General features: G+C 36.0%; 3 protein-coding genes across 6 annotated transcripts; 2 read left to right on the top strand and 1 right to left on the bottom strand.

Moving 5' to 3' along the window:
- The first annotated feature begins 23,845 nt into the window (after positions 1-23,845).
- Positions 23,846-27,728, top strand: LOC113770845. 2 transcript variants are annotated; one of them, XM_027315453.1, is made up of 2 exons: positions 23,846-24,384; positions 25,607-26,998. In XM_027315453.1, the coding sequence occupies exons 1-2, from the start codon at positions 23,908-23,910 to the stop codon at positions 25,811-25,813; spliced, it is 684 nt and encodes a 227-aa protein (XP_027171254.1). In that variant the 5' UTR covers positions 23,846-23,907; the 3' UTR covers positions 25,814-26,998. The 2 variants fall into 2 exon arrangements, with proteins under 2 accessions (XP_027171254.1, XP_027171255.1); XM_027315454.1 differs by lacking the exon at positions 25,607-26,998 and adding an exon at positions 27,333-27,728 and having other exon boundaries at positions 23,847-24,384.
- A 20,956-nt stretch (positions 27,729-48,684) lies between these two features.
- Positions 48,685-50,475, bottom strand: LOC113771084 (zinc finger BED domain-containing protein RICESLEEPER 4-like). Its single transcript, XM_027315707.1, has 3 exons — positions 50,279-50,475; positions 49,582-49,761; positions 48,685-49,393 (listed from the first exon to the last, which is right to left on the bottom strand). The coding sequence occupies exons 1-3, from the start codon at positions 50,473-50,475 to the stop codon at positions 48,685-48,687; spliced, it is 1,086 nt and encodes a 361-aa protein (XP_027171508.1).
- A 15,541-nt stretch (positions 50,476-66,016) lies between these two features.
- Positions 66,017-70,628, top strand: LOC113769916 (protein OBERON 4-like). Of its 3 annotated transcripts, none has more exons than XM_027314239.1 (3): positions 66,017-67,364; positions 69,923-70,066; positions 70,186-70,628. In XM_027314239.1, exons 1-3 carry the CDS (start codon positions 66,293-66,295, stop codon positions 70,392-70,394), a joined length of 1,425 nt encoding a protein of 474 aa, XP_027170040.1. In that variant the 5' UTR covers positions 66,017-66,292; the 3' UTR covers positions 70,395-70,628. The 3 variants fall into 3 exon arrangements, with proteins under 3 accessions (XP_027170040.1, XP_027170039.1, XP_027170041.1); XM_027314238.1 differs by having other exon boundaries at positions 69,848-70,066; XM_027314240.1 differs by having other exon boundaries at positions 69,848-70,066; positions 70,160-70,371.
- The last annotated feature ends 1,461 nt before the right edge of the window (positions 70,629-72,089 follow it).

Genomic DNA, 72,089 nt, shown 5'->3' with positions numbered 1-72,089 from the left:
CCCTTTTTTTATATCTCACTCCTCCCCCGTTACAAAAAAATAAATAAATAAATAAAGAGAAAACAATGGGTCTGTTTGGTTATCATAATTTGCAAAAAAAAAAACAAATATTATTCAACTTATATCATAAACGTAATTTTTAAGTATCTTTTTATGTTACATGCATCGCATTATGAAAAATGCAATAGTGCTCCTCCAAATAATTTTTTTTCAAACAATTTCATATCCAAACACACTCAATTAGATGAAATTTAAAAAAAAAAAGAAAAGAAAAAGTAATCGAAAGTTGTAGGGCATGCTATATATGAGAGCGTTGCCAATAACCACTAGAGAATTGTACCAAGTGGTTCAGCAAAGCGACGTCACTCTCGATCGTGTTCTCATTTACAAAGTTTCACACATTCCTTGGAGCTGCAGATACATTGTTGATTCTCGTAACACAAAATCTTCAGAGTGCCATACGCGTTCACAGAAGCGAAACCAGTCATCAAACATAAGGTCAAAATCAGCACTACATACCTGACAGCCATCCTGCAACTCGTTTCCTTCTTTTCTTTCTTGCGGTCTACCATTTTACGCCACTCGTCCTCTTTAGTACCAAGATCTTTGAACAAACTTATGAGTCTCTCACCGTTAAATATCAAAGCTACCAAATTAAGAATGGCGGCTATCAGAGACAGAGAGAGAACCACGTAGCGAAAATGGCATTTGACATGGGATGAGCCATTGAACACTGCTGTGAAGACAACTCCTTGGAAAACAAAGTAATAATTTGCAAGTTGAAAAATACTGGTTTCTAGAGTTTGGATTCGCTGCTTGGTCTCGGCAATGTCTTCTAAAGCTTTGATTTTAAGTAGCTCCGAGGCGGCTGCCATGTTTCCCGCCGTGTTTTGACTTTCAGGGGGCTCTGCCTTTGTGGTTTCTGGTGCCATCAAATCAACTGCTGCACTGTTCTACCTCCGGAAATCGGTCTTGCACTCTCTCTATATGTCACAGAGACATATATATATATATATATATATATATATATATATCTGTGTGTGTGTGTGAAGCGCACAATTTGATTCGTTTTACCTACAGGAGGACATAGAGACCGCGCCCTAAATATTTCTTAATTCTGAAGTAGAATATCAAAATACCCCCTAGATAGCAGCATGGGAACTGCTTATCCTCACTAATACGTTGCCAGGAACATGTAATAAGCAGTTTAGAGGAAAAAAAATAGAAATAAAACTTTGGCAGTGCAGAACAGGTTGCACACTGATCAATCAAATAACAAGAAGAAAAGAAATCAATCTTGATTAACCCTCTAGGCAAAATTTAATATGACAACGTGATGGCAGCCATTTTTATGAAAATAAACGTCATATTTCGGAGATAGCGCTGGTTTGCTTGCAGAGATAGACAAATTAATGATGTTAGAACAGCCACTTTAATCCAGTTTTGGAGTTTTGAGAGGAGAAATGAAGTTTAAGAAAATCAAGTGATGAATATTTAAAAATGTTTGTGCTGAGAAAGCTACACAGTAAACACTTGAAACTTTGTACGCATTGAATTTGCCAATACAAAGTTGGAAATAAAAAGGTTCTCATTCTTCTTCAATATTTCAAGTAAGACACTGTAATTATCAAATGATCTCTATTCGTTTATTTCCTTTGACAACGTATCTTTCTTTTTGTAAAACCCAAATTTAGGGTTCTAATAATAATGAATGCATGTAAGGTTATAGAATTGAAGGGGTAAAACAAACATTCAAAATATATGTGGGAGGGAAGAAAATTATCAGCTCACAATATCAATATTATTGACATCTTAAATAATGAATAAAGTCACTCCACAATAGAAAACATGACAAACTCTTCTAGATTCTCTCCAGAAAAAATTTTAAATATTGTCCTATTTATCATCTATGAGATTTGTAAATAAAATAGCACACAAATTCCTAAATCACACAATTACTAAAAATCTAAGTCCAATAAAACTAATAAATAAATAAATAAATACTTCTAGGCTTGGTTTAGTTTGTCAACATTGTCTTCTTTAAACCAAATTCTCAATTGACACAGGTCTAGCGCCATCTCGAGCAACAAGCTCTATGCAAATCTCTATTGCAATACAGCTGATATGCAACTTCATCTTGTTATAAGTTATTTATTTCATCTTTAAACGTGGCAATGGACACACATTGTATTTTGTAAAGAATTTTTCAGCAATTTCTTCTTGATCAAAGTACTCACTCACACAAACTCATTTATTACTAGAATAATCATATTTATCACCAATGTCAGTGTCCAAAAATACAAAATCATAGATTGCTCTCTTGCCAAAACTATCATCATCAAATAACTCAGAATAGCCACTGCTACAATCATCCCAAAATTTCATACAACCAATCAACTTTTTTGGAGTAAAAACTTTTTGAATTCCGTATCTATTAAATCAAATATATTTCCATCATCTTAAAAAGAGTCTGAACCAATAAAATTTTCAACAATTGTTTTTTCTTCATTTACCAAATCAGACTTTTCTTCTTCTTTATCAAATTACCACATTGTTTTTCTTTAACAAATTCATCACTCCCAATTTCTCCAAATAATACATGTAAATTAAAACTATCAACTAATTCAAAATTTTCAATATCACCCATATCATCAACAAATCTATCATTTTCAAATCCACAAACCAATACCAAAAACTAGACTTCGGTTTGAAAGCATAATTTTTCTCAATCATTTGCAAAACATAGTAAATATCCTTCCAAAATTTCCAAGATATTTTAGTACGATGAGCAAAAGTTTTGTACATATTTTCTGCCATTGTTTTATGAAAGAATAATTGTGCCTTCTTCTTCAAAAAATGTTTTGGCAACTCCCAACACAGAATATCACCAAAATTACATTGTTTAAGATATTTTTCTACTGCTAAAATCCAACCAAAATGTATATGTCTATTTGTGCTTATAGGAGTCAACATGGCAAAATTTTCACCATCAATCAGATCTCTATAATGTTCTTCCGTTATTTAACAATCTATATACTTGAATAAATTTTTCTCTCTATTCTGTCAAGTTTTTTCGGCCTTCCTGATTGATTGACCAATCAAATCCTTCAATCTAACAACCCGTAGTAATCAACAAATTCGACAAGATTCCTCTTCGATCTCTGTTTTCACACATGCAACAATCTAACAATTTTCGGACCAATCTTATGATCGAATTCTTCACCAACTACACATTTCAGAGCCAACTTTGTGGTCTAATTCGATTAACTAAACATTTTTCGACAACTTTATGTCCTAATTCTCTGACAATAGAAATGCCCAAGACTAACCTCATAATCTGGCTCTAATACTAATCGTAGAACCCAAAATTTTAGGATTCTAATAATAATCAATATGTACAAGGTTACAAAATTGAAGGGATGAAACAAACACTCAAAATATATGTGGGAGAGAAGAAAATAATCAACTTACAATATTATTGAAATTTCAAATAATGAAGAAAGTTACACCATAATAGAAAACGTGACAAACTCTTCTAGATTCTCTCCAGAAAACATCCTAAATAATGTCCTATTTATGATCTACCAATTTTTTTTAGAAAGAAACCACTTGCATAAGTAATTACCAAATAAAACATAAATTCCTAAATTGCACGATGATTAAAAACCTAACTCCAATAAAAACTAAATAATAAATAAATAAACACTTTTAGATTTGGTTTAGTTTGCCAACACTTTTCTTCATTAGATCCCAAAGAAGTTGATGATAAAAATGTCAGGAAGAATTAAGGACATAGGAAAAATTAAAGAAATTAAGACTCTGCAAATTCAATACGTGGAAATCCATAGAAAAAATTTCTGGAAGATGCAGAAGCATTAGAAAATCAAAGAATTTTTTTTTTATTCTGTGTTACAATCTTATAATTTCCATAGAGAGTTGCAGTTTTAGTCTCCAATGTTTGGTCTATCTGCTAAATTGGTTGTTTATGTTCCAACCAAGCAAATTTGGTCCCTAAAGTGATGATATTAGGCACATTTAGGATATTTGACGAAAATTCAACAATGACTAACAGTCAAAATCAAATTACCATGCCAATGAAATATAGTCTAATTGTTTGGTAAGACACTTCACTTATGATCGATAGGTTGTAAGTTTGAGTCATTGAATGGGTAATTGGATAGCCATTATTCATCCTCTTTAAAAGGAAAAAAAAGCAAAAAAAACCAAGTTACCATTAGTTGATAGATTTGACTTCTCACTCTTGGTTAGGAGTGCAAATGAACTAAGTTGAATCGAGTTTTGACCTAATTGAACCGAATCTCAACTGAGATTTATGAAACTCGAGCTTGAGCTCGACTCAAATTCGAGTCGAGCTCAAGCTTAAAAAAATATAAAAAATAATTATTTTATTCTTAAAAATAAATAAAATAATAATTTTTAACAAATAATAAAATATTAAGGATATATATGTAATTTTATTATTAAAATAAATAATATATATATAATCGAGCCTTAACTGAGGATAATGAAACTCGAGCTTGAGCTCGACTCAAATTCGAGTCGAGCTCAAGCTTAAAAAAATATAAAAATAATCATTTTATTTTTAAAAAATAAATAAAATAATATTTTTTAACAAATAATAAAATATTAAAGATATATATATATAATTTTACTATTAAAATAAATATATATAATCGAGTTCGAGTCAATTCGTAAGTTAATGAATTTAGTATTTTTGAGCTCGACTCGAGCTCGGGTAGAGTTTCGACTCGAGCCGCGTGATCTCAATTTGTTTGCCCTACTTTTGGTCCACAATTTTGGAACTTTTAGAAGCTAGATGGATACAAGCTCCAATTAGCCGTTTGCTTAATTGCATCTAAAGAAATGTCACAAGGTAAACGCTAGCAGTTTTTGTAATTAGATTCACGTTAGACGTAATACTTTATGTATTGTGTCTGGCGGAATTAAAGAAAGACCGCCAAGTATTTTCGTCTTTTTTTATGTTTTTGTTTGTTAAGGACAAAGTATTTTAGTCAACGATGAAACATCATGTATAATTCATGACAAGTCCAGGAGGAATGGAATCTTGAGAAACAGTTCAATGATTGAACATATTTAAACCATCACAAAATTGAGATACTTACCAGATAGGAAGCAGGTAAAGGGTCAAGGTTCTTCTCATGCATTGCATTCTTTTGTCATTTTGTCTTGAGAATAACATGGGAACACATGAAGGCTTGAAGAGACAGGCACCAGCAGTTGATACCCGTCTTTTAGAATCGCTGTCTATCGCATGGTATAATTCATTGAATATGACATTGTTTGAGATTTTTTTTTAACTGTTAAAATCCAACCAAAATATGCATGTCTATTTGTGCTTATAGGAGTCAATATGGTAAATTTTTTACCATCAATCAGATCTATATAATATTTTGCCATTATTTAACAATTTATATACTTGAATAACTTTTTCTCTCTCTTTTGTCAAGTTTTCCCGGCCTTCTTGGTTGATTGACCAATCAAATCTTTCAATCTGACAACCCGTAACAATTAACAAATTTGATAGGATTCCTCTCCGATCTCTGTCTTCACACTGGTAACTATCTAACAATTTTCAAACTAATCGTATGATTAAATGCTTCACCAACACACATTTCAAGACTAATTTTGTGGTCTAACTCGTTTAACTAAATACTTTTTGGCAACTTTAAAAGGAAGATGCAAAAGCATTAGTAAACCAAAGAAAATTTTTGTGATTTTGTGGTACAATCTTATAATTTCCAGAGAAAGTTGCAGTTTTAGTCTCCAATGTTTGGTCTATCTACTAAATTGGTCGTTAATGTTCCAATCGAACAAATTTGGTCCCTAAAGTTTTGATACTAGGCACATTTAGGATATTTGACAAAAATTCAACAATGACTAATGGTCAAAATCAAATTACCATTACAATGAAATATAGTCTAGTTGGTTGGTAAGATACTTCACCTATAACCGATAGGTTGCAAGTTTGAGTCATCAAATGAGTAAGTGGATAACAATTATTCATCTTCTTTAAAAGGAAAAAAAGCAAAAAAATCAAATTACCATTAGTTGACAGCTTTGAATACATACTTTTGGTACATAATTTTGGAACTTTCAGAAGACAGATGGATACAAGCTCCAATTAGCTGTTTGCCTAATTGCATCTAGCGAAATGTCCAAAGTAAACGCCAGCAGTTTTTGTAATTAGCTTCACGTTAGACATAATACTTTATGTATTGTGTCTAGCGGAATTAAAGAAAGACCGCCAAGTATTTTCGTCTTATTTTATGTTTTTTGTTTGTTACGGACAAAATATTTTAGTCAACAATGAAACAACATGTATAATTCATGACAAGTCCAGGAGGAATGGAATCTTGAGAAACAGTTCGATGATTGATTGAACACAGGCACGGATTTAAGGGGGGGCTGGTGGGGGCTTAAGCCCCCCCCCCAAGCCGCCGGAAAACCCCCTATATATAGGGGATTCCGGCGGCCAGCCCAGCCCAGCCCTTGTTTTATTTGTTTATCGCTGAGGCCTGCATAGACTTCCCCTTGTTATGCCAATTGACACATTTCTATGGATTCAAGGGTGGATGTGGTTTCTCAACGACTGAAAATCAGTTTGTTCTTTGTTTTTAGTACTTGTTGCTTTTAGAACTAAACTACCTACGTCTTCTTCATTCAGGGATGCAAAGAAAAGCCAAAAAGGAAAACTAAAAGTCTCCTCTTAAAGGGGGAGAAGTTTCCAGTTATGTCCAATTATGCAATGCCAAGATCTCCGATCTCCATTTATTTGTGTGGAAGCGAATTTGTGTAGTAGAGACTAGAGACAATGCGGATCAAAGTTATGCACGGAAACTGAAACAAGTACCTTAGATGTCAGTATAGAACTATTATATGTCAGCTCAGTTCATAAACCTGATACAATCAGATTTTACCAAACCAAATAACCAATAATGTTGGACAAAGATACTCCAGGACAAACCACCAAATCTGATGTTAAAAATACTACTGATTTCACAAAATGTAATTAAATTAGATCTTCCACTCAGATAAGAAATCAACGAGATGGTACACTAAATTTATCTCCATATTTCCCCCTGAACATAGATAATGTATACTCTATTTATATAATTCTAGGAGCATATATAGCGATATTTGTTTCCTACGTGTGCCACTGGTGTTAAGTGTCTTGTTGTATTCAGCAGCAACAATTAACAAGCCGTTTGATCACAATTAACAAGTTGCTAAAAAATTTAGCAGTGATTCAATCATAGATGAATTTAGTTCTATGAAAGAGCGTAGAACTCAATTTACTTCTAAGAAAAGATGTTGAAATTTCAAAGTATGTTAACATAACTTTTATCTTTTTTCAATTGAAAATAGTTACATTTAAATTACATGGTTATATATATATATATATATATATATATATTGCATAGATGACATATTGGAGAGCATCTTCTCATAATGTGCAAATTGGATGGTTTGTGATGTTATAAGATATTTAATCAAAGGTTATCCTTTTTGTTAATTTTGTTATGACTGTACCGCATATTTATGAATAGACATACCTTTATAATTAAATTTAATATTTGATATTTTTAGATGTCATATATTTCAATAGAAGAAAATTATTTTGAACATAATATATTAAGATAATTTTATTAGAAAAAATTTTGGCCCCCCCAAAAAAAAAATCCTGGCTCCGTCACTGATTGAACATATTTAAACCATCACAAAATTGAGACACTTACCAGGTAGGAAGCAGGTAAAAGAGTTAATGTTCTTCTCATGCATTGCTTTCTTTTGTCATTTTTTATTGAGAATAATATGGGAATACATGAAGGCTTGAAGAGACAGGCACTACCATTTGATACCCGTCTTTTTGAATCGTTATCGCTCGTATGGTATAATTCACTGAATTGGATGTTGTCTGTTCGCTTGGGCATTATAATTGTAAATATGTTGGTCAAATGAGCCGTGAGGAACAATCAAGTACCATTCTAGTTGATTCTTTTTTCTTTTAAAACCTACATGCCTAGCAAAAACGAACACGTACAAGTTTTTGACTCTTAATGCATAAGATGACTTGACTTCACATTGCTCAGCGATTAAAGCTATGTAATAAGTGTACGTACAATAGTATGATTGGGCTGCCTCTAAACGAATATTGTGCAAATCAATAATGAATCCTCCCACAGAACAATACCCACCTAATTCTTGTAGCCAGTTTAAATTGGGCTGCCTTTAATCTAATCTGGATTGTTGGGACGTCAAATCATTGGTTGTTTGAAGATCAGGACGGTGTCCAAGGTGCAGGGAGTAGAAATAGATTAGAAATGAGAAGAAAAATGAGAAATAGATCAGGACGGTTGTTTGCCAGCGTTCCGCGGATGCTTCTGTCAATCACCCCGGAGAATTCAATGAAGAAAAATGTCCAGAATTTACCATTTGTCTGTTACAGTCTCACGATTAGGACAATTAAAGTTTGCTTGTACTAAATTCACCTTCTGAAACGTCCAATCTGTTACGTCCAATTAAAGTAGCTAAGAAGTTGTCAAGTGAAAGCGGCGAAGTTTCGGCGAAACCTACAAGTTTGAAATCTTAATAAAACTTCATTGTTTAGAACCAACTGATCTGATAATAGATTTCGTGTTTGTAGACGCGACTTGGAACTTATCTCCTTAGACAGGGTCACATGAAAACACATTTGTGGTCCAACGATGGGATTAGGTAGGAAAATGACGCGAAAGAAGAACAAACATTAATATAAAGCCATAAAAGAGAACCGGGTGATTTAAATATACAATGAAGCAAAGAAAACCGCTCATATGCCCTTCAACCTGTCGTGTTCATATCATGTTGAATCCGAATTACAATTTTCTGTACCTACTTATTTGTTTATATTAGCCGCCTTGCGTCAATGACTTGGAGTCAGATCTGTAGCGACCAAACCTGCCAGCTTGAGTGATCTGACCTTCAGCTGTTTAACCTTGCAATTAAGTTCTTACCATTACCAAAGACGTTGAAAGGATAGAAATTGGCAGAGTCAAGAGCAATAGACCAGGAAAAGACTTCGGAGAATTAAGTTCTGTCAGCCCAAAACTGGAGACCATTATCCAAAAGATGTGGCCTTCGATCTTTTGGACAATAGTTTCCAACATTCAATTTTCCAACCCGTTATTCTGGGAGGTGGTGGCTTATTCTTTTTTTTTTTTTTTGGTCCGTTTGGATCATCTACGGGTACTCAATCATGACCACCGTCCGTGATTATCGCCAGGATTCCGCAAGAATATGGTTTGACCTTAGATCATGTGCAGAACCTAGCTTAGCTGGAAATCAAGAAATGTTTTGGGAGGAAAAGAGCTCGTTTGCTCCCTTTCTTTAATGAAAAAATAAATGGTATACGCAGAACAGATATGTGGGTATAGCTTTTATGGGCTGGTTTGCTTCCAAAGCAGGACTCGATATAGAATCCTGGAAGAAGTAAGAACAGACAGAAAAAGGAAGAAAGATTTCACAAATAAAACAATGGCAGCCAAAAAAAAAAAAGATATGCAAAGGCAGAGCAAACTAAAGATGGAAGTGATTAAAATACGCAGTTACAATACAGTTAATCTGCAAATTTCAAGACGGTTGCTCAACCAAAAAGAGACAGAGTTGGAAGACATGCTTCCAAATTTCAGTGTGCGTATCTTGTTGCCTGAAACAACTGAGAAGAAGTATAAAGCAACGTAATAATGAAAACAACGTAATTACAATTCCTAGAAGCGACTTTTACAGAATTAAGCTTTGTTAGCCAAAAGCTGTAGACGATAAAGCAAATTTAGGGTTGTTTGATGATAGCTGGTATAAAGCAAATTTAGGGCTGTTTGATGAAATTGTCTTCAGTGTGTGTGTGTGTTGGGGGAGGGGGGGTAGTGAAATAAAAGAAAAAGTGTCGACGGCCACTGTAATTCGATGAAAAAAAGAGAGAATTCAAACCACGACCAACAAACATTTCAGTAGAAACACCACCACCAACTAAGCAAAATAGAAAAACAAAAAAAAAATCATCAGATTCTGAGATCCAACAACCATCTCCATGACTGTTCTAGTCTGTTCTGGCGAGTTCCATTTGTTATTACTATTCTTTTTGGGGATGGTGGCTATGGCAATATCTTTTGTTGGGTAGTAGATAAAACCAGCGCATTGAAGGCGCGCTCAAATTTAAGGTCAACTTTGTAATAGTTTAGATTCACAGGGAGCGGCAAGACCATTGTTAGATCAACCATCCCAAAACGGTGTAACATTTTCTCAATATTTTATAATTGCAAGTGAATTGCTTGCACGTCTTACAATAGCGATATAATATATTCTATTAACATTCATGTGAATCTTATACATGATAATTGCATTTCTATTGTAAAGTTTTATAAGTAATTTACATAGAATTACACCTCATTCAAAAAATATTACACTGTTCAATTGACAATTGTCCGCGCCCCCAGTTCCATTTCATAAAAAGGACCACGGTGTCATATCAAACAAAATAAATATTCATTAGGATATATACCATGTAACTATGCCGGATGAATTAATTATATACGAAGAGTAGAAAATCCGCCCACCTGTCGGCAATTGTCCATTTCGTTGGCTTTTTTATTGGCGCCTGCCGTCTGAAAGTTGGTTTCGCCGCCCTTAACCCCATGCTGCAATTTCACTTCATTTAGCCATTTTGAGTTGCTTGAAGCCAAGACTCTTACCAGACAGCTCTATAGTTAGTTTTGGATCCTGTCCCTCAAAAAAAAAAAAATAAAGAAAAAATAAAGAAAAGCAAGTCCCAACAATTGAAACTCTTTGGAACGATGGCACAAGAAGAGGATCATCACAGCAAGACGCAAATTGTGGTCAGCACCGAAGTTCCGGGAAGCGACTTTGCAGAATCAAGCTTTGTTAGCCAAAATCTTCAGACGATAAAACAAAAGATGACGCAGCAGATGGCTGTAGTCACCGTGGCCTTTACTTTCCTGGGCACAATTTTTTTACATTCAATTGTCCAACCCAATAATCTTCTGCGTAGGAAATGGTGGATACCGTTCAGTGTGTTCTCGTCAGTTTCGATCATCTACTGGTACACAATCGAAATCATCATCCGTGATTACAACCTGGTTTGCAAAGAATACAATGCGGCCTTAAATCGTTTGCAGCAAAAGTCCTCTAGCTCAGGTGGAAATGCCCAAATGCTTTGGAAGGAAAACAGCGGGTTTGCTTCCTATCTCACTTTGTATAGGCAGAACAGATATATGTACATAGTTCTTCTGTCTATGCTGGCTTTCACTTCCTTGATATTGTATGCTTGTTATTCGATTCTCCATGACCAGAGTCCCTAGATCATTGCCTCGTCAAGAATTTGGGAAGGGTAGATGATATTTGCCCTCCAAATTGGAACTTTGACAATCCAACCTTCTATTAGATGATTGACCCACAAAAAAAAAAAAAAAATATTTCCCATCACATCTCCGGTTGCCAAACCCACTACAAGAGTTTTCTCTTGGATTCTTCCCTAATCCCCATGTAAACCAACGCATCCTTCTTTTCTACCTCCGTCCTCTCTACCATTCACTAGTTTTGTAGAAAAATCCACCCCTATTTTCACAACCACGGCTACCTCATCTTCCTTCCACCTAATTCCAAAGCGTTGCAGACTCCCAACATCATAGGGTGGCAGTATGTCCCAAGTCCCAGTGTGCTTGAAGCAGGACTAATCTTATTTATACCCATCAATTAATTGATGGGAATTCTTGGGAAATACTTGGGTACCCAAACACTCTTCTTTGTGTTTTTTGCAGCAACTGCAGTTAGTGAAGTTTTTAAAGGATGCACTATATTTGGAAGCAGAATAAGAAAACGAATAGTATATAAGTGTTTCGCGTAACTTGGGTTCAAAATTCAGTCTAGCTTCTTGTTAGTTTGTTGCCATTGTATGGATAACATCAGTAGTGTAGTTCTAAATTAGTGTCTTCCAACAATCTTTTTGGCTATTTACCTTCGTATTTTTTGTCAATGAGAAGATGAGAGCATTGGTATTATTTTTCATGTGATTATCGAGTCAACATTGAGGTTTACTATTCAATCTAAAAGTCTGAAGTATGAGAGCCTTCCTAGAATTCTTGATCTGTTTCAATATGGTAGAGTCTCATTGATGACAAGTTCAGCATACAAGTAAATATAAATTATCTGGTAAACCTTCATGCTAGAAGTAAATGAATAAACTTTGATGTTGTTACTGAAGATATGGGGAATAAAGTAAGGTCATGTGGTTAGAAATTCTTTTGTTCTCAAATTCTGCTCTTCTTTCTCTTCTATATTGCAAGGGAAACATTAAGATAGTAATTCTAGATTTAGTTTCAAATTGGACCATCTAGTTACCTAGGCAAATGATTCTGCAAAATTGTTGGCCGCTAAGTGAAATAAAATAAGGAAACTGTGTTATTTTTTATTTGTTCAAGCTAAAGCATTTCTTTATAATAATAAATACAGTCTTTTTAAGTCTTTATAGGACTTATTTTTTCCTTAACTAAAATTTAGCAACATTGGATATCAAAGATTAAAAATATATATACATAAAAAATAAATAAATAAAATTTTAGGAAAAAAGAATTCAAGAAAATATAAATTCACAATAAGACTAAAAAAATTTAATAAATAAAAAATTAAAGTTATATGAAAAATAAAAAAGAACTAAAGAAAAAAGAATACAAAAAATAGATTTGGGTACTAATAGGGATGACAATTGGAGCGTGTGCTTGTGGGGGGCTAATGGGACGGGTGGTGGGGCGGGGCGAGGGGAAAATTTTTCCCCCTTTTAGAAAAGAGGCGAGGGGCAAGGGAGTATACCACAGCCCATCCCCCACCCCACCACCCATTAAAAAAATTAATAAATGTATATACATATATATGTATGTATACAATTATATATAATATTTAATTTAATTAGTTACAAATTTATAATAATGATATTATTAGTTATATGTATTATATAATGGATATTAGTATGTATAATATAATTGATATTATCAATTACACTAATAATTATACATGTCTACTAATAGAAATTATTAATTAGTTTATTAAATTTACTAATATATTTATACTAAATTCTTAATATAATAATACTTTTTCTAAAAAAATACAATAATGATTTAGTAATTGTATTTGTATTAAAAGTGAAAACTTGACTACTTTAGTTGTTTTTGTTTCATTATGTTGGATTGTAATCAAAAAACTTTTGTTTGATTGTTTTTATGAGTTTCAATTGTGAAATTACAATAGATAATAACTTGATGATGTGTTGATATTTTAGTACTTGATTATTTACTAAAATTTAACTATAATAAAGTTATATAACAAATTTCTATTAGCCCCCACGGAGGCACCCGCGAGGGAAGCGAGGTGGGGTAGGGAGAGTTAGTGGGCAATCCCCTGCCCTCCGTCTCAACCCCGCCCTGCTGCCATTCCTAGGTATTGGGTGAGATCAATCTAAACTCATCCCAAAGAGACTGTCCAAATTAGTTCCAAATCGCATATAGGTAAGATTGGTACTAAATCCATATTATTTGGTCCTATCAAACTTAAGCAAATCCTGCCCATCTCGCCGATTTTGCCACCTCTAAGTGCTACTTGCCAGGAGATGATACCATAGTGTTTAAAATGCTATTGGAGTATGCTTCTCGAGCATCCTTGGCGGACAAAATCTATGAATCAGGTGCCAAATATGAAGTTAAGCTTCTATACCACGTCTATTCCTGAGGGATTGAACCGCATCCAAGAAGCTTATTATGTGCATCACTACCTGAAGCTAGATATCGTTTTGCTACCACGGGAAGTAATTGTTGGGATTCAAATGCCGAATATACAACTATTAAGATTTCAAGTACACAATAATTTAATGACAATCAAACCATAAACATGAAAGATAAGTGACACACAAGATTTAACGTGATTCGACTTTATCACTAAGATTACGTCCAATGAGAGAAACTTATTCTTTATTATGAGAGAAAAACTTTGTACAATAATGCAACTTAAACCCAAACCCAACTCTTGTATACCATCTTTTATCTTTCAAGAACCCTTTCTCAACTCATATATAAGGTTACATATTGCTTTTATGTGCCTGTTATAGACACTAAAATTTTAATAATTTATTTTACTTCATTTTATTTTTTTTATTTTTTGTCCATTTTATTATTATTATTATTATTTTACTTTGTTTAAATTTTATTTGTTGTACTACCATTTATTTTCTTAAGAAAATCACTATTCAACTCCTTTTAAGAAAATTAGGTAGAAAAGAAAAAAAAAAGCAAGAAAAGAAAAGAAAAGAAAATTGCAGATTTTGCTAAAACAAAATATCAATCAATCAAAAATCAAAAAATCATTTCAAATTCATTTTTAGAAAATTAGAAAGAAAAGAAAAAATAAAAAAGAAATTTTTTTTATTAAAATCAGATTTTGTAAAAAAGAATAAAAATCTTCACGCGCGTCTTTTCCCTTAAACTGGTACAAAAACCAGCGACAAACCAGTACAGATTGCAGCTCCATTCGATCCCCATTTCAATTCTTTTTTTTATATATATTTTTTGCTTTCCCTCTAAGCCCTTAGTACATGGCCACCTGGCCTTAATCCAAAACATCAAGAATCTTCTGGAGTTAAGCCAATCTAATGGCTCAAGAATTGGCCAGAAAATGCAACAAATCTACACCTTTGATGCTAGGGTTGTGGGGAGCTAAAAGGATAAAAATGCAGCCTTAGAGGACAACAAGAACAAGAGGAGAGGCGGCGGAAAAGAAAAACACAGAAAAAAAAAAACGAAGAGAAAAACGAAGGAAATTTTTTGCAAAAATTTTTTTCGGAGGAAACAGTCAATCCGACCAGCCATTTTCGTGTTCAATTTTCTTCTTAAATACAGCCCTGTTCGAGGAGATTTTGATTTCGGCGCAATACACAAACTCAATAGAGGAAGTTTCATTCATAAACTTTTTCGAAAAAATGCCAAAAAAATCCTTTGAATTAAGCCCTCAAATTGCTAGGTCATCATCACTGTTCTCCATTGGCGCACCTTCGAAGATCCAGCAGATCCATCTGAGTCTTTTTCTTTGGTCATCTCATGCTTTGTTTTGTTTTTTTTAAAGTGTCGAAGGTAATCTTCTCATCCTTTTCCATTCAAATATCGTTAGATTTAGATCAGAAACAATGAGATTTTGCTACTGTATCTTTTTAGTTATTTGTCCTCTTTCTATTGTCTTCTTTTCTTCTTCCCCATGTTCTTACAGGACATTGGTTTAAAATCCCCTCTGCATGAGTGGATGTTGATTTCATGCGCTTGAATGTTTAGATTTTGTATCTGGACTTGAATCTTGACAAAGCCGTAGACATATTACATCCATGGTTCGCAATATCGGTCGATACCAATACGTATCGGTCGAATCGTAACTAGAACGGAGAGGACCGGTATGATACCAATCTCCGAATCGCAGATATGATATGACAACTCGCTCTGACTAGATCGATATTGGCCGATTCGAATCTGTGATGCATGATATCGGTCGATATATCCGAGTCAACTAGGAGTCTACTCGAATATTTTTTTAAATTGTGCTTTTTTTGGTATTTTCTAATTTTAGTAATTTTTTCAAAAATTTTGGAAACTTTCATGTGCTATAATGTGCGTATCACCCAATATTCAACCGATATGCCGCGACGGATGTGAAACAATTAAGACCGTGACCCGCGATGACGAACCATGATTACATCCATGTACTGAGCTAAGAAAATGCAACAATCCTTCGAATCTGATGCATGGAAATCTTTCTGTATTTGGATGATCAAGAGCATTGTAATATGTTTTGTCTAAGTTTTGCCCCTCGCATGCAAGAAGTTATAATAGTTTCACCTTGATGCACCATTCAGAAGTTATGTTTGATTGTGTTGAATCAGTTGCAAGCAAAAGGAGAAAAAGAAGAAAAGTTGCAGAAGCTTTCTTCAAATCAGATTGCATGCAGGTCTTGAAAAATTGCATTTTTGACCCTAACTTTTGCTTAATTCCATTATAGCCCAAAATCTGGAAGATATGAATCAATTTTGCCCCTTTTAAGTTTTAATCCTCTTTTTTATATTTCAAGTAGGTTTTGGGCAGATTATTTCTGTGATTTGAGAGTATAATTAAACCTTAATTTGTTTTAGTGGATTCATTATCTTGTTGGGTTTTGGTAAAATAAGTGGGTTAAGGTTTGGTTTGGTTGGGTTTTGGTAGAAAAGTCTGGCTTATTTTGGTTGGGTTTTAGAAGTGGGCTTTAGTTTATTTTTTGGGTTTTGGCATGGGTTTGAGAGGTTAAAACCCATGCTTTTTTAGTTGGGTTTGTTTGGTTAAAATTATGGGCTAGCCTATGAATATTTCCTTGGACATTGGGCCGGGCTTGGGAGGCTTTGGCCCAAAGAAGAAATAAAAATGGCCCAATGGCCTTTTGATAGGAAAATCTGCTAACGAAATTTACAGAATAGTCTCTATACTTTCCTATAATTATCTTATGGCTCTAAAATCTTTAATTTTCTTTCAATTAGGTCCTAATCTAATTGCAATTTGTTCCCTAAACTTTATTTTTCTTTAATTTTGGCCTCTCAATTTTTAATAATTATATTTGGACCCAAAATTTTTATAATTTTTACTATTAGGTCCCTAGTAGCTTTAATTTCTAAAATAGAAGTTGTTTATCTTCTTTAATTGTTAATTATACTTCATTTAAATGCTTTAATTGATAGATTTCATGATTGTTTTCATTTTTCTGCAATGATAAATGATTTTGCACTATATTTACATGTTATTCCTTTTATTTGTTAATTAAATTGGTGCAAGAATGTTTTGTTGATTTTGGAGTATAAATAGAACAAATCCAACCCCATTTAATTACTACTTCAAGGGACGTATCTTCTTTTTATTATTTTAAACCCTTTTATGTGCTCCTATGTGTTTTTATGTCTAATTACATGTTTATGAATGTTTTTCTTTATTTAATTGTTTTATTTATTTTTAGTTTCATATATTTAATTTTTGATGATTATTTGGGAGGCATTTAAATGTCAAATTGTAATAGATAGGTATTCAAAACATGTATTTAGTTAGGCTATATAATAGATAGCTTTTAATTTTGTCAAAAATGTAATTAATTAGATAAATGTAATAGTTAGGTTATTATTTTTAAATTTCCCCCCTTAGATTGTAGTTAGAGCCCCAAATGTAATAGTTAGGTTTTTTGCGCGCGTTTATTTGCTTGCATGTTTGTGTGCTTACGTGTTTACTTGCTTTCTTTAAGATTTTTACATCTAGATATTATGCTTACGTGCCATGTACTTTATGTGTTTACGTGTTTATTTACTTTAATTATGTTTTATATGATTTATTTAGTTATAATAAATGCATGACATCACCACACTAGTCCAATGTTAATTGTGGCCCTTCTTCCCGATTTCTCACTAGTCTAACGCTAGTGAGAACTTATAGACATGGGCTAATCCAATGCTAGACCCTTTAACCCATTTTTGTGCTAGAATCATATGTTTGCATATTTTTTATTTTTGGATCCTTTTTCTCTTCTTGCTTGATTTTCTCCTATAAATTATATCGCTTATCCCTATGTGCACGAAACATGACATTTAAACTTGCATTCCATTTAAGAAATTAGAAATAGATTAGGTCATTTGCTTGATTAGATTAAAAGAGTCCCCTTTTAATATGGGAAATGAACGAGTATAGTTACTTAGCTTTAGCACGCTCGTATCTCCTCTATAAAAAGGAAAATTGAGTCACGAATCTTAGTTTCCTGTATCCATCGTATTGCATTCCTTTCTTTTAGGTCACGTATACTCATATATTATAATTTTTCTGTTTTTTTTTAGTCTCATCTTTTGTATATTCGTGACCTCTTCTAAGAATCATTTTTGGGCATCACAATTAATGTGATTTGCGTCAAATAAACTTTAAAGATACATTTTGACCATCTTGATACTCATTAGATCTAGATCTGTATGCCACCTTGTGATCTACCAACCCCCACCTATTTATAAGTTACATTACTTGGCCAACATTTAAATAATAACTGGAAATAATTACTAATTCCTAATCACATATAGAGTAGGAATAATTTCTAATTTCTAAACTTATACAAATAAAATATTTGTTAGCTACTACTTCAAGTAATTAAAGCCAATTAGGATACTAGTTACTTCCATACAAAACAAGAAACTTGCCTAAAAGAAATTTAACTAATTTTCTAACAAATCTCCACCTTGGTAGATATTTTTTTAGTAATCATTTGCTTTTAACTATCAAATAATATAGTATTGAACTACACATCTGAGTCAATACAGGCCTGACATTTAATTGATTCAATCAGAAAATAAACATGTGTAGTTACCCCAAATCTAACCTCCCGTTGACTCGCGAAAAGGTGTCTCAATTCACTATCTCCCTTCGCAGGATTTTTTCTCAACACCACTTGCAATTCAGGATCACCTTCAGTTAGCTCTATTTTCAACTATTGAGCCAACCAAATGGTTAGATCACTATACCTCTTCTCATCCTTAGGATTGTTTGGTCATGCGTGGTTTCCAAGACTCCACCTGCAACGTAAAACTCGTAACTATTAGAGTCTTTTGGCATTTGGGAATTATATTCCTTTATTTCTTTAGAACATATATAACACCATCTAAAGAACATAATATGAATCTAACAATCATTCGGGATGAAGTATCAACTATTAGAGTTGTGAAAAGTCTCCGTTGATTCATGTCTAAAATCAACATTGGCCTCTACCTTTTCCTTGACCATTGAATCATCTGTCTAGATTCACACCGTCAAGTATCTCCATACTTTCCGACTTCTCATCTTTCACTTCAATCATACTTGCCAAACTCTTGAAACAAGGATATCATCTACTAAATTATTCAATTGGTAACAACTACTAATCTACTTGATTTCAATAGTCAATCAGGATCTAATCACAAACCTCGCTCTGATACTAGTTTGTTGGGATTCAAACACATAATACACAACTATTGAAATATCAAGTATACAATAATTTAATGACAATCAAATCACAAGCATGAAAGATAAACGACACATAAGATTTAACGTGATTCAGCGTCATCATTGAGCCTATGTTCACACAGAAAAATTCAATCTTTATTATGAGAGGAAAACCCTATAAAAAATACAGTTTAAACTCAAGTCCAACCCTTGTATACCATTTCTTGTCTCTCAAGAACCCTCTCTCAACACATGTATAAGGCTACACGTCATTCTTCTGTGCTACTTTGTATTATACCAACCCCTACCTATTTATAAATTATATTACTTGGCCAACATCCAAATAATAACAGGAAATAACTACTAATTTCTAATTTTATACAGGATAGGAAATAATTTCTAATTCCTAAACTTATACAAATAGAAAATTCCTTGGCTACTATTTCAAGTAACTAAAACCAATTAAAAAACTAATTACTTTCACATAAAATAAGAAACCTACCTAAAAAAGATTAAACCAATTTCCTAACAGTAATAGTGCAAAATTGACAGCAGAGGTTTGTGATTTTGGGATTGTTAAGAGAGAGGATCAGCAAAGTGAAGAGTTGAAGTTGGCATTGTTCAAAGTTGCAGTCGAGTTTGTCACCGTTCCACATCATTTGCCGCCGTATAAAGATTACAGTTGCGACAAGCCGCTTGTTCACCACGTAAATTCTGCACCATCAGCATTTAGTTTATCACAATCTGGCATGACTCAAAGATAAAACCTAATATTAATTTTAGTTCCTCTTTTTCTATTAGAATGAAAAGGGAAAGATAATGAAGGGATTGATGACCATTTCCTAAACCTTTGTTGTAGGGTCGGTGCCTGACATTACGTTTTCAACCTCAACAAGCCAATACTGCTAATATAGTTTCGCATATTAGAGGACGAAAGAATGCCATATACATCTGCTTTACTCATGCACCTACAGGCCAATTTCCATGGCCCCTGAGGGAGACAATTAGATTTTTGCATCTCAACAATTAGGCACGATTTGATTGAATATAGATATATCATATTCTGAACCAGGCATGAATTAATTCCTTTGCTTTTAGAAGAGATGTGAAGATACGGGCGATTATATTTGATTATCGCACCTAAGGCGCAACCTATAATTAAACACCACAGAAGTGTAAATCCTCTTAATGAGAGGAAGGCTACAAATCGGAGAAACCATGACACTAATAGAGAGAAAAATCCAAGTCTCATTCGTTGTAGATAGAAGAATGAAACAGCTAACTTAGAGGCCCGGAGAGGATTTGTTGCAAAATTGACTAATGGGCGGTTGCAAGATTACTCGTGAAAGAGCAAATATTAAACACTATCAAGTGAAAGTGAGAAGAACAAATGCATACCACTGGCATACAATAAATCAGAAGAACTTCAACCAAAGCACATCTAACTGAAAAGGAGAAACTTTGGTGAACTACCCAAGCCAGCTATCAAGCAACACAAAAACAAAGGGTTCCTAGGTTTTGAAGCTTTGGAAGATATATAAGGAAAGAAATGAATAAGAAAAAAAGGTTGAAAGGATGAGAAAAGAGATTGGAGATTTGGAAAGCAAGAGGAAGGTATCGGTTGGGGTTGTATCCACCCTAAATTAATTTGGAAGGGAACAACTCAGCAACTCGAATGTGCAAATGATATGACTCGACAAGAAGACAACCAAACGATGAAAACCACCACAAATCTCCTCCACTGTTATTCTACAGGTTGAATTAGGCCTCATCCATTACGCGAGTTTGCCCAGATTTTGCATGTGAAATATTTAGGAAAGGGTGGTTAGAATCGGTTAGATTGATTGAGGGAATGAGGAAGAAAAATTCTTACATAAAAGTGAAATATTTAGGAAGGGGTGGTTAGAATCGGTTTTGTAGCTAGAAAGAATTCTATATACACATGTTCTGTGCTAATCAGTTGGACACAGTTCAACAAAATCAGCAGGTACTTGTTCTGCTCTTTCAGCAAAAGGAAGACGCCCTGGCATGACCTCCCCTGATTCTGCAATTTAGATGCAGCGCACTATTCACGCCATCATTGGTTCCTTTCTGCTGTTACTGAAGAATGAATATTTTGGAAATTTACTGGCTTTTAACTTCAAAAAAAAAAGGGTAAACAGGCCTAGCTAAATCACTTACATGTTGTACACAAATAGGAGAACACAAAGCTAAAACAAAGAATATAGTCTGTATTTCTATTTCAAGCATTCATGCAGCAAGTATAACAAAAACAATGCTTAAAATCAACTAAATCTCACTTGGCCTTCATACATTTTCAACATTCCTCCATTCATTTTTTTTTAATGCCCTTACCTCTCTTCCTTATTCTCTTCCCAACCCCAAACTGATAGGCCAGGGGCTCGGACCCCTGACCGGTCAGTGCGGAAGAGCCTTAGTGGCCCTCCCCCTGGCCACCAGCCCAAGATACAATAAACTGATAGATATCATGGGCTTGTGCCAGTATACCAGTATGCTGTTGATTTGAACATTTGTAATGAATCCTGCCCCTCGCAACCAGCCCAGGATACAATAAACTGATAGATAACATGGACTTGTACCAGAATAGCAGTATGCTGGAATCAAAGTTGATTTGAACATCAGTAATGAATATTATGTGGTAGTCATGATAGTTAATGGGCTTGGATTCCACCAACTTGTCTCCCAGATATACCTGCTCAATGGAATGACGTACAGAATGGAATAAATCTCAACAAAGAGACTGCATTTACAATCTTCAAAAGGAAAAAGCATGAGGAGGTTTGGGGTGAAAGGCCTGATAATATAGAGGACTATCAGTCTATCAAAGACGGACACTTGTTGGTTTTATCAAAAATGAATCATAAGGTACTATTCAAAGCCCAGAAATATAAGTGACATCATATAGTGATGGCTACAAATAAGATGAATGCCCATGGTTTCATTAAGGTGTAATATTATCAGTTGAGCACATGATGGAACATATGAAAAACATAAACATGATGGAACATATGAAAAACATAAACAGAAGATAAAGCACATGAACAGAGCACTAAATTCTCTTAGCTCTTTGACACAATGAGCATACAATTGGCCTATATAAGGGAGATTGGTGATTTCTCCCAACAAACGAGTGTTATCCTAGCACTGCTAGAATAGAAATTTTCAGGCCCGTCCTACTGCTACACCAGCTAAAAGGGTGAACCTACAGCAAATAACAAGCATACTTTGCTTCATCTAGAATCCCAGAAAACCAATATTGAAACCTCAAAGTAAACACTACGAACAAATATATAATTAACATTATAAGCAACTGAACTGCAAAATGCAGTTCAAGATGTCTAGTATAGTATTAAGTGTAATTATCAAAAATTACATGGCCCCATATTAATACATGGTTAATTGGTGTAGGAAAAGCCTAAGGAACATTCATGGTACATTTGGTAAGCGTTTTAACTCCAAAAACGCTTACCAAATGTACACTTATCAAAAATTACATATGTTCCAAATAATTGCAGCTATTGTTGTAATGACTTTATCGAGGCAAGAGCATCCACATGCACCATTGCGTGTTTGGGTTGTGGGTTATGCATCTGGCTGTGTAGCCATCCTCCCTCTCCTTTATATATATACATGTATATTTATATATACATGTGTATATATATATACATGTGTACATATATCATAAAGTTCTTCATCAATATGTGTGGTATAAATATACTGTATATTTGTGTGATAACCGTTTGTTTGTGTGGATTAATATAAACGGTTATTTGTGTGGTATAAATATACTCTTGCAATGTTCGGTTATATAAATATACAGTAAAGGCTCGAGAAATGGGGTACTCTTGCAATGCTTTTACTGTGGTCGAGATTAGTTCATATTAATTTGTTTCAAGAGTTAATTATCGAATGTATATTTATGATAATGTTTAAATATACATGTGTAATCTTCCCAACAATAGCTGTAATATTAGACTCTATAATGGGGAAAAAATAAATAAATATTTATATGTATATAATTATATATAAAATATATAATTTAATTAGTTACAAACTTATGATAATGATATATTAGTTATATGTATTATATAATGTATAATAGTATATGTAATATAATTGATATTATCAATTATACTAATAATTATATATGTGTACTAATACAAATTATTGATCGGTTATACTAAATTTACTAATATATTTATACTAAATCCCTAATTACACTTAATACAATAACATTTTTTTTTCTCAAAAAAAAGCACAAGTACAATAATGAATTAGTGATTGTATTTGTGCTAAAAGTGATAACTTGACTACTTTAGTTGTATTTATTTCATCATGTTGGATTGTATTCAAATAACTTTTGTTTGATTGTTTTTATAAGTTTCGATTGTGAAATTATAATGAATAATAATTTGATGATGTGTTGATATTTTAGTACTTAATTATTTGATAAATTTTAACTATAATAAAATTATATAACAAAATTTTATTAGTCTTGCGAGGACGCCCGCAGGGGAAGCGAGGCGGGGGAAATTTGTAGGCAGCGGGGCGCGGTTGGAGAGGCGGTATGCTAGAACTGTTTTAACAGGCCGGGAACAAATTAGATATAAAATTAAAATTTGAGGATTAAATTAGCCAAAATAAAAGCTGAGGGATGAAATTGGCTCCAGCCAAAAAGTCAAAGGACTCAATTGGTCGTTTTCCATTAAAGAGAATAAAGAAGATTGTCTTGAAGAGATACTCAAAGACAAACCTAATACAGGTACAAAAGCTAATCAAACACTACGCCTCAACAATGGTCCACCTCTGCCTCACTAAATCCATCAACAGTGGGATCGCATTCTGGTTTTCGAATATTATTCTTGTTATCAACAATACTCGTGAGCATATCATCCTTAAGAAGGGGAGAAGGGAGTATTGCAAGGAAAAAGAGAGCTGGGTGGACTATCCCATTGAGAAAGGGGAAAGAATTGGGCCAGGTGAGCATGCCTGCTGCTGTGCGTCGAAATTTGTGAAGGAATGGAGGCGTACACTGAAGTTGATGCGAAAGTATTCGGAAATGAGGGTTTCCCTTGAGGGTGAAGATGACAGGAAAGCGAAGGTGCTAGCACTTCCTGAAGTTATGAACAACATAGCCTTCGTCTTCAACATGGGAGACAACAATCAGTTGGTAATGGAAAGTGTATCAAGGGAAGAAGCGAAAAGCAGAAAAATCGAGCCTTCTCTTTGGAAGAAGCTTGAGGAGATGAAAGTGCAGTTTATATCAGTCGTGGTAATTTAACTTTTCCTCCTCTCTAGCTTCCTGTCTGGTGCTTGTGTGTTCGTGGATTCTGCCTGTACTGAATTGCTCTATTTGTCCTTTTCCTTTTCACATTTACCTTAAGCATTGGGTGATTTTCTTTCTGGCATACTATTTATCAGTACAATCAGGGATTTGGTTTCATGTCTGTGAGGTGAAACATCTATCTGTTTTATTCGCCATAAGCTATCAGTACAATAGGCAGATTTCTTAATTGCCTTTGCCATAAGTGCCATCAAGTGTCACATCCTTAGACTAACATATCTATCAATCCAAATGTGGCTTTAGTATGTTGTACCATTTTGTGCGCTTTAGTTGCTTTTGGCTCAACTGTTAGGGCCGTAGATTGTGGACTAAAGGACTTTTTTGCATTCTCACTTGGTTTAGATGTTGAGAGGCAGCTCAAACCCAGAATTAATTCAGACAAAATGTCAAATTAAACTGAGAAATCAGATTGTGAGCCCAATGATATTTATTGATTCAATTCTACAATTGAGAACAGAGGGAATGGAAAAACAGGTAGGGGGCCATAGAAAGGAAGAAATCTCTTTGGAAGAGTTCCCCAAAATTACACAAAGATTATCCAAAAAGCTGAAAGAATCATTGATGTAGCTCGAGTCCAACGAATGCACCCCACCCAAAACCGCCGCGTCCTGCTTAAAATTCTGATTTAACAATCTTAATTACCTTTCAAATTTCTGTTAGTTCTTTCTCACATGAGGACGCCCCTTCTTCATGCCTCCTCCAATTTTATTCTCAACTGCTTGAAGTCTATCTATATTGAGAACTGTACTTAGCCAAGCACTCCACTCCTAGCACCATATCACTTCCCCCCAATTTCAAGGTTCTGACCTCATGCTGAACCTCATAATCACACATTTTCCAAATCACAGGGCTGCATACTCCAGTAGAGACTGACTTCCTTTTTTGCAATTGGGGCAGGCAGTGGGTTGGTACTCCCTTCCTTCCATTTGGTTTCCCTGACTGTACCACCATCCATAAAGCTATAAGTACTCCCATTTTTTTTTAAGATACACAATTGCTTCCCTTTTTAACTTTAATTGTCTTGTGCTTAGAACCCCCAGCTAGAGCATGAACTCAAAGTTCCTATTAGAGTATCTTTGTCATCCCCTTCACTCAGTTATAGAATCCATCACTCACTTCCCTCTTCTCCCTTTTGCTTCTGCACTCACAGGATCCTCCCCTCTTTCTGAGTATATGGGGTTCAGCTTGGCATTCTTACGCACATGCCCAAACTGAAGGGTTCATCGCATGTGAAACAGAGTCCCTTCTCTCTTTTCTCCTGGAAATCTGTAGGTGTAGTTCTTCTGAAGTTATTGGGAATTTTGGTCGTGTTTTTGCTCTTGTTCTGTTTGGGTTTATAACATCCTGTGAATTGTGACTGCAGTTTGGAACCGGATTCAGGCTTTTTTCAGCACAGTATTCTTAGAATTGGTTGATGGCCATTTATTAGAGAAGTGTGAGAGTCTCATGGGAGGAACCTGAGTTCAGTGATCTATTCAGTTTGTTAATGGCATTCGTAGTTTTCTCTTGCAGCAAATAATCTTCCATGGTATATTGGTATAACCGGTTTAACCATACTTTTGATCTCTTCTTTTAAACAACTCATAAACAGAGGAACATAGTAGGGTTCTCGCATGGGGATAGGGAAGGCATGACTAAAGCTTCCAGAATTTCAAACCTATCTTGGTAATCCCCATTATTTTTGGGCCTCCTCCCCCAGTCACATGCAAATCTGTGTAGAGAATTCTGCTCATTTTATCTCCTGCTGCAGGACCAAACATCTGCGCTCTTTTCTTCAAGTATATCCTAGCAATAACAGTCTTCTGCTCTGGTGGAATTCAATGGATCTCAAAGTATTTGTTAGCCTTTCTTGCCCATTCTCATTGTCCCTTTCCATCGAAATGGGGAAAACTTGATCTTAGGCAACCTTCCCCCTATCTGCCCATCGTTTCTGAAAGATTTGTTCCCAGATGGTTAATTTCTGTTGCTTTCAGAGTCTCTTCATTGTATAAAACATGATTAAATGGCTCCATCTGCAAGAAACTTGAATCCTATTTGATTCAGCATAAGAAACAGATTCAAGGTCTTAACTGCCTTTGCCATAGCTGCCACCAAGTGATCTTACATTGCATCTAATTCCTCTTCAAGTTTTTCCATTAAATTCTTGTCTATTTGCCACACGTCTAAGACTCTCAAGCTCATCTTGCTTACTAGGAATTCCCTTTACTTTACCACCCAAATCTCATCAATTTTTGCCAATCGCTGTGAAATTTTCTTCTGGGACATTACTCAAGCAATGTGCTTCATTTTTGGGTTGACATATCTATCAATGCAAACATGGATTTAGTATATTGTACCATGGTGTGCTGGCAGTTGCTGTTAGCTCATGCTGTCAAGCGCTCTGTTGTGGACCACACAACTATTGGAACTTTTTTGGCACTGCTTAGATATCTTACAAACAAGCTTGGATTTAAAGCCTTGTATGACATCTTGCTAATTTTCTCCTGTATACTGCCAGAATTAAATGAAATCCGAAAGATTTTTGTTAGATTTCTATGGCATAATGGCCTCATTTAGTTTCATATTTATCATCTATTGTACTATGCATTAATCTTTTTGGAGGCATTACGCAATTGATTTCTGGATTTTAATGCACCTGCAGGTCTATTTTTCAGGATATTTCTTGGTTAATATAGGGTGTTAATGGAATTGTGGTTAAGTTTCCCCTTTGCTTGTGATGCTGCTCATCTTACCGTCAATACCATGACATCCTTTGATACACAGAATCCGAAATTTATAACATGTCTAGTTAATCGTCTGCTATTGAATTTTGCCTTTTGGATAAGTATCTAACAGGTTAACATGCTCATTAAATATTTTCTTTTCATTTTTACTAGAACAAGCGGAAAACTGCTTCTAGCAGTTTGTGCAAGGAAGGGGCACGCGAAGAACTCGGCACAGCCCATGTTTGATTGCAGTAGTCAGCCCCATGTTTGATTGCAATTCTACCTTGTAAGTAGCAGCCCGTAAAGTTCTGACTGATAAAAATCGAACCAAAAGTGCACATGAACCCTGACTTTTTGTGATTAAATTTTTTTATGGTATCCAGACAACAATGTTGTGCCTAGCTACTTGGTGTAGGATTTTGAGTTGATCAAGATTTTTTCTTTGATATGTTAATTGTATGGGCGTTTAGAGATTCAACTCATCGTCTGTTACATTCATCCTAGTGCCTTAAGCAATTTATCAGAAGTTGCAGCTGCAAATTGATTAAGATACGCTTTTGAAAACAAGGAATGCCCCCAGGAGGCAGGAGGGCACTAAACTTGTGGTTTCATTTTTCCGACTCGACATAATTTTGTTTCTGTTGGCCAATTTGACTGCCAAGAAAGCACTATCCCTATCTCTTTTGTCTGTTCCTCTCGGAAACGGACAGAATCCTTGCAAGCAAAGTCAAAAAGACATTGTTAAAGCTTAATAACATTTTCAACAGGAATGGCACCTATATGTGTTATAAAGGGACGCATCAGATACCTGATGATAGTTTTCGTTTTGCACAAAATATATATTGTGTTGCTGCAAATTGACATTTTTAAAGCTTAATAACATTTTCAACAAGAATGGCACCTGGATGTGTTTTGAAGGGGCGTACCAAATACCTGATGATAGTTTTCGTTTTGCACGAGATATATATTGTAGCATCCCATATTGGAAGAGGAAGAGGAAAGGAAATGGTTTAAGAACTTGGACTCATGGGCTTCTTTGTAATTTGTATTAATTCTTTTGGATCAGTGGATTTTGGTTCAAAAATTACTTGGGCCAGCTCGTAGAGTTTGGTCGTGACGGTATTAGAGTGAATCTCGTGTAGTCTCTATGTGAGATATATATGGATTTGACTACATAAGGAAGTGCAAGGAGCTAAGTGCTGTGAGGGAGACTCTAAAGCCCATACGAGTCACCTTTAGAGTTCGAACATGACCAAATGGACAGTTTGGATTCTGAGTCTTTGCAAGGATGCAAAGTCCTAAATGTGGGGTGAATGTTGCATCCCACATCAAAAGAGGAAGAGGAATGGAAATGATTTAAGAACTTGGGCTCATTAGCTACTTTGTAATTTGGGTTAACCATTTTGAGCCAATGAATTTTGATCCAAAAATTACTTGGGTCAGCCCTTGGACCAGGATCAACACATATGTTGTGATGCTGAAAAAGTTTTTTTTTTTTTGGGTGGGGGCCTGGGAGGGGGTGGGGGGGATCTTGAGGCCTTGGACTTAAGGCACTACATAGAATATAGAGTTGGAATTGTATCCTTTGAGTGATGATATGTGGTTTGATATCTGAAGTGGCCATGCCTAGTTAGTACCTCAATGGAAATCTGTGGCATCATTTATAAGTAATTCAGATTAAATTGAAGCCCCTGCAGTAGAAACTGAATGTTTCAAATTTCCTGTCAAGTCTGCAACATTTGTATCGCGGAGGATGGTAAATCTTTTTAGCTTTGCAAAATGTGTTTTCTTTTTCGGTAATAATCAGATGACATAGATAATGAATAATAAGACGAGTTTAAGAGTCAATTACAGTAATTTTAGGGAAGCTAGTCCCTTTACAATCAGTAGCAGAGCTAGAAAAAATTTTTAATGGGGACAAAAGTAATACTAAAATTTTTTACCTACTCTTTTTCTAGTTTTTTAAGCAAAAAAATATTCACCAACAAGTTGAAATGAAAAGTCTTTTTTAACTTATTTCAAATGAAACTCTGTAACCCACATATCTCTTTAGAATATTAATTCATGAACCAACTTAGAAGACCATGTAATTTTTTCACTTCTTTCATCGTGTGGTCACGGAAGCTCCTCAGCGACCGTTGTCCATCTTCCCCACCAGGGATCGAGTCCCATGATTAACGTGCTCGAGGGGAAGGGGCCTCTCCTTTCGGGTTGGGGGGATTAGTCGGGTTCGGTTTATCCGGTGACCTGGATACCCCTCCGCCCGGCAAAAAAAAAAAAAAAAAACTTTGGAGGCACATTTGAAATTATATCAAAATTTTATGAATACTATAGGAATTTAAGGGCCCAGTGCCTCCACCTTAAATCCGCCGCTGTCTACAATCATCACTAAAAAAGATCCTGATTGGGGAGAACAGTAGTTAAAAAGTGAAAACACGGACAAAAGGTATCCATCCATCTTTGCGAGCTCGTCCGCACATCAGTTTGCCTCTCTGTATATATGTTTGATGGTGCATTCACTGAACTGTGAGATTAGCATCCTGCAATGAAAAATGAGAGGAGCAAGAAAGTATCAAAAGAGCAGTTGTTTAACATTGTAATGGCAGTGGATGAATCAGATTCAACATGGAGGTTAGTAATATGATGATCAGTCCAATCTGGAGTCCATCAGGAATACTCCTTAACTCAGCCACTACATTGGTTCAGAAGCCCAAGTTTCGACCACAACCACAATCCATCATCCAGTGCAATCATGAATTAAGCTTTCTGCTTCCGCTTTCTGTGGATTACCTATGGATGAACTATCACAATCACTTTAAAGAAATTAGGAGGAGGGATGGATCTATCTTATGTAGGTAATCTATCTTTTGAGACTAGATTTACATAGGCGAGGACTAAGGCTGCAGAAATCAGCTGTTAATTGAGTGCAAGAAAAGACTAATTTGTTGTTCCATTTCCCTTGGTTCAAAGACAGCTGCATTTCTATTTTTCGATGAGAGCGAATAAGCGAAAAGGAAGAAGGTACCCCAAGGTATGTTAAGAATTGTGATGGATGCAAGAATTTCGAACACTTATGAAACCAACTCCTAAAAGGAAGTTGTGAAAAGTCAGATTGGTAAAAAGGATTAGAAAAAGAAGAACAAAAAGCTGTGGCACAAGGACAGTATCTGAGAATGTGTTCCACAGATTCCCCCATGTTTGATTACAGTAGTGAGCCCCATGTTTGATTGCATTTCAGAGTGTCAAATCCACCCAAGGTCAAAATCCTGATTCAAGGTGTCTGTGGGAAGGCAGCAAAGCTCATAAGCTTCCTTTGAACAGAGCAGTCCACTGCTACTATTTCCCCAGCACAAGTGTCATGCAGCTTAATATCATGACTATGAGGGATCGCAAGGATGCTACAAGACAACTGGTTAGGCAGGTCATAAGAGATTTTTCCCCACTTCCACCCTCTCCCACTACTGATCAAGTCATTCATCAGAAGCTCCTCTTCCCCAAGGTTGAATGGTCCTCGACGATAATCTCTCATGGCTCCTGAAGGTAGCCATTTATCAGTCCAAAATCTGCAGAATGGCCATCATGAATGGCTTATCTCAGACCTTTGTTAAAAAGGTCCAATCCTTTCTTGAGGCCAGACAAATTAGAAGATCCTGCTTTAGGGTGTGGGGTGAGACATCTATTTTCTTAGGTTTTTGAAGCATCAATAGCTTTGTTTTTAAGGCACTAACCCAAGGTTTGTTACGATTAGAAGCTACCTTGCAACAAAATTTAACCATCACAACTTGAGATCAGACTGTTTTAATCCTAAACCATCCCCCCCCTGAGATTTGGTTTTAGTAACAGCGTTCCAACCTACCAAATATGACTTTCTATTTTCAAGAGTTGATCCCCACAAGATATTCCTCTGTTCCCTGTCTATGAACTCACAAAGAGACTTGGGCAGAGGGGTACATTATGCATAAAAAGAGGCAATGGAAGAAATGGATTGTTGAATGATGCTTATTCATCCTGTCATAGAGAGTAAATTGGCTTTCCAGCCATTAAGTTTCCATCGAACTTCGTTAGACGGTTAGTTTTGCGTTTAATTTGTGAATATTTTCTCATTTATTTTGCCAAAAAATAGTGTTAATTGCTAGATTATACTTAAAATAGGTATTCTGCCCTGATGCTATGCGTCAGGTAGGTAACAAAGAATTATTTAACCGACAGGGAGAGCAAGCAGAAAAAAGTTAGGCCGTGGCGGTGGGTTGCATTGGTGTTAGCCAGGCGTTGCTTACATGAAATTGTTGACTGGCAAAATGTTCCCATCCAAGAAGGCCACACGGACATCCATCCGTGTTGTTAGGCATCGGGTAATTGGGTCAGAGTTAGGAAATTGGGTTAGCAAATTGGGTTAGTAATTGGGGTGAGTAGTACACTGAACAGTGTCGTTCCAATTAATAAGGGTTCAGGGAATTATGGCGGTGCAATTGTTAGTTAGGTAGTTAGTAGCGTATCAGCAGAGAAGTAATAAAAGGGGCCCACACATGTACAGTCGTTAGGCAATAACAGAATTCAGTTGCTCTCTTTCATTTCCTTTCTTCTTCTACTCACTTTTCTCTCCCTCTCGCACTCTGTCTTCATTCTTCTTTTTCCTTGATACTAGATTGATCTGAATGAAATTGCAGCTCAGATCCTAACAATTGGTAATCAGAGCCTTAGATCCTTGGAAGTACAACCAATTTCGATGGCAGAAGGCACGAGATTCAGGACTTTGGAAGATCAAGTGAAGCGACAAGAACTCAAACTCCAGGAGTCGATGGAAGCGCTGCTGTCCCACCAGTCGGAGCAGCAACAGCTCAAGGACAAATTGAAGGAATAATTAGAAGAAAACAACAAAAAAATGGAGAATCTGCTGATCGGAATGGAGCAGAACTTTAGCAAATCCTTGGATCAGAAGTTCAACGCACTCCTATCCAAGATGAACTGTACGCAGGACAAAGGCGCTGATAGGGAGGAAAGAATAATGGCGGATCTGCCGCCACTCCTTCCTACACCCCCAAATTATCAGAGGTTGCGACCTGAAGTAGATCAACAGAATGCTTGCAAATGAGATTGGGGTAAGTTCCAGCTTCCAAATCCACCAAAAATAGACTTACAGTTGTTCACTGGGAACAGTCCTAGGGAGTGGCTGCGTAAATGTGACAAATACTTTATAAACTACCAAATCTTAGATCACCAGAAGGTAGAAATAATAGAAATGTACTTAGATGGGAGGGCTGATAAGTGGTTCCAAGGTGTTAAGCTCGAAAGGCCTGGATTGAGTTGGGCAGAATTCGGAGATCTATTGTGTAAACGATTCACAGATAGCACATGTAAGGATGTGGTGGAGGAATTCAACAAATTAAGACAAGAAGGCAGTATAGAGGAATATCAGGAAAAATTTGAGGAGTTGAAGCCGTTGATGTTGATTAAGAACAGGAACTTGGATGAGAACTACTTCATCTCTAGCTTCATTAGTGGCTTAAAGGAAGAGATCAAGCCGATGATTAGAATGCTAAAACCAGCTACACTGATTGAGGCTTTTGAGTTGTCACAGTGGCAGGAGTACTCACTCAAAGCACAGAATAAACACTCCAAGGAGAACTTCAGACCACCTGGGGAGAATAGGTTTGGAATGTCAAAAGGAAATACTTCAGCCTTAGGCAGCAATACCTATAAAATTCCTGCCAATAATAATGTTAAGACTTCTAGGTTCAGTAACAGGCTACAAGAGGATAACAAGGAGTTGAAGAAAATTTCAACACAGGAGCTGCAGTATAGGAGGAGCAAGGGACTATGCTTTAAGTGCGGAGAAAAATACAGTATGGGCCACCAGTGTGCACTAGGGCATGTTAACTGCATGATACTAGAAGAGGAGGACGAGGCTGCTTTTGAGGATGCAATAGGGGAACATGATGAACAAACTGGTAATCCAGGGCAAACTATGGAGATGTCTTTGCATGCATTATCTGATTCCTTGCGCAGAAAAACCATTACATTGACAGGCATACTCGATGGTGAGAAGGTTTTCATACTGGTAGACACTGGTAGCTTTGATAGCTACATTAACAGTGAGAAGGTCATTGGGATGAATATTGACTACAAATGGGTTGATCAACCATTTTCTGTCATCATGGGAAATGGAACCACTGTGACTAGCAATGCTATTTGTCCAAATGTACACTGGATAATCAACCAACATAACTTTAAATTTGATTTAAAGGTGATGGAGCTAGACGGATGGGACATAATATTGGGGATAGATTGGATGACACATTTTAGCCCTATCACCTTTGATTTTCAACAACTAAGGATATCACTGCACCATGAAGGAAGTGAGATTCACTTGCATGGACAAGCTGAGGACTGCGAGATGGACTTGATTAGAGGGAAGGATTTAAGGACATTCATAGAGTACAAAAGGCAAATGTGCATGGCCTTGAAGTATAAAGGTGAATCAGAGGAAAAAAAGGAGGTTATTCTAGAGAAAGTCAGAGAGCTGCTCCAGGAATTTGAAGATGTGTTCCAAACTCCAAGCTCCCTACCTCCCAGCAGGAGTGTTGATCACGCCATTAATCTGAAACCAGAAGCACAACCCTTCAAGTTGAAGCCGTATAGATATCCCCATTGCCATAAGGAGGAAATAGAGACACAGGTGGCAGAAATGCTCCAGAAAGGGATAGTCAAATACAGTAACAGTCCATTTGCATCCCCTGTATTGTTGGTCAAAAAGAAAGAGGAGACTTGGCATTTTTGTGTGGATTATAGAAGGTTGAATGAATTAACCATTAAAGACAGATTCCCCATACCCAATGTGGATGAACTGTTGGATGAATTAACTGGCTCAGTTTACAAAACAAAGCTGGACCTCACGGCTGGATACCACCAGATTAGAGTCAAGCCCCAAGATACATTCAAGACAGCTTTCCAAACTCACTGTGGACATTTTGAGTTCCTAGTCATGCCATTTGGACTCACTAATGCCCCAGCAACATTCCAGTCCCTCATGAATCAGGTGTTCCAACCATATCTGAGGAGGTTTGTACTTGTATTTTTTGATGATATTCTGGTATACAGCCCTACCATGGATACACATGTTCAACATCTCAGGACTGTATTTGAGGTCCTGAGGAAACATCAGCTCTATGTCAAGAAATCTAAGTGTGCCTTCGCTCAGAAGGAGGTTGACTACTTGGGACACACCATCACAGACAAGGGGGTCAGCATGGACTCTTCAAAGGTCAGTAGCATCCTCCAGTGGCCTGTACCTCAGACAGTCAAAGAGTTGAGGGGGTTCCTTGGACTTACAGGCTACTACAGGCGATTTATCAAGCACTATGGCCTGGTGTGTGATAAGTGACTAATTTACGTAATAATTGTATGATATTTTATATTATTTTTAGTCACTTTGGGTATATTATTGGAAGAAAATGATTTATTTTGGCTATAATTGGTATAAAATGCTTTTGTTCAATTAAATGAGGTTTTTATCACTTTTTACTTGGATTTTGTGTATTTTGACAGTTTTGACACATTTTCGTATTTCGGCTATAACTTGAGCTACAATGATCGGATTGAGATGATTCTTGAACCCATTTGAAGATAAGAGATATATCTACAACTTTGGTGAAGACATCTAAATCCAGTTTAAAGGTTTTCTAGGTCAAAATGCCGAATTACAATAGCAAATTTCTACTGGTCGAAACTGGAACAGGGCAATGAGCAGGTAAGGGTATTCCGGTCATTTCTCAGCCTACACAGATCCAAATGAGGTGATTCTTGATGCATTGGAAAGCTAACTCAAAGGGTTACAAGTTTCATGTTTTGGTAAAGAGCTAAATCAGCTTTTATCATCAAGAAAAGTTCAGTGGAAGTTGATGCAAAATCGGAGCAGAGCTGGAAATTGAACCAGAAGTGACCAAATGGTCACTGTAGCAATCCGGCCGGAATTTGGCCGGATTTGTGGCCGGATTCCTGGCCGGATTGTGGTCAGAAAAGGCTGCTTTGTACGCGTAAAACTCAATTTCACCTCCACCAACTCACATGCGTTGCTAGACATGTGAGAAACATCTCCAGCTGTAAAAGGAAGGTGGAGGCCTCATTTCTTGACCATCTTTCATCATAAAATAGCGAAGATTGCAAGATTGAAGGAAGAGATTGGAGTCCATAGCAGAAAAATAGAGAGTGAGCTACGGGAGAAAGCTTGAAGCTGCAGAAATGTAGCTCTTTCATCTTCCTAGTGTTAGTTTAGCTTAGTATAGAGTAGTGTAGCTTTTCCATTCTTGTTTATTATCTAGATTAGGATGAAGATGGAGGATGAAGAAGGCAAGGAAGAAAGCTCATGTGACAAGGGTTGTATTCCTTCCAAACTCTTTATCTTTTGTATTTGATTCCAAGTTTAGTTAATATACAAGTTCTGGATTTTGTGTTCATTATGTGTTTCTAAAGTTTATACCTTGGGTTTGGTTGAACTTTCTATGATTGTTAGTGTTAATTGTTTGGTTATTTGATTGCTACGATTTGAGCAAGTTATTTAGCACTTTGACTCTTTAAATCATGATTAATCTGGTACCATTAATTGTGATTATCTAAGGTGTTGTTTCTGCAATGAAAATTGAGATTTAACACTAGTTCAAGAAGTGCTAAACATAGGGAGTACACTCACGAAAGTAGAGGTGCACTTATGTGGTTTTTAGTGATTCATTTCATGTAATTTCATTGAAGAAATGAACTTGTAGCTAATTTCATAACCATGAAAATAGGTATGGATTAGTTATGAGTATAGTTGATTCACTACGAAAGTAGGTTTCATATGTTTAAGGAAATTACACCATAACTAGCCTAGATGTAGTACTTAATGATCCAAATATAGCACTTGCATGAGTAGTTAGGGATACCACAACCTAAGGAGCTTTCATTTGCTATTTTCTTGCATAATTTCAGTAGGTTAAATTTGTTATAATTCATTGATAGTCTAAATAATAGAGAAGCTTTAGTAATACCGATAATTGTTCACTCTTCCCTGTGGGATCGACCCGATATATACCCTAAACTACTAGTTGATCTGTATACTTGCAGTGAACGGGTGTAATTCGGTATTTTTTAGCTTGTACGTATGTAAAATACCCGTCAGTGTGTAAACCACTTACAGAACTATTGAAGAAAGATAGCTTCAAATGGAACAGCCAAGCACAAGATTCCTTTGAACACTTGAAGAAATTGATGTGCTCAGCTCCAGTACTCCAACTGCCAGATTTTAACAAGTCATTTGTGGTGGAGACTGATGCCAGTGGAAGAGGTATCAGAGCTGTCCTTATGCAAGAAGGACACCCCATTGCTTTTTTGAGTAAGGCTCTTTCAGTTAAAAACTTGGGACTTTCTGTTTATGAAAAGGAGCTTTTGGCTTTGGTAATGGCTGTGACCAAATGGCGGCATTATTTGGTGGGAAATCATTTCATTATAAGAACAGATCACCAATCCCTGAAGTACCTCTTAGATCAGAGGTTGAACACTGCTTTACAACACAAGTGGATGACTAAGCTACTGGGGTTGGACTATAAGATTGAGTACAAGAAAGGGGTCGACAATCAAGTGGCAGATGCTTTATCCAGAAGGCATGCAGCTGTACATCAGGAACAGCTTGGATCCTGTGTGGCTATCACATCTGTTCAGCCTAGTTGGATGGAGGAATTGCAGAAGAGCTATGAAGGGGACACTCAAAGCCAAGACATTATGAGCCAATTACTCTTGGATCCTAATTCACATGCTAACTACAGCCTGCTGGATGGGATTCTTAAGTACCAGGGGAAGATATATGTAGGAGGTGCCAACAGCATCCGAAGTAAATTGATCTGGACTTTACATGACTCAGCCATAGAGGGTCACTCAGGTCAAAGGAACTGCTGGCAAAAGCTCAAGTCCCTATTCTTTTGGCCTGGCATGAAGCAGGGGGTGATAGCATATGTGCAGAGTTGTGAAATTTGCCAGAAGAACAAAGCCGAGCATGTGCCTTATCCTGGACTGTTACAACCCATCCCTGTTCCTAAGCAAGCTTGGCTTCACATTTCCATGGACTTTATTGAAAAGTTACCCAAGTCACAGGGGTACGACACTATCCTGGTGGTGATTGACAGATTCACCAAGTTTGGACATTTTATCCAGCTTACTCACCCTTTCACAGCTAAGTCCATTGCTCAGATATTTCTGGATCACATCTACAGGATGCATGGCTTGCCAAACTCTATCATCACTGATAGGGATAAAGTGTTCACCAGTTTATTCTGGAAGGAAATTTTTAAGTTGGTAGGGGTGGAACTGCACTACACCTCATCTTATCATCTGCAAACGGATGGTCAGAGTGAGAGGTTGAATCAATGTGTGAAGAGCTACCTGAGGTGTATGACAGGTGAACTTCCATCCCAGTGGAGCAAATGGATCTCACTAGCGGAATGGTGGTACAATTCCACCTACCACTCTAGCTTGAACATGACCCCTTTTGAAGCCCTCTTTGGGTACAAACCTACACCATTACCACTTGAACCTTATTTGGATTCAGTGATGCCTGCAGTAGCTGACATGGTACAAGAAAGAAGCAGAATTTCAAGCTCCATCAAGGATCACCTCGCGAAGGCTCAACAGAGGATGAAGCACTTCGCGGACCAACACAGAACTGAGAGACACTTTGATAAGGGGGATTGGGTGTTTTTGAAGCTGCAACCGTATAGGCAACAATCTGTGGCCGTAAGGAAATGCCTCAAGTTGGCTGCAAAGTACTATGGACCATTTCAGATAGAGGAGAAGGTGGGAGCAGTTGCCTATAGGCTCAGACTACCTCCAGATGCAAGAATTCATCCGGTGTTCCATGTTTCATTGTTGAAAAAGAAGCTTGGGCCACTTAAGAGTAGCTCTCCTCAGTTGCCAGAACTGGATGAACGTGATCAGTGTCCACTAAAACCAGAGGTCATTTTGAAGAGGAGGGTTATCATGCGCGGCGAGAGGCCTGTCATACAGTTTCTGATCAAATGGGACCATTTGAGTTATGATGAAGCTTCATGGGAGGACAAGACATTCATTGAGAGTCAGTTTCCTGCGTTCCAGACTTGAGGACAAGTCTGCCTTAATGGGGGAGGAATTGTTAGGCATCGGGTAATTGGGTCAGAGTTAGGAAATTGGGTTAGCAAATTGGGTTAGTAATTGGGGTGAGTAGTACACTGAACGGTGTCGTTCCAATTAATAAGGGTTCAGGGAATTATGGCGGTGCAATTGTTAGTTAGGCAGTTAGTAGCGTATCAGCAGAGAAGTAATAAAAGGGGCCCACACATGTACAGTCGTTAGGCAATAACAGAATTCAGTTGCTCTCTTTCATTTCCCTTTCTTCTTCTACTCACTTTTCTCTCCCTTTCGCACTCTGTCTTCATTCTTCTTTTTCCTTGATACTAGATTGATCTGAATGAAATTGCAGCTCAGATCCTAACAGTTGTCCACAAAAGAGAACAATAAGTCAACAAAAATTAGGGTCAAAAAACAACAAAATTACAAAGCAACCAAGCAAATATAACATACATGTTGAATGAAGGGGAAAATAAATGGCATGATTGGAAAATATGGCAAACACCTAAGGGTAAACTAATACTCATAAATAGCTAAGGTGGCCCAACTCTTCGGATCACAAGGGGCAACAATGACTCAAACAAAAGAGGAATGAAGAACAAATAAATTACAAAGAAACTACAATACTATAGCATGCATCTTCCGGTGTCCCGAGTTACCGAAAAATGTTGCAATGTCCTGAGTAAGGGAGAAACAGCAAATAGCATTATCGAAAAATGAAGCACCTTTAAGGCTAATGCTAATCACATGAAGAGGCCCACGCGGACAATCGGGACATCGCGTGAAATTCCAGCAAAACCACTACCACCCATCAGCAAAAGACCAACACGCCCCTCAAACTCACAAAAACAATGGCATAACCGGCTCATTCTGCATTGTTCATAAGCGATTCACGCTTTATATATGTAAGATTTGATTTTTGGTATTGTTTCTAGGAATTTATGGTGAAAAAAGAGAATAAAAGTGCATTAAAAACTGAATTCCCAGGAGACTTTACTTTACAAGGCATGATCACTTCTTATTTTGTTGTGAAGTCTTGAGTCCGCCGAACACAAGACAAATTTGTTATTTGATTAGGAAGTCAGCTACGCCTCTTGATTGTCTATATTAGTCACAAAATTGGAGATCCTAATTGGATATGATGTAATGTAATTTATTTAGGAAACCAATTGATATATTTTGTTGGTTAGTTGATTTTAAGTACGCGTCCAGAAAGGAAAAGCAATCTTTTCCTCATTAGCATGGGCAAAACGTACAATAAATGGAGGAACGAACCATTCTTTAGGCTTCCGTTCGTCCAACAACTCTTTTCTTGATTCCTTTTCTTCTTTTTCTCTTTTAACAATAAACCCTACTTTTTCTTTTCGTTGTGAATTCAACATTAGGAATGCTAGTTTCTTGTTTTAGTCGAAGAATAATCAAATATTTAGTTCATCGAATACTGTGAGATCTAATATGTTTTATTTTTTTCATATATTTATAAATATTTATATATTCTCTGTTCGTTATTGAGATGATTGTTTTGCTCGAATTAAATAAGGGGCCCTTATTTAGTTTGACAAAATAATCTATCACTATCTAAAATACTAAATCCGTAATTGTTTGATGGTTTTAGTATTTGTGGCAAGTGATATAATTTGATTGTATTAGAAATTTTCAAATTTATATTACAAGAATAAATAATCTAGCCTAAATGAATCGAATTTATGTGTTAGTTGATTATAATTTGTAGCTTTTCTAATTATTAATGCTGTCAATAGGTTAAATTCTAAGAATTTATTTAGAGTTGTTTATTTGTTATGATTAGCGAAATAGTAAGGAGGGCAGGTTGTCAGATTTTGTTGACAACCATAATCAGTTTATTTATAAATAAATGGTTTTATCCTTGTATCAATAATCAGCTAATTGAATCATCGTGAAGATTAATCCTTTGACTAGTAATTTGTCTTTTATTAATTTAGCTTTATTTCATTTTTGAATTATTATTTTCATTTAAGTAAATTACTTAGCTTAATTTCCTATAATTATTTATTGTTTCTTTATAAAGAAATAAATCACCCAATCCCTAAGGATATGACCCTGTTCATCACTATACTTGAGTTTATATATTTAGAGTGGGAAATTTTATTTTTGTTAGTTTGACACCCAACAAATTTTGGCACCATTGCTGAGGACTAGTGCCTTTGTTGATTTATTTTCTTTGAATTTTTATTTTTATTTTCTTATTATTTTGTTGCTAGTTTATACCTTGATCTTCTCGTATAATTATATAATGTGGTTATATTATCAATGTGGTTATGAAACTAGACATGTCTAAGGCATATGACAGAGTGGCATGGGGTCATATTATCAATGTTCTGAGAAGGTTCGGTTTTGGTGAGAGATTCATTGATATGGTTTGGCGACTGATTTCTAATGTCTGGTTTTCCGTCATTATAAATGGATCCTTATATGGTTTTTTCAAATCTTCGAGAGGACTCCGTCAGGGTGACCCATTATCACCAGCATTATTTATTATAGGGGCAGAGGTGTTATCTAGAGCACTGAATAATCTTGTCATGCAACCAAGATTTGTGGGTTTCAAAGTTCCATATGGATGCCCGTCTATTACTCACTTGGCATTTGCGGATGATGTTCTTATTTTTGCAAATGGATCCTCATTTTCCCTGAAGGCTATCATGAAAGTGTTAGATGATTATCAAAGATGTTCGGGCCAATTAATAAATGTACAAAAAAGCTGTTATCTAGTTCATCCATCTGTATCAATGGCAAGACGACGGCTGCTTGATCGCATTTCTAGGTTTGCCCGCAAGTCATTTCCAGTACGCTATTTAGGGTTTCCGCTCTACATTGGAAGATGCAAATCATCTTATTTTGGAGAAGTTTGTCACGCAATACTAGCAAGGATTCTGTCTTGGAAATCAAGGTTACTTTCCTTTGGAGGAAAAATTATTCTAATCAAGCATGTATTATCATCAATACCAGTTCACCTAATGTCAGCTGCAGTTATTCCCAGTTCGGTGTTTAAAACTATAGAAAAGGCATGCTCGGCATTCCTGTGGGGATCCTCACCCGAGGAGTCGAAGCTTCATTGGATAAGTTGGCCTCAATTGTGCTATCCAGCTGAGGAAGGGGGAATTGGATTTCGGAGATTATGTGACGTCTACATAGCCTTTTCCTCCAAGTTATGGTGGAAATTCCGAACAGAATCATCACTGTGGTCAACCTTCATGAAAGCAAAGTATTGTAAATGTCTGCATCCTTGTCAGGTAGAACTCAGGCCAACGGATTCGGCAATTTGGCGAAGGATGATCAATGTGAGCAGACAAGTGGAACTCTCAATATTATGGGTGGCCAAATATGGGGCGTGTCATTTTTGGTACGATAACTGGTTGGGGAGTGGTGCATTGTTTCTAAAGGTTCCGGTTATCCCAAATTTGACGTTCCGAAACTTCGTAAGCAACGGCCATTGGGATTTGAACCTTCTTTACCATACATTGCCAAAGGAAATTGCTTATTCCATTTCAGAACAAATGGCCCCAGAAGAAGGAAGTATAGCTGAAGTCATTTGGATGCCCACAACAACTGGAAATTTCTCTCTACACTCAGCTTTTGGGGATATTAGGCAGGCCCGACCCACGTCTATGGTATTTGCTTCCATTTGGCACCCTCGGATACCTGTGAAAGTTTCATTTTTCATGATGAGACTTCTTCTGAGGAGAATACCGACACCGGATAAGCTTCGTAAATTTGGTTTCCATTTGCCATCAAAGTGCTTTTGCTGCACTGAGGCTTCTGAGGAGTCTATTGAGCATTTATTCTCCAATGGACACATTGCGTCATTACTTTGGAATTATTTTGGAGGGTTATGTGGAATAAAATTCTCAGGATCTTTTCTACGAGCACGCATAGTAGATTGGTGGTTGTTTTCACAGGATTCTGAGTTACGAAGGCTTATTTGTCGTATTCTTCCTAGTGTAATTTGCTGGCAGATTTGGAAGGCAAGGAACAAAGCAATGTTTGAGGGTGTCCAGATGCAATCATCAGCCATTCGCCAAGCCATCTTCTCAGAAGTCCAATCCATGGTAGGAATACATTTTAAACAACTGATAAGACTACAATCTTTTTGTCAATTGTATGATTGGTCAAATGCACCTGGAGGTACAGTTGTATATCAAGGTATCCGCTGGGAAACCAAAGAGACAGGGAGGTATACTCTTAACACGGATGGATGTGCTAAGGGTAATCCAGGAATAGGTGGAGGTGGGGGCATACTCCGGGATTCCACTGGATTGCCAATGATTGGTTTTTCGGCATATCTGGGAGAAACTACATGTCTCCGTGCAGAGGCTTGTGCTCTTCTTATTGGTCTTCAGATCTGTATACATAAGGGTTTTGGAAACATATGTGTACAATCAGATTCATTGGTTTTAATTGGGATCATTCAACGTCGTACTCAATGTCCGTGGAAAATTCGAAGATACGTCAACCAGATTTGGCAGTTATTAGATGATCCATCTAGATTCACGCACTGCTATCGGGAGGCTAACACAGTTGCTGATGCTTTATCTAATGTGGGTATATCTCATCCAGATAAACAAATTGAGATTTATGACACCTTCAGTACATTCCCAAGGTTGCCTCGTGGGGCAATCCGTTTGGACAGAATAGGGATACCTTCAATTAGAAAAATGAGGATTATGTAAGAGGAATATTTTGTTATATTTTCCATGAATAAATAAATAAAAAAAATTAAAAAAAAAAAAATTATGGCTAGATAGAAAAGTTAATCGATTCTAAAAAAAAAAAAAAAAAAAAAAAAAAAAAAAGTGAATTAAAATACAATCCTGAGATAGAGAAGACAACATGTAGATTGAAAAAGGAAACTAACAACATTCAAAGCCACCATCTTTATCCTCAAGTTTAAAACTAGCATCTAATTTGGTTGAATCTTCCAATGAATCCAAAGAGGAGATTGAAATCATGCAAACGAGAGAACCTTGAGAGAACTAGCTGCTCCAGATTTAAATTAGCAACTTCTTTGCATAACATATCCTGCTTTAGATGTACCATTTGAGTTAAAATCTAATTTAATTCACTTACTTCCTTCTTTTCATGAGATTGCAGGTAAAGATCCTCACAAGCATTTCAAGGAATTTTATGTGGTATACTTAACCATAAAGCCTCAAGGAATCACAAGGGAGTAAATTAAATTAAAAGTAAATGTTTTTTCATTTTCCTTAACTGATAAAGCTAAGGACTAGCTCTATTATTTGCCCATTGGATCAATTACGATGGGGGACTGATATGAAACAACAATTTCTTGACAGGTGTCGAGTCTGAATAATAATAAAATACCTATTCAAGAAAATTTAAATTTACATATAGTAGTGAGTAGGATCATCTCCACATGGATTGGAGAAAATTTTATTTCTTTTAGAGTAAGAGTTATTGGGAGATTTTGAATAAGTAAAATAAATAATCAATTCACTTAAATAAACACAATTAAATAATGAAAGTAAATTAAAATTAATCAATAATAAGAAGAGCTCTAGCCAAGGAGAAGCTTCAAAAATAGTTCACACAACCGCTCATTGATGCAATAATAATTTTAGTTATTCATTGACACACAGGTTATAATTGCCAACGATCTCTGACAATCAACTTTTTTTTACTGTATCAATAGTTAAGGTATGACCATTAAGTACCTCCTTAATCAGAATATAACTTTAGGTATGACCATATGATTCAATTTTCTATTTACCTTAGAAACTAAAAAGCCATATTCTAACCAATAAACACATTACGAGAGTTTATTTAAATTACATCGTACGTCTCCTAACATAAATCCAATCATGCCAGTTATCACTAATTTAAAATAATTAAACAATTATGGATTTAACTGTCTTAACAGGTAACAGATTATTAGGTTGAATTAAATATCAAATCCTTTATATTCAAACAATAAAACAACCATGAAAAATCAGGAAACATGCAAGTGTCAATGAATAAAAGAAACTAATAAATTCAATTTGATCTCGCAATTATTGTTGAATCAAATTTTCAGTTGTCCCTTAACTAGAAAGAGAAATTAATTGCTCTCAATTGAGAACAATCCATGCAAAAGATGATAAAGGTTGCACATAGTCGTTCGTCAATAAGAGAGGAAAAGAAAAAAAAAGAAAGAAATTCATTGCTGACATCTCTAGAAAAAGACGGCTAATTGCTTAGAATATTGTCGAAAAAAAATCGGAAGAATGGTGGTCTGACAATGGGGTAGTGCAAAACTATTGCTGCCGGGCTTAGTCAGCCCTGCAGCAAAATCCAAAATTTTTTTTTAAAAAAGAATAGACACAGCCCGGCAGCAAATGAAACCACTTGTGTCAGTCCTGCCGGGCTGTGGACTGCAAAAGTTTTGAAAAAAAAAAAAGGCTGGACTTTTTTTTAATGTTTTATAGAACTATCATGCAAGATTAAGATTGATGCTTGTTTCTCATTTTCTTCATAACAATGAATATGGACCCTTATAATGAGTTCGAACCAATGCAACGCATAGCCGCTCAGGAACAAATAGTGACTCGGTTTATACAAAAAGTTTATTGCTCAAGGTAAGCATGTGGTAAATTTAATTAGATAGCTGCAGGTATAGGTGTCAAACAAATTCATTTAATTAAATTTATCCATACTCCCTCATGAATAGATAGGTATGGTTATCTTAAACTTTTGCATATGGATATAAATGAGTTACCCAATAATACCAATTTATATAAATGGATACTATTGGATAACCCATCAAACCCAATTAACCCATTTAGAATTGTCTTCCCCCAAATCTCCTTCCTGCCCTCACCCATTTTTTTAAAAATTTTTCATTTTGTCATGATATTAGCTACTTTTATTTCATTATTATTATTATTATTTGTTAGTTTTATCTTATCATTTTATTTTCTCTTAGTTTATTAATTTGCTCTTTTTTTCAGTATTATCAATTTATGACAAGTTTTATCCTCTTTTCCTACCTTTCCAAAATGAAATTTTAAATTTACACACGAATAAAATGCTAGGAGTTCAAAATTTTTGGATTAAATTTTTATGTTAACTTTTGTAGTAGTTAGTTCAAATTTTTATATTCTTATTGTTCAATTATTAAATAGTATACAATTTTGTGACATAAAGTACGGATGGGTAAAAAATTGGTAATTAGGCTTACTGAATATTACAAGTAAATATTTAAAACTAATAATGGGTGCAAAAGATTACATAAATTGATAACTTAGTTTGCAAAAATAAATTTAAATAACTTTACAGAAAGTTAAAATAAATGGGTTATAATTCTAAAATATCGAGTTCGAAACCTTCTACTTATTATACTGAATAAAAAAAGATTATAACGAAACAAGTGCTATAAAAAATAAATTTAGAAAGGCAAAAAAAGAACCAAAACAAAAAAAAGTGAATTTATCCATATGATATAACTGCTGGCGTGGTGACTGAGTGAAAGTTGGGGAGGAAAGTGGTGTCGTGGACAATAAAATATGGAAGCTAAGGGTCCGAAAGTCCACACCACCTGTGAGTCATATACAGATAGAGAGTCTGAGAAATGAGAAGAAGAAACACTTGGAAAGTAAGTGCATGCGGTGCCGCACCTTTTTTTTTCCAAACTTTTCCAGTCAGCTCGGTCGGACTGACACTTTTTGTCAGCCCGGCAGCCACTGTTCTTTTTTTAAAAAAAAAATTGAATTTTGCTGTCGGGCTGACTAAGCCTAGCAGTTTGCACTACCCCATTGTCAGACAACCATTCTTCCGATTTTTTTTCGACAATATTCTAAGTAATTAGCCAAAAACCAAGAAGCAATTCCCCCTTTTTTTCGTTTCTATCTCCTTTCCAGCTACTAATACTTTCCTAATTTTTCTAACAAAAGGATATTCCCTAAATTAACAAAAGATAGCCTAAACCGTTTCCAATATAAATTGGAAACATGGAAGACCAATCATCTCGTGTAAGGAAACATGTTTCTAAAGACTTTGACTTGAATTGGGAAACTATCACGCGCGCGAAAAATCCAATCTCTTTGGACTTGAGGGCTAGCTTTAGAGGCGGCCACTCAGAACTGGTTAAAAATTTTCATTAAACCACTTTCACTCTTTCTCATGCCATATTCCTAAAATTAGCACCAATTGCCAAATATAAGTAAAATCCATCTAATAATGCAATATTTGGCCAAAATCAAGGAAAAATATTTATAAATTTAATAGCAATTACACACCCTATCATATGTTGAAAATTTTTTTCCCTACTTCCCGAGCGGCAAGCATTAGAAAGGATATCTATGGAATTAAACAATTCAATGGAGAAACCTTGCACGAGTATTGGAAAAGATTCAAACAATTACGTGCAAACTGCTCTTATCACCAAATTTTGTACCAGCCTCTTATCCAATACTTCTATGAGGACAATCATCAACGGATAGGAAGATAATTGATACTGCTAGTGGAGGAGCATTAGTGAATAAAACACCCACAAAAGCCAAGAGACTGATTTCAAATATGGCTGCTAATGTTCAGCAATTTGGTGACAGACAGAACTATATTTTCCATAAAGTCAGTGAGGTAAATATTTCTTCAATTGAACAAAGATTAGATTCTCTAACTACTTTTGTAGAACAATTAGTTATGGGACAAGTGCAGCAAATTAAAATATGTGAAATTTGCAATGTTTTGGGTCATTCAACTAACATATGCCCCATACTATGAGCTGATCTGAATGAACATGCGAATGTAGTTGGAGGATTTCTAGGTCCACCTCAAAGGCGTTTTGATCATATTATTCAAACACCTACAACTCAGGATGGAAAGATCGTTCAAATTTTTGTTATGTTGCAAGGCCACCAGAATTTCACCAACAGCAAAATCAGCCTAGGCTCCCCAATTTCACAGCAACAACAAACTTCTAAACTAGGTATGTCCCTTGAAGAAAATTGTGAAATCTTTAGCTACTAATACACAACAATTTCAACAGGAGACAAAAACAAGTATTCAAAACCTGGAAAGTCAAATGAGACAGCTGGCGTTTGCAGTGAATCGATTGGAGTCTCAAGTTTCGAGGAAATTGCCTTCGCAGACCATTATCAACTCCAAGCAAAATGTGAGTGCATTTACGTTGAGAAGTGGCAAAGAATTGCAAGAGCCTCAAAAAGGAGTACCTAAGTATGAGATCGAAGAGCAAGTTGAGAAAGAAACAATGAGATCCCCAACTCCAGGCCTTCCCAGGAAAGAGTCCAAAGATGAACCCCCAATAGTGGTAATGCCTCATTCTCCATTTTCTAGTCAATATGCAAAATCTAAAGGAGGAGCAAGAGCAAGAGATTTTAGAAACTTTTTGCAAGGTTGAGGTAAATATTCTCTTTCTTGATGCCATTAAGCAAATTTCTCGATATGCGAAATTTCTTAGAAAATTGTGCACCACTAAGAAAAAGTTAAAGGGTCATGAAAAGATTTATGTTGGAGTAAATGTTTTAATAGTTAGGGGTGAGCATCGAATTCGAAGTCGGTAATTAAGTAGCTTCAAATCGGTAATTTTCGGTAAATGAATCTGGAAAAATTTGACGTAATTCATAATCGAAATAGAAAATTTTGAATTTGAATTCAATCCGATTTCAATTCAGAATTCGGTTATTTATCCGAATTTCAGAAAAGCCAGCAAATTTAACCGAATTCAATACAATAATTGAGCCACAAACAATGAAACAAACATGAACTTGAAATCAGTATTGATATTCCACAATCTCAAACACACATAGTAGTTGGATCACTGATCCACAAACTACAAACTAGTGAAACTAAAAATTCACACTCCATAATCCATAATGCAGAAATAAAAGTCAATATTAACTTGTCCACAAATCATAAACTACAATCCACAATCGAAAATGAAAAGTCATTGTCTAGAAACTACAACAAGAGTTGGTTCAACTCTCAACACTCAAACTTCAGCATTTGTGACCTCTCAAAGGTCAATTATAGTTGGTTCAGCTCCCACCTTTAGCAACTTTGCAAGAACAAACAAAATTCATTAAGTATCATAAAGGCAATTATTAGAAATAAAGAAATACTTCCAATTCTGCAATAAGAATTTTGATAGCTTACCAGATTCAAAGGCTTCAAGCTCTTCCAGATTTTCTTCTACATTCAATTCTGTCTTGGAGGACCTAAGCCAATCTTGAGCACATATTAAACCTTGTAAAATTCTAGGAGTCAAAGAACTCCTAAATGTATCAAGAACATGACCTCCGGTACTAAAATCAGATTCAGAGGCAACAGTAGAAATTGGGACTGCTAACACATCACGAGCAACTTTAGAAAGGATTGGGAATCTAAGGCTGTTAGCCTTCCATCACAACAAGATATCAAATCTCTCATCATCTTCCTCAGACTCCTCATTCAAATATATATCTAATTTAGATTTTGCATCTCTACCCCCAAGTTCCATTTTTCTCTTCTTAAATTCGAACTTGTACCTATCAGTGATTGTTTTAGAGGCATCTCCATGAAATGTAGTTTTACCCCTTTGAGAATCACTTGAAAGTGAAGAAGAGGCAGAATGTGAGGCAAGTGTGCTAAGCATCTTGTATTCATTAAACAGCTCAAACATTGCATCTTTTGCAAGGCCAGCTAGTGTTGCACCATCGAACTCACCATACATTTGGCCAACCACAAATTCAAGGTATTCAAGTTTAGTTCGAGGATCAAGAATAGAGGAAATAAAAATCAACATATTCATCTTTTCAATCTTTCCCCAATACTTGTCATATTTCTCCTTCATTGATCTTGCCATTGAACTCAAAACATCATTATCACTTGCTGCCATTTCAATTAAAATGCCATGAATGTGACTAATATCAGTGAAAAAAGTATTCCAAGTCATATATTTGGAACCGAAAACCTTCACAGTCAGCTGATAAAAGTTTTCCAAAACAATTACCAAGAATCTAGCTTTTGTCCAATCAGATTTTGTTGGCAGATTTTCTAACTCTTGAAGCATATAAGGATCCTGCTCCTCAAACCTCTGAGATGTATCTAGCATTAGATATGTAGAATTCCACCTAGTAGAGACATCCAAACTGAGCAATCTTTTACATTCAATTTTTTCAATTTCAACACACTCCTTGAATTTTTCAATCTAAAAGGTGACTGTCTAACATATCTAATTGCTGCTCTGACACAATCAACTGAATCCCCAAGTTTTTTTATGCCATCATTAACAATTAGATTCATTATATGAGCTACACACCTCATATGAGTCCATTTCCCCCCTAACACAGCTTTACCCCAATTTTGAAGTTTTCCTCGTAAATATTGGATAGCTAAATCATTGGAACTTGCATTGTCAACTGTAACAGTTAGAATATCATCAACTCCCCATTCTAGTAGACACTTTTCTATGGCCTTACCAATTTCATTTCCCTTGTGACTAGCAATAGAACAGAAATTTAGGATCTTTTTGTTCAGTTTCCAATCATTATCTTTGAAATGGGCAGTGAAGCACATATAGTTTATCCTTTGAATGGATGTCCAGGAATCTGTGGTTAGACAAATTCTACCAATGTTATTTTTTAAGAGATGTTTCAACTTAATTTTTTCATCTAAATACAACTGATAACAATCTCTAGAATTAGTCCATCTCAAATGAATTCTAAATGATGGACAAGCAGTCCGCATTATATATTGAAAACATTTTCCCTCTACATGTTTAAATGGCAACTTATCAACAATTACCATATAAGCTATGTTTTTTCTAGTGGCTTCAGTATCAAATTTCCAACTTATAAGTGCCCCTTTAACCTCTCCCTCTAAGGTTTCAGTTTCACCCAAACATAAAGTAGCTTGACCAGTTGGCTTATTTTTAGGATTTAGAGGACATTTGGCTACATGAGTATTAAGGGGAGTCATACCATTACTTTTGGGATCCACAGCTATGTCCTTCTTACAGTATTTGCAGATTGCATGATGAACTCCTTGCATGAAAATGATCCCAAGCTTTGGACCTCTTCTTGTACTCTCCTCTTTTCTTGACAAAACTAGATTCCTCACAGCTTTGTGTAGTTCGACTAGGAGGAAGAGTTCCAGACGACCCTTCTTGTTCTAGCTCCTCACGACTTAGATTACTCTCAACATTAGTAGACATAGTTTCAGTTTTTTTTTTTTGTAAATCTGAGCAAGTAAATTATACAATTTAGTTCAACAATCAATTATCAATAAATATGAATTCAATTACAAAATGAAATAAGAGTTTAGAACTAATTAACTTAGTCGATTAGAATCCGTTGACAATTGATGGTGCAGTTGCAATTACTAATTTACTATGCTGGTGCAGTAGCAAAAATTAGTTCAACTGCACCTTTAATTTTGCTTACAAAATTCCATATGAAATTAGTTCAGAAACTATCCAAATAAACAAGTTTTAACATTAGTTCGACCGCAGCTTCATTATTCATCCAAAATTACACATGCTTCAAAAATCACCCCTTTAACCTTTTCCTCTAAGGTTTCGGTTTCATCCAAAATTTCACATGCTTCAAATCAATTAAATTTCAAAATTAGGGCAACTTATTAATGAAATTAGGACAACTAAAGTAAAGTATTAAATTTACCTTTAGGCTTCAGCACTGGCGATCCATAGTCCTGGTGGTGCTAGTTTACTGGAGGCTCTATGAGTGAAACTAAGGTATGGAGTGAGCCAGTGAGGTGTGGACTATGGACTGTGCAATGAGAACTAGAGATGGAGAAAAAGAGAGAGGCGTGGTCTATGGAGAAAGAGAGAGAGGCGTGGTCTTCTTCATAGCTTTATCTATGGAATTAGGTGCGGCGGCGGTGCAAAGGAATGAGAAAGCAGAAGAAACAGAATGAAGAGTTGGGGACTTGGGTATGAAAGAGTTGTAACATTTGTTTCATATTACATTTGAATTGGAATTTGAATTTGAAAACCGTAAAATTGTACCATTTTACTGAAATAAATTCGAATTCGGTAAAGCCGAATTCAGTAACCTCAAATCCGATTTCAACTCAGATTCAATAGTTACTAATTCGGTACCCCCGGTTTACCGATCAAATTACCGAATTACCAACTTTAAATCACCGAATTCAAATCGATTTTGGTTGGTAATTCGGTAATTACCGTATTTGCCCACCCTTATCAGCATTGCTACAACAAAAATTGCTTCTTAAATGTAAGGATCTAGGTATTTTTACTGTTCCTTACAAAATAGGAAATGCTAGGGTCGAAAAAGCATTGTTAGATTTAGGAGTTGCGATAAATATCATGCCTCATTCTATTTATAATTCTCTTAATCTTGTGCCCTTAAAAGAAATGAGTGTTATTATGCAACTGGCTGACAGGTCTAATGCATATACTGATGGAGTATTGGAGGTTATTTTAGTTCAAGTTGATAATTGGTTTTCCTGCAAATTTCTATGTGTTAGATATGGATGATGATTTTTTTTTGTTTCACCCCTAATTTTGTTAGGTAGACCATTTCTAATGACATCTAAAAGAAAAATTGATATTTATTCAGGAACCTTGACTATGAAATTTGATGGCAAAATTATAATATTCAATATCTATGATACCATGAAATGTCCTAGTGAGGCACATTAAATTTTTGTTATAGCTGTAATTGACCACTTCATGCAGCAAAAGTTTGAATTAAATGGTAGGGATGCATTGTAATCAATCGCAGTTTGGATTCAAAAGAATTGTCAAGAGTTGCAAAGAAGTTTGAGTTACATCCTAATTGAGCACATGACAATGTCTAGTCAAAGATGTTAAAGAAAGGCGCTACTTGAGAGGCAACCCAAGAGTTTCAATTTATTGTAGGCCGTGGGCGTGCTCTATAAGGTTTGTGTTTTGAATAGGTGCAAATTTTTTGGGCAGAAGACTTTTCGTTATAAGACATGCCCATGCTCTATACTGAGTGCAAATTGGTGTTTTTAAAGCCTGATGGATACAATACAATTCTTTATAAAGTGTGACCACACTTTACAACAAAAGTTATTCAAAAAAAAATTGGTTTGGATCCGAATCTAATTCTAGATAATAGACCTGGACATAATATCTCTTTGTTGATTTTAGATTCTTTTTCTTATTGTTAGTTTTATTTAAACTTTTCCTTTTTAATTTCTTTTACTACAAAACCCTAATTAATCTCATTTCTTTTCTTTCCTAAGAGTAGCCGACCACCTTCACAAATTAAAACCAAACGAGAATCACCATACTTAATCGTCACCTATAGTTGTCCACCACCGTCATCGAAGCTTCTTTTCATCGCTGCTACTTGTGTTTGTCGGTTATCATTGGAGCACCAGTCAATGGAGCACCAGTCAATTCTTTCTTTTTTGTCGGCCATTAGCGATTCTTCGATTGTCATCTCTGGTCCATCGATGTGTATGTTTGGTGGTTGCTACTACTGCAACCCTTTTCATCAGCAACTTGAACTCTTTCCAATTGACCTTTCTTACAATTTCATTGGCAACAACAGTAGCGGTTCGTGCCTCTTATTCCCTAAATGCTTAGTTATATACTCAGCCTCCAATATTACGACTCTATTCTCATCATCGGTGACATCTTCTTGTCGTTGTAGTCATCATTCCATCATCTCCACAACCCAACACCTCAATGCGTGCTTTGTCTGCATTGGTTTTTAAGCAACATATTCTCTCCCATATGCTTAGCTCAATAATCAGGGAAGTCTTCTTATTTCTTTTTATTTTTCAGTTTCATACACTGAGGACAACGTCTGATTTAGATATGGGGAATAGATATTTCAAGTGTGAAAATTTTTCATGAAAATTTATAAATTTTTAATATGGTTTTGGAGCTTCTTTTGTTTTATGAAAATACAGTCAAGATACAAATATGAATAGTGTAATTTTACTAGTACGAGTATGTTATTTTCTTGCAATTGACTTGAATGAAGGATGTACAAGATTTGACATATTTAACTAATTTGTGAGCTTTTGAGCCTAATGAGCATGTCAATTATATTTGTTGTATTTTCTTTTGTTGAGTAATATCGCATACGGTTTGATATTTTAAAACTACTTTGGTATGCATGTTGAGACTACACTTGAAATTGATGCATTAAAATGATAAGGGCAAATACATTTAACCTTTTTTGACTTTCTAAAGACCTCACTACAACAAAAATGACCTTTAACGGCATTTAAAGGTGTCAGTATAGATAATCTAACCTGACACTTTACCTTTCCTCACACCTTGGATAAGTGTCGTCCCTTCCAATGTGGGGATAGGCTCGTAGCATTCAAACGTGTCAGGAAAACTATGCTGTTATAGCATCCCATCTGCCAACAAAAATCCATTTTCTTGATAATCAAAAGTGTCAGGATAGCTATAGTACAACATTAGAATATCGAATTCTATGCTGACATTTTTAACTGTCAGGAGTTTTTTTTTTTCTTTTTTTTTTATATAGAAGCAACCTGCAGGTAGTGCTCCCTGCTATACATTCCGTCAATCAGAAACCCAAAGGACTTGTAAAATTATCCCAAAGAACAGAATGCATATAGTAATCTAAAAGCAAATATCAATACTCAAATATAATTTGTTGAACTAAAAGTCAGTAACAAGTACTAACATAGCAAATCCCTAACAAGTACAAACTTAGTTTCTAAATTTCAAAATCATAACCAAGATTACAACATTGAATAAACACAACTTTATTAAGAATGTTGTAGCTGATTTGTACCTTTGCTTCTTCACTTTTCCAATAACCCCAAAGTTTTATCCATTGCTCTTCCCGAACTCTTACATCCTTTTGAAACCGACCACATACAAAACAGAGGACTCAAGACCAATATATCTTCGGCTATGTTTGCAGCTTTAGCATCAGATTAGTAATTGTAAATTAATGGCTTTGGTTAATCATATTTGCTAGCTTCAGCTTCTACAGGATCCTTGCTGCCCTGACTTGCTTCTGATGTTGCCCAGCTTTCTACAATCTCCCCAGGCCAGTTGCTTGCAATTACCCCATATCCTAACTTGTTCTTAATTGGACAGATTGTTGCAGCAGAGTTCATCTTTTGAATGCAAACGTCAATATGTTCCATTTCCACTACGCTCAAACTCCTCGTGTTGTATTCTCACTGTTCCTGAGTGGCTTTTATGTGCAACCTTGTCCATATCTAATCTGGATTCACTAAACTGTGCTTTGTTCTATCCTTCCAGATTAGTCATCGTAAATTGCAAGTAAGCTGAATGTGCTCCTTCCCAACAATTAAAAAAAATCCTTTCAAGCTTTTGCAAATTACAAAAGGCAAATATACCTTCATCCATTTAAAAAAAAAAAAAAAAGCTCCAAATCCTCACAGTGAACTGTTTCTCACTTGCATCTAGCACTCCAGCATATTTTGGGGATGCCTTGCTCTAACGTATCACCTGCATATGAGGTCTCTCAAACATGTAGTAATAGAGCTTGACCCTACTAGTAAATGGGAAAATGACTTTTAAAGTCATGCAGAGCCAATAATTCGAGTCAGTAGTTTGTTTACACACTGTGTGCACATGTGACTTTTGTATAGAAAGTAATAAAAAATTTTCTAGTATTTACCATACCTATGATAGTAGGACCTACCCAATATAGATTGCACCCATGCCTTCTTCACAATTACAGTTCCCAGAAGATGGCAAAGTTCCTGTGTTGAGTAGGACTTCTCTGGATGCATAGAAATTCACAGGTTTAAGCATCATCAATGGCAACCTAAAAAGCCATGGCTAGTCAGCAATTTGCCGGCACTGTGTTCATTTTCAATGGACTATAACATGTGTGATATGTAAAGGAAACCTGTGTAGTCAACAAAAATCTCACAAGATAACCAGGATATTAAGTAGTAAGCCAACCAAGTACAGTGTCCATTTGCTATGTTGCCACATTTTATCGAACAGGTTATGGGCAGTAAGTGCATAACAAAATAGTCACATGAATCAAGTAGACAATCGAGAGGAACAAAGCTGAACAACAAGTGCACTCAAATCATAAACTATTACTATATCCATTTCAATCTCAAACAGACGGGACTAATCTCAAATGTAATCAATTTAGGGCAAACTTTAAAACTTAACCCTCATAATTCAACACAATAGAGTACACAGCTTCAAGAATAGCTAATAATGTCCAGAAAAAAGCTTAAACATTACCTTATATGCAAAATAGTGATTGGCTGCCATGTACACGAACATATAAGTAAGGGGGTTGTACTCGAGTGCAGGTACAGAAGCATTTTTCTTCTCATCTGCTGCAATTTGCAATTGGCAATTGGATTGTGTTTTGTTTGGCTCGAAATAAATGGTAGCAGTAATGGGAAAGCTTGAAGAATGGAAAGCTTCTTTACGGTGACATTTAACAAAAACATTATCTAATTGCTCAAAAAATAAAAAAAAATTACCATGCAATTACATACCTTCAATGGGAAGGCAAGGAAAGTTTGTTTGCAGGGAGATTCAGCAGAAAAAACTCCAAGTGTTTTGGCTAGAGATAATTTGCCCAGGATAATTTGTTGAGGAGAGAGTGTTTCTTGTGAGAGAGATGAGATGAAGCAAAATTTGACTAAGTCTTTTGGCCGGCAATTTGAAAGTTTTGAATATTTCATGGCAAATGAATCTTCCGCCAAAACAAGCCGATGTCGTTTAGTGTCTTTCTTTCTTTTTTTTTTTAATTTGGGTGTATCTCACATTTTCTCAAGTATCATGATAGGTAGTCTAAAGGCACATTATTATTCTTATATCAGATAAAATAAAAATAAAAATAAAGTATATATTATTGAGTTGATAACAAGTGTCATGATAGAAGTGCTATAATGATACAAACCATCAAGTGTCCTTATAGGCATGTCAGGAAAGGTCATTTTTGTTGTAGTGCCTACCTTGATTATGTTTTCTCCTAATTAACCATGTTTGAGTCTTGACCTATTCTTTATTTAATTACCATAATCGTTACCTTAAGTCTTTTTGTTTATACTTTCTTATTTGGACCTTGTGTCAAAGGAATACTTTAATATTCTTGCATGATGATTTCAAGAACTATTTCAAGGTTTGATCAAAGTTGGCAAGTGTATTTATATTTCAACGTTTGCTATATCTTGTGGAAAAAATGAAAAAATACAAAAAAGTGAAAAAAGAAAAAAAAATGTTGTGAAGTGCTTTTGCATATATGCATTGTATTGTGGTAGTTGGGCAAAGTCCTTTGTTATGTTTGCACTTGCTAAACTTGAGGAGTTTATGGGTATGTCGTGGAACTGTATATGTGAATGAAGAAGGTGTTAGAATTCATGCAAAGAATTGTTGGTATTTCCTTTGATTTGTTTAGCCGAAATTTCCCTTTTTATCTAATCTTTACCTAAGCCCCATCACAACCCTTGTCAAGGCCCTTTAATTTTTGCATTGAGTTCATATAAACTGGTGGAGATATGATATATTGGCAAGTTTATGATAATATCATCCATGGTGTTGATTTGAGTGTTGACTATCACTTAACCATTTTGAGTGATGAGTGCATACAAGAATATCTATGTAAGGGTTGTTGAGTCTTATGCATCCTAATTTTGATGAAATTGTTGAGAAGACATGATATTTGTGTTATTATGTTATGCTATGAAATATTTGCCATCTTGATTGCAATGGTTGAACTAATAAATGTTCGAGGACAAGCATTGTTTTGGTATTGAGGAATTTATTAAATGGTTAATTTTGAGTTCAATTTGTGAATATTTTTCCAATTATTTTGCCAGACAATGGTCTTAAGTAGTAGATTCTACTTATATTTGATTTTTGGTGGTGTTTCTAGGAATTTGCAGTGAGAAGAGAGTAAAAAGTGTATTAAAAGTTGAATTTTCAGAAGGCTTTACTTTGCAAGGCACGACCACGTCTTATTCTATTATGAAACGTGGGGTCTGCAGGACACAAGATGAATTTGTTGTTTGATTGGGAAGTCAACTACGCCTCTTAGTTGTCCATATTAGTCACCGAATTGGAGATCCTAATTGGATATGATGTGATGTGATTTATTTTGGAAACCAATTTTTATGTTTTGTTGGTTAGTTGATTTTAAGTAGGAGTCTAGAGAGGAAAAATAATATTTTCCTTTTTTTTGTCAAATTATCATCATCTACACCTACTTCTACTTCTACTGTAACCCTATTCTAGGGATGATCCAATAGGGTCACGGAAAACCGATGAAAATTGAACTATTATCGGACCATACTATGCATTATGCATTCATATGGATCTAAAAGAAGCTACATTAAGTGACAACTTTGATGGTAGGTAAGGATTGAACCTTTGACCTCCTACCCCACAAGACATATGGTGGCCAACCCTTGACCTCCCACCCTTGACATATGTTCCTTATTAGTATGGGAAAAGCATACGGACAAGGGAGGAACAAACCATTCGTTGGACTTCCGTTTGTCCAACAACTCTTTTCTTTATTCCTTTTCTTCTTTTTCTCTCTTAACAATAAACCCTACTTTTTCTTTTCGCTATGAATCCACCATAAGGAGTGGCTAGTTTCTTGTTCTAGTCGAAAGATAATCAAAACTTTAGTTCATTGAATCTTGTGAGATCTAATCTGCTTTATTTTTTCATCTATTTATAAATATTTATATATTCTCTATTTGTTATTAAGATGATTGTTTTGCTTGAATTAGATAAAGGGCCCTTATTTAGTTCGACAAAATAATCTATCGCCATCTAAAATATCAAATCTGTAATAGTTTGATGGTTTAGTATTTGTGGCAAGTGATATAATTTGATTTGATTATAGTAGAAACTTTCATGTTTATATCACACGAATATATAATCTAGGCTAAATGAACCGAATTTATGTGTTTGTTAGTTAGAATTAGTAGCTTCTCTAATTATTAATGTAATCAATAGATTAAATCTTAAGAGCTTGTTTAGGGTTACTTAATTGGCAAGAGAAATAGTCACACAACTTCTTGTGATTATTGAAACAGTAAGGAGAAACAAGTTTTCAAAACTTGTTGACAACCATAACTAGTTTATTTATAAATAAATGATTTTATTCTTGTATTAATGATCAACTAATTGAACCAAAGTGGAGATTAATATTTTGACTAGTGATTTGTCTTTTTAAATTTAGCTTTATTTCATTTTTGAATTATTGGTTTTATTTAGGTAAATTACTTGGGTTAATTTCCTACAATCCCCCATTTTTATTTATTATTTCTTTACAAAGAAATAAACCACCCAATCTATGAGAATACCACCTTGCTCATCACTATAATTGAATTTATATTTTTAGAGTAGAAATTTTTATTTTTGCTGGTTTGATACCCAACAAACTTTCTCAAGGATGAAGTTCAAAGAGGCATTGCAGCCTACCTTAAGCCAAGGGAGTCCCCAAATACTCACTAAGATCATCAGTGCAAGCAATACCAAGATAACTAGAAATTTGGTTCTTGACAGCAACAATTGTATTTGAGAAAAAATAATATTTGATTTTTCAAGGCTGATGGACAACCCAGAACAAAGACTAAAATTGTCAAGAATGGATTTGACACTCTGAATAGATTTCTCATTCATAGAGGTGAACAGGACAATGTAATCAGCAAAGAAACAATGTGAGAGTTTAGGCACATTTTTTCCAAAGGAGAAGGGACACCAGTTTTTTGAGTGAATTCCTCTTTTGATATTCTGGGAGAGATATTCAATGCAAAGAAAAAAAAGGAAAGGTGAAAGAAGGTCACCTTGCCTTAATCATCTTGAGGGAGTAATCTACTCAGTTCGAGCTCTGTTATGGAGAATTGAGAGTCTTGAAGAGGAAATACACAAAAGAATCAAATTTATGAGATTAGAATGGACATCAAAATGGAAGAGTGCATCCCTTAGAAAATGCCATTCTAGTTTGTCATAAGCTATCCAGAGGCACACGCTCCCTTGAGACCAACTTTCTTTCTTAGCTAGAAAAGAGATTCCGTAAGATAACATCATTATTGCCCTCATCTGCCTAGGATAAAGCTAGATTGAAAAGGAGAAATAAATTTATCCATCAAAGGACTTAACCTAACTACAATGAATTTAGAAAGTATTTTATAGGAGGAATTGTATGGTCCCATGGGTCTGAGTATGGGGTTTATCAACTTTAGGAATCGAGCAAAACAAAGTGTCATTGAAAGAAACGAGGAAGCGCAGCATCCTTCATGCCTTCAATTGGAAGGTCCAGAGAATGATTGGCCTTTGTCTGCAACTATTCTTGTGAAGAAAAAGAAACAAGGAAGGCCGCCTAAAGATAATACAAAGTCTCATGGTGATGATAACTTCGCATTAACGATCTCTGGTAGCCCATTTTTAAATGTATTCGCCATTTAAAGCTTTACTCTGGAATATAAGGGGTGCTTTGTGTCTTGAATCTATTCGTTATGTTGTCGATTTATGTCAGAAACATGCTCTAACTTTTCTTATTTTAATTGAGCCTATGCCTGGTTCACAACAACTTTCTGCAATTTGATTCAAGCTATCTTTTGATTGTGTGGAATCATTTTTAGATGCAAAATATAGTTCTTCTGGAAATCTTGTTTCAATTGTACTTTCCAGTCTTTTGTTGCTTAGCTACTTCAAGTTATTGTTACATTTTCTTCTTCCGATTCTCTTTCATTTTCGCCTATTTATTCAAAGTGCAAAGTGTCGAGAGAAGGAAATTATGGGTTGCTATGGAGGGGTTGTCTGCTAGAATTTCTCGTCCATGGCTTGCAACTAGTGACTTTAACATTATTGCTGGTGCCGATAAACAACTAGGTGGTGCTCCCCCAAGGGTTGCTGAAATTGAGAAGTTCAATGTGGCTCTTCAGAATTGCAATTTCATCTCGGTCAACTTTGATGGCTCTCAATACACATGGACTAACGAGAGATTTTGGCAACACTTTAATAGGGCAGTCTGCAACCCATTTTGGCTGGATGCTTTTCCTTCAACTCATGTTTCTCATCTTTCTAGGGGCCACTCAGACCATTTCTCTTTGTTGCTCACTTGTGATAATGCAAGGGTCAGCTGTTAAACTCCTTTTCGATTTTTCAATGTTTGGGCAAAACACTCTTCTTTCTCAGAAGTTGTTCGAGATTTTTGGCGGCAACCTGTTAACCATTCTGGTTTGCATGCAATTCACGACAAACTCATGGCTGTTTGGAAAAGGCTTCGTTTGTAGAATAAAGGGTCTTTAGTAATATTGGTGCCAATGTTCATCTTGCTAAGGAGGAGCTGCTGTGAAGGGAGCGACAATTTGATCTTATTTATTACGAAGAAACTCAGATAAGGTCAAATGAGGCTAGAGCTTTGCACACTCATCAGCTATTGATTCAAGTAGAATATTGGATTCAGAAATCTTCTATTTCAGGCAGGGATGCAAATACTTCATTCTTTCATGTGGCCGTTAGACCAAAAAAAAAAAAGCTCAAACTTTATTGCTAGAATCAAAGATGAGTCTGGCAACTGGCCTTGAGTCGATAGATGAGATAAAACACTCAGTGGTCAATTTCTTTAGTGGCTTAATTATTTGCAGCTGATCATGAAGTTCAACCCTGTCATTCTCTTCCATTCGAGTTGCTGATGATAGCAGATGAGCAAAATTTCAAATTAGCAGCTATTTCCACTAAAGAAGAGATCAAGTCTGCGGTTTTCTCTCATGATAAGGATAGTGCAACTAGTCCTGACAGTTTCACTGTTTATTTCTTCCAAACATGTTGGGAGATTGTTGCGATTGATGTGGGTGGCTACGACCGTGGATTCTTTCTCGGGTGCTTCAATGCCAAGGGGAATTACTAGTACAATGATTACTTTGGTGCTAGGTTATTTCTATGTTGTGTCCCTGTTGTATTCACGTGTTGTGTTAGATAGTGTCACCCCTTACCTTTATTGGTGATATAGGTTTTCTAAATGTTTTAGTTTATTAGTATACATTTTGTCACCTCAAAATAATATCGTTATATGTACTACATGTAGGAATACTCAGTGCCTTGCATCAAGATATCTTACCTTTATGAAAGGGGGAATCGCTTGTGAACAGTAATGAATAGTGTATGGGTCGGTTACACCATCATTTGTGAACTGCAGGGGTGTTGTGGTCTTTTGGTGTTGGGTAGGCTAGACTTCTTTGGAAATTGGTGGTGTCCATGTGGAGTAGATCTCTAAATTTAGGTCCTGTTTGACAAATGAGTTTTTTGACTATTTGTTTAAAATTTTATTATAATTTACTATATAATTTATAGGAAAACTTTTTGAATTGTGTAAAAACTTTCCTTTTTTTAAAAAAAAAAAAGGATATTTTCTTTTTTTGTTCCTTGTCTTTTTTCATTTCTTCCTCTTTCTTTTTCTTTTTCCTTTTCTTTCTTCTCTTCTCCTTCTCCTCCACCTCACTTTCTTCTCCACCTCACCGGCTTCTCTTTTTTTTTTTTTCTCTCTCTCTTTCTCTCCCCCTCCCTTTCTGTCATGGAGCAGCTAATAGGCAAATCAAGTAACAGACGAAAGCGTGAAGATTGCAAGGAAAGAAGGCGTGAGATAGGTAGAAGAAAGATACAAAGGCGTGAATCAAGAACCACGCCTTTGCTGGGAACCAAATCTACAACCACGCGAAGGAAGCCATAGAAGTTCTGCAACAAACTTTCAGTTATTGCAACAAATTCACAGCCACTTGGCCACGTGGACAAACGCGATTGGAAGGATCAGACGTTAGTTATTAATTGATAGCTATATATAGGGGATTAAGTGAATGTAGTAAAGGTAGCAATTGTCTTGTAATTCAACAGATTTGAGCTAAATCTCATTCTGCTTTTCCTTTCCCAAATTTCCTTCAATTCTTTCACCTTCTTAGTTTTCCCGCCATTTCTGTATTTCTTCACAGATTAATGAAAGCCATTCCTGAGCTTCATTCTTAGCTCATTTTGTGTTTGATTAATTTCATTTACGTTTTGATTATTATTCCAACCGCAAGAGGCAACATTCCTATTTAGCTCAAGTCTGGTACCATTACACTTTCTTTCTTCCTTCTCTCCCTCTCCCCCCTTCTTCCCCGTCACTTCCTTCCCCTCTCATCCCCTCCCCTCTCCCCCATTCCCCACTCTCGCTGGTCGCCTGATCCTGCATGGGAGAGGGGGAGGGGGAGGGAGATGGGGGAGGAAGTGGCGGGGAGAGTAGTGAAAGGGGGAGAGAGGATGGGAGGAGAAGAGGAAGGGAGGAGGAAGAAAGAGGAGGGGAGAGGAGAGAAAGAAAAGGAAAAAAAAGGAAAAAATTGGTCGTTGGCGGGTGGCGGCTCTAGTGGTGATGGTGGGCCGAGGTGGGTGGACAAAGAAGAAGAATAGAAAGAAGAGATTTTTGTGTTTTTTGGATATCGTAATGTGTATATTTTTAAAATTTTAAGGGATTTTTTGAGGTTATTATAGTTAAAATTATTAAAAAATTTTATAGGAAAAAAACTTGGCAAAAAATTTGTTTGCCAAACAGGACCTTAGTTTTGCAGTGCTCGATGGGAGTTAGTGGACGTTGGCTTGTTTCTGTTGTGACCATTGGATGTTATGAGTTTAAATTTTCACCGTATATCGAATCTGTTTGGAAAAAGTGAGGGAATTTATGGATAGTTGATTGAGTCTAAAAAGAAGCAAGAAACTTAGTGGCTATCATTTGTAGGTGTTCATTGACTTTTGCTTCCTTTCACCGTGCTGGCATTTTATCTGTGAAGATGTTGCAACGGTTTGGTGGGTTTTAGGATTTTCCATGGGCTCTTAGATACCGTATCGTACGTGAGTTTGACTTTATTTTATTAGCATGCATGAGTGGCTGATGGACAGTTGAGAAGGCAGGGGAATGGGCATACCAAGGAAGGCTGTAGATTTTTTTGGTCAAGCGAGTTCTATTTTTTTCCCCTTTTTTTGATAGCAGTTTGCTGTTCATATGTATGGTTGGTGGGTATTTCGGATGCATTTCTATGTAGTTCATTAAAATTTGGTTTGCGCATCTTTGTATCTTGGGGTGATTGCATTATAGTTATGAGTACTAGAGCTGACAATTATACCCAAAACCCAACAACCCACCCAACCCACCCACTAATTTGAGAGGTTGGGTTGGGTAAGTTGGGTTTTGGGTTAATTTTGGATTGGGTAATAAAAATCCATATATATTTTGGGTGGTTCAATTGATGGCTGGCTAAGGATATAATATTGGTACTGTGGATTTGGCTATGTCGTTTACTTGATACTAGAAATCAATTGAATAATCGATTCTTTCTATTGCAAGTGGTCGTTTAATTCTGTTCAGTCATGATGGTAATTGCATAGCCTAATACTTTGCCTTCTTTTTTATTAGGTTATTTTTTCTTTATTGTTTATTTAATTAGATTCAGTTGTGATTCCTTTGTCCGTTTCTTGTAGTACTATTTAGTTTAATATTCTGGATTGGTTATGCCAGAATGGGTCAGAATGGGTTTATGCTGAAAAAAACCTAAGACGAAGCAAAAGGCGTGCTGCTGCTCAGAGTGGGAAGGAGGATGGTGGACCTTTGGATGTAATGTATAATAGCTGCAACAGCTTTTAATATGTGTGAACCAGTTGTTGCGGAAATGGGGCAGGGACGGTTGCAGGTGCAACCGTCCCTGAGCGGTTAATGACCATGATTTGGTCTCAAAATTTTGTGCGGCTGAGATTACAAGTTGTAACTCGATTTCCACGTCATGTGTGGGCTCCACAAAAATTTGCTCTAAAGTTACGCGATGTGCAAAAAAAATTACACGATGTACAAAGAAAATTACGCGTAATTGATAATGAACAAAACCGCCTGGGACGGTTGCATGCCCCGAGTCTTGTTGCTAACTAGCCAGTCGGAAAGGTGACAGAACAGAACCTTTATTAGCTTCAGAGCCTTTACTGGCATAAACGGGAAGTGGTACACAATAGGCGCCTATTCAACCTGAATCCACGAATATAAGATACAAAGAGTACGAAACTTAGACCATGTTTGATAATTCAGTTTAACATTTAAATTTAATGAATTCAGATCATAACATATTCAAACTGTTTGATAACTAAAAATTGAACATCTGAATTAATTAGTTGACACTAATTTTTTTAGACAAAACTTGTTCCAAAATTAAATTTTAAGCTATTCACTTATCACTGAATGTGATATGCATTCAAATGTATTAGATTTAATACTTAACAATTCAATAACTTAATGGATTCAGATTCAAAATTTCATATTTCAGATTTCAGTTTTATCAAACGCAACCTTAGTGTGATTCATGCTATTAAGAATATTTAGTTGACTTATTATTTATGTATGAATTGAGTTGAACTGCTTAAGCTGTGTTGTTTTCTAGCATGGAGTTACTTCATGTCTGTAACGGTTGGAACCCAAAATTGCGTGTTTTTAGATTGGTTTGGCATTGTTTTCTTTAATGGGAAGTTTTGCATATAAAATTTGCTGTGCTTTCAGATTGATTTGGCTTTTTTTTTTTTTTTTTTTTTTTGAATGGCAAGTTATGGATATCATAAGTCGTTACTACAAGTCTACATGTCTATAACTATTGTGAACCTAAAATTGCAGTGTTTTTAGATTGATTTAGCATTGTGTTTTTGAATGGGAAGTTATCAATATAAAAATTGCAGTGTTTTTAGATTGATTTGGCATTGATTTTTTGAATGGCAAGCTATGGATATGTTACAAAGTAGGTGCATACTTTATTAGAGTGCAAATTGGAGCCATTGAATTTCAATCTGAAAAGGAAAGGGTATTATGCTTGGTATGATACAGAAATCTTACCTCATTGCATCTACTTGATGCTTTTGCTAATTCTGGGATTGAGCATGTAGGTTTGTTGGATTACCGATAATTATTTTGAGCATGTAAATCTTAAAAGCGAGCAAAAAATTTTTGAATTTCCTCTCATAATTACACTAGAAAAGCCAAGCAAGACAAAAAAAAAAAAAAAAAAAGCCAAGTCAAGACTCAAAAAATAAGTTTACATTAAGGTAAGCTGAAAGTGACTTATATATAACACTGTTTATTGGTCAGTTATTATATAATATGATACATTAGTAGATATATAATGCATATAATACACAATTTATAAATAAATGGACAATCAAATTTCAATATTCATTTCCAAACTATTTTACCAAACTTCCAGCATTGAATATTATCCGTTCTACCGATGTCTAACATTCGATCGAGTTTGGATCAATCGGTTTTTTGACTTTTTTTGAACTAAGAACATCTTTGATGGAAAGGGCCTAAGAGGTGAATTACGAACCTCGCTCTAGGATCTTAGAATTAACTCTTGTTTTCTTTTAAGCATGCCTTGTAGTTTGGATAGGAGTTTATTTGAATGATTTATTTGAGATAATTATTATAGTATTTTTTGTGATATGATGTATGTAAAATAAAAAATTAATTTAAAAAATAAAGAAAAATTTATGAAACAAATTATTGTATTTCAAATTATCTCAATCCAAACACACTTGTGATTTGCAAGAACCGCCTGGTGTAGGTGACCTAAGATTTCGACGGGTACCCTATTCAATAGAGGGCGACCAAAGTGGAACTCGCCCAAGATTTTCTAACTGACCCAAAAAAAAAAAAAAAAAAAACTTTGTCACGCGTAGAGGCCTAACGCGAAGAGTTAGTTATATTATATCATGGTTCAAAATCTCCGATTATGTTTCCCTCCCGTTATCTCCGGAAAAAAGTCAAAAAAAGTCTGCTCACGAAAACGATGGTGATGACAAGTTCCGGCCTTCTAGGCATCTTCCTTCCTATTGCACGCGTAGGCGAAAACCAAAATGGTGTTTCTGTGCAAGATGAGGAGGAGTAGAGGAGAGGGCCAGGGATTCTACCTTCTTTGGTTTTTCCCCATTTTGTACGACCAATTAAGTTGGGGCTCCGATAAGGAGGGCAACGGAAGGGATACTGGTGGCTGGTTCTTGGTCAGTAATGGAGGAAATAGCTGAAAATTCTATTGGTGATGGAAATGCTGCTGCTCTGTCGTCTACGGAGATGTCAGGTTCAAGAAGCTTTGCATTTTCAATTGTGGCTCCTAGGAAAGAGGGAAAGCAGACACAGAATTTGACTGAAATGAAGCCTAGTAAGGACGACAAGATGGGTCTTGAGCTCTCTCTCAGCTTACCAAACGTTTCATGGCTGCCTATTGGGAGCACCCCAGATGGCGAAAAAGAGCAGCAGCCATCGAGGGTTGACTTTGACTTTCTTGAATCAGTCATAGCAAAGCCACTAGTAGTAGCAGCTAAGATGTTTGAGGAAATGTCCGAAAGAGAAATTGCTTGTTTGAAGGAGTCAGCCAGGGAATTGATCTGCGATCCGGGTCAGATCTATATGCTAAGCGTAATTCGCCAATTACTCCCAAAAAGGTCTGTTATCAGTCTGGAGTTGCTGCTACATAAGTGCCATCGAACTCAGTTGCGGATCTTGGTGGCCATCAAGACTGGTCAAGCTGAATTACTTGAGTTTGATTTTCCTGTGTTTTTCTCTGACTTGGCAGAAATATATGTGGAGTTAAGGTGTAGAAATCTGAAATGCCAGATACACTTAGGAGAGAATAAATGTAATTGCAAGTTCTGTGCGGAAAAGAATGGTTTTTGTAAAGATTGCATGTGTATGCTGTGTTCAAAGTTTGACATGGAATCTACTACCTGTAGTTGGGTGGGGTGCGATAAATGTCTGCACTGGTATCATGTAGATTGTGGGATGCAAGAATCTTGTTTTAGAAATGTGCTTAGTGCTTCTGGAAATGGAGCAGAGATGAACTTGTTCTGCATTGCTTGTGGTCATACTTCTGAAATGTTTGGCTTTGCTTTTAAAAAGTGTGGAAAGGAGTTCACATCAGAAGCTCTTTCCAGGGAACTAAATTACTTTCGGAGGATCTTTTCTACAAGCAATACTTTTAGAGGGAAAAGATTGCATGAGATAGCAACTCTGATGCTATCATTTTTGGAAGATAGAGCTAATGTTCAAGAAGTTGAACATCAAACTGCAGGTTCCTTTAATGGTATGAGCTCATTTTGAATTATGCATCTACACCTTATTCTTGTGTGTAACATTCTAGTACTTATGAGTTGCTTTCTGTTTGGCCCCTTTTAAATCATTGCGGAGCTGAAATAACTTTATCTTTTTCCATGGTGTACCACCTGATTTTGCAAACAAAAGAAATTGAAACTATCTGTGGTTGAAGCACTGGTACTTCAGCAGCTGAGTCTTGGGAAATTTCGAATCCAAAGCATTATGATAACCATTGCTTTCGGAAATGCACAGAATGAACTATCCAAAAATCTACTTGCACATCCAATGTTATGTAACTTATGATCATTTTCTTGAGGAATAAGTTTTGATCATAAGCTGTTCTCAACCAATTGTGTGACACTTGTGCAAATATTTGTTATGGAAATTAGTCATTGTTTTACAGTTCTAAATTCTTTCCCTTCTATTTTCAAGTTAATTGCCCTAGATGAAGTACCTTGGCAGATTTATATGCATTTACCATCAAGTCGATTGACAGTCTTTAAAGTCCATAGTCATGGGCTTTAGAATCTTGCAAGTTATAACTGAAATTTTTGACAGCTGTCAGAGAACAGGATAGAAAATACACTCTCTCCAAAGATTTGCCGTAGTTTCTAGGAGTATCCTGCTAGCTTCATGAGTTGGTAATACCCCATTTGTCATTGGTGGAAGCTAGATGGAACTAAAGACCATGGGAAACTGAGTGATATTATCAGGTTTTTTCAAAGTAAGAACTTGGTGATACAATTGAAACTTTGATGACATCATCAAAAAGTTGAACTCAAGTAGATTATCAGGGAGATGATAATGGCACTCCACTAAAAACCTCCAATGCTCTATTCTTTGTCATTTTCAATCGGAAAGACTAAACCATCCTCAGATAAAAATTGGTTTCCAAGGCTATCCTTCTCATCTTGTTATCCCTGCCAAACAGTTGTGTTCATCAACACACCCACCGACCCACTGTGCTCTGTAGTAGTATCTATCCTAGTCCCATGACCCATTCCCCATTGTGCAACTGCTGCTGCCACAAAACTCAATTGCAGACTACTTATTCCATCTTCTATCCTATTGGTCCATGACCTCAGCATGCTTTCAAGAGCGCAACCTGCAGCCTCCAACTTTCTGCCAGCCGATCCAGACGAAAACAAGACATTATTTTTCTCAATTGCACCATCCCTATATAATCTGTATATGCTGCAATCTTTCTTGTTGAGTGATTGAATAAAATGAAAAATGAAATTGATTTGTGTCTGATTATGACAATAGGCTATTCCATGACAAACCTTTGAAAATTTCTGATCCTAAACTGCTCTCTACAATGGGTTCTAATTGATTTCTTGTATCAATTGCATTAAAATGTAAACCTTTTTTGGAGAAGTTGGTTTCTTGATGATATTTTCTTTGATTGTCTTTGTTCTTTTGCGGGTGGTTCACATAAAAAATGATGGAACCTTAGTTCACTGGCCTAAGGAAGAAAGAAATAGAGTGGTCAGTGGAGTTGATTTAGCCACTTAGTGTCGGGTGGCAGAGATTGGTGGCCTTCTTCTTCTAACAGTGGTCAAGAGTTGTTGGCTTGGGAACCTTAAAGCAGATAAGAGAAAGGGCACCTTAGTCATAAAGAAGACAAAAAACAGGGGATGGAGTGCGAGAGGATATATGTGGAGCACGAATAATCATTCGCCGATTATCATTGCAACGTGCTGATGCAAAAGGAAAGCCAATTGAATTTCCAAAATAGAAATGGTGGTTGGGGCAATAATGACAAACCTTAACAAAAAACTATAATGACCCTCAGAACATGGTGCTGTGGATTACCCTTTATTGAATGAGGTGGTCTATTATACTAATACCAACTGGTTTCAGGCTGTATAAAGACAAAACTTTGGAAGGAATTAATGGATTTCACATGGTACAGAAGGTGGAAGGCTACACTTTTGAATACTGGCTCGTGAACTTCTTTTCAAGTGCAGTCCTTTAAGCAATCAGGAGTCTTGAATATTCTCTCTCTCTCTCTCTCTCTCTCTCTCTCTCTCTCACTTCCCTGCTGCAGTGACGTCCCTTGGTTTGGTTTTATATCTCTTTTTCAATGGTAACATGCTATTTCCTCATTTTGGGAATTAGCAAGATATATTCTCTTATAAAGGACTGAGTAAAATATTCTGTTATTGTTTGAGTTTTGAGACTCAATTTTGCATAAAAATTATAAAGGTGCCAAAGTGAACCTAAAGCTGAGAAGAGGCATTTTCTCTTGATTGGGATATCACAATACATAAAAACAATTAAAATCTTTATGGTTTTGGTATTAATACCTCATCAAAAGCCTATAGTTATGAGGTCTTACTTATAAAAAAGGAGATTCCAGAATGAAGTGGCTTTAGAAGTGTCACTAAGATTTAAAACCACGGCAGTTGCAACTTGCCTGGCTTCTTTTTTCTTGATTATCTGTCTCCATCATTTCTTCGTTGTTGGCAGTGGAGAAGATTTGGAACCTTTTTGAGTACTGTTGTGAAGTTCTGGGCAGGACTCTGACCATTGACAAGCTATTAGATATCTTCAAGAACCATGGTCCAGAGTGGCAGCAATTGCAAAAGACTCAACTTAAGGAACCTGAGGAGCTGGCTCTGAAGACATCTGGCAAGGAGAAAGATGACTTCAACTGGACAGGCTTATTGTCTACACCAAGTGACCCAGGTCAGTTCTTTATAATTCAGAAGCTTTGCTTTCATTTCTTTTCTCTACATCCTTTGTTTTTCTTTTATTTGTTCTCTTCTGGCAAAACTTAAGCTCAAATTCAAGCAACAACATGTCAGATAGTGTGCTCTTGGAGAGGGCCAGAAAGCTGCTCCGGGGCAACAATGGATCATCTAGAGTTCAGTGTGATGGGCTTGCGGGCATGATGCAGATATTTGACAATGACAAACATGGAAATAACTGGATAAGCTTGTCATCATCCTCTTCTTCCCCAATTTACCCACCTTGGGGAGCATATACAAAGTCCAAGAAAAGGCATTTACTTTAGTTGCACTTAGTTGGAACTGTCTTTTACCTGATTGTTGGGAAATAGCATATGAATGACTTAATAGTTCAGGGGTTTAGCAATATTTGACATCCTTTGCGAATTGTATGATATATCGTGGGTAAAAAGTGGAAAAGGAAACAAAAGGGAGCATAAATCTTAAAAGACAGTTTTGTTCTAATTCACATACCAGCATTCATGGCAACCATGGGTAAAACAAACTGCTATGTTGTTTTGCTTCTTGCGCCTTTAAATTTGAACGATTTAGAACAGTTGAAAAGTTTGGGGAAGCGTAAGGAGCAGTGATATGGAGCTGAAATTGACACTACTCTTCCCCTGAGTGAGCGTTGGACCAACGTGGTATTAAACCTGGAAGATTGAAGGATAATATTTGCATCATCCTGGATATTGGGGACTGAATTGAGATTATCTCACATACTTAGGGAACTATTGCTAAACTTTTCCCAAATACAATAATGGAGTTCATGTATCATTCTGAGGAAAAGAAGAATCTCACAGCATCAACACTTATTTAATGGGGCTGAGAAGCTGCTTTTGGTGTTCAGCCAGCGAGACTGGCAAATTCTCTTTCCACGAATAAGAACTCTTTTCTTATCTTCTTAATGTGTTTAATTTACTTTGTGCCTAAGTTAAACTCAAGATGAAGGGAAATTTGGCGAAGTACTATGCTCTTGGAGAAGGCCACAGAGCTGCTCCAGGAAACAGATAAAGTAAGAGGTGCAAAGAATGGTACTTGAGAAGGCGGTCAAGGCATTTTCAGCAACAAAGCTGGAAATAACCACGTCATCGTATCATCATCTGCGTCTTTCTTGCAATTCTCCTGCAGGAAAAACAATGCCAGGAAAAGGTAGTTTCCCAAAATTGCTAGTTAGCTAGCCTCATGATTTTGTCTGCTGGAGAAGATCAACTTCCTGGTACAGAGATTTGCATCAAAATTAGAACGAAGCACAATAAAGTGACTATTGGATAATAGTGCATGCGTTTAGCTGTTTCCTATATGGTGCCAATTGTCTTGTTTCGGTGGAAAACGAGTTTGTATGGAAATGATTGCTTTAATATTCTATCGTCAAGCCTGTTTATCAGTAGAATCTTGAGGTGCTCTTTCATGCACGTTAGGAGAATGGCCCATATAAGAACTTAGCTTGAGCGCCGCTCCCGGTGATCTTCTCTCACCTCCACCCCCCCCTCCCCACCACAAAAAAAAAACAAAAAACCCAAAAAGCCAAGAAAGAATGCTGGAAAGAATATAATTCATGGATAGGATTCTTAGTGGGAGTTCTACTTTTGTAAGGCGACAGCTTGCAGTTTTACCTAAGTGAATGTCTTTAACCGATTACAGAAACCTGATCAAAGAAAAGCAGACATAGGAATCTAAGCTCTACCTTACATGTTCTTTCTCTTTATTGTTGTTAACTTTTCATTATTCTCAGCTCTTATTGTTGAAACCTCATCTGATCACAGAATTCACTGATAGAGAAAAAGTAATAGGAAGGGATAAAATCTTGAGTTGGATATCATTCTTTGCAAGTCTGGAAGCCTGTCAGAGCTGCAAGTACCGAAAATAGTTACAATATAAGCAAAACAGAATTTGTTGTTCCCACTATTAGTACAAGTTTAACTCGAATGCTGGTTTTAAGACAGTAGTATTTGGGAACCAGAACCAGGAAGATGACAATT

The sequence above is a fragment of the Coffea eugenioides genome, chromosome 5 (genome assembly GCF_003713205.1).
Source record: "Coffea eugenioides isolate CCC68of chromosome 5, Ceug_1.0, whole genome shotgun sequence".
Taxonomy (NCBI): domain Eukaryota; kingdom Viridiplantae; phylum Streptophyta; class Magnoliopsida; order Gentianales; family Rubiaceae; genus Coffea; species Coffea eugenioides.
This window is presented reverse-complemented; position numbering and strand designations above follow the sequence as displayed.

Excerpts from the sequence above, each read along its gene's own strand:
- LOC113770845 (XM_027315453.1), top strand. The coding sequence starts at position 23,908 with ATGGTCCACCTCTGCCTCACTAAATCCATCAACAGTGGGATCGCATTC. Across the intron at positions 24,385-25,606 it reads TGCAGTTTATATCAGTCGTG|GATCCTCCCCTCTTTCTGAG; the intron begins GTAATTTAACTT and ends CTGCACTCACAG.
- LOC113771084 (XM_027315707.1), bottom strand. The coding sequence starts at position 50,475 with ATGTCTACTAATGTTGAGAGTAATCTAAGTCGTGAGGAGCTAGAACAA. Across the intron at positions 49,762-50,278 it reads TCATGCAATCTGCAAATACT|TCACAAGGGAAATGAAATTG; the intron begins GTAAGAAGGACA and ends TTCTATTGCTAG. Across the intron at positions 49,394-49,581 it reads GGGAAATGGACTCATATGAG|GTGGAATTCTACATATCTAA; the intron begins GTGTGTAGCTCA and ends TGTCTCTACTAG.
- LOC113769916 (XM_027314238.1), top strand. The coding sequence starts at position 66,293 with ATGGAGGAAATAGCTGAAAATTCTATTGGTGATGGAAATGCTGCTGCT. Across the intron at positions 67,365-69,847 it reads AACTGCAGGTTCCTTTAATG|TGGAGAAGATTTGGAACCTT; the intron begins GTATGAGCTCAT and ends CGTTGTTGGCAG. Across the intron at positions 70,067-70,185 it reads GTCTACACCAAGTGACCCAG|ATAGTGTGCTCTTGGAGAGG; the intron begins GTCAGTTCTTTA and ends ACAACATGTCAG.